Here is a 72089-nt window from a genome sequence, read left to right as displayed (position 1 = left end):
AATATGAGAAAAAAAAAAGCCTAAAAGAAGAATGAAATTAGTCTTATGTAACTTTTATATTGATGGTAAACATTTTAGTTGCACTCTGTATTTTTATTCAAAAATTTGGGTTACATGTGATCTGTAAGAAATAATTGATTATATTAGAATGAGTCAGATTTATACTATAACAATTCGTCTAACTCATATAATATGCAATATGTAAATGTATATCAAATTATATGCAGTACATATAACACACTTGGAGTGTACAATTGATATTCTTTTAAAATATATATAATAGAAGTATATTTTAAATAAACAAATAAACAACATTCAAAATAGTTTCGAACTGTAGTATTTCCAAAAAAGAGTGTTTATGGATCCCACAGTGTTTATCAACTGCAATGGTAACATTTTTATTGATGAGCTAGAAGGTACAAAAAACTTTGCTTTTAAAAAAATTAGAAAATATTAACTCTTTTTTTTTGTATAAAATTTACACAATTTTTCCTAAATCAATAGTATGTGCTGTCAAGGCATCAATTTCAGAATTCATTAATGTTTTTAATTCTTCTTGACATGCTTTAAAAGAATAATTACAGTGGAGCTACAAACATTTTTGAAGTTATCCAAAATTTCATCAAACATTTGTAGCCATCTTATATTTATGAAAAAACATCATAATAAAATAAAATAAGGCGAATTTCTCATAACAGTATTATTATAATAGTTGAATCATTACTAATCAGTTTATTTTATGTCAACAATGAAAAGAAATTTGAAGTTTTCAGTAATTAAATGTCACAACATTTAATAACAAAAATTACAGTTGCATTTATATAACTAAATAACAGTTACATTTATTTTAGGGTGGAATTTTCTTTTTTTAAAAAACCTTTTATTACATTTAATCTGAACGTATTATCATTTTGTACTGATTGTGTGAAATTGTGATAGTTAAGTTACTTGTGTGAATGTAGGTTTTTAAGGGTACAGTTGTTTTCAAGATCTACTAACAACAGACAGATTTTTACAAGGTTGTACAAAACATTCCTCTACTACTTTATTTTATTAGTGATGTGAACTATTGTTTTTAAGACAATGTTTTTTCATTGTATATTGTTGTCTTCTATTTTTATTAGTGTATACAACCATTTTAAAGTTGTCCAATGCTAAAAGATAAACATTAGGAAGACACCCTCGTTGCCATGCACTCCTACACATACATCTTTGCAAAAAAAAAAAAAAAAAAAAACGAAAAAAAAAACGAAAAAAAACTAGGTTTGATTTTAAATAGTAAAATTTCTTATATTTTTATTATTTAAATATCAAATTTGATTTATTCTTATCCAAATGTATTCTATGGCTTCATATTATCTCAACTTTCTATTCATTTATCCTTGCAAACCTTCATAAAATAACACTTTCAAATAATAATAAGAAAATTCTCAAAAATAGGCTTGAAAAATGGTGATTTATCAAAAATAGGCCTCTCAATTTTTAAATTTTTAAAATAGGCTTTGTGATGAAATTGTAAAGTCTGGTATAGAAGTGCAACTACAAAGGGGAGTTAGAACGCAGGACCCTGTGGCACAGGTCTTGCTTTGCAGAGAGTTGGTGTTGGATCTTAAAGAGGTAGTACATCTTAAAAGAAAATTTTGTAAACTGAAGTATCTTGATATACAAAAGAAAACGGCTTTTTTGGGGGGATAAATATAGAATATAGACTGACATAGATTCAATGCTTGCAAACTCAAGAAGCAAAGGCTCTGCATGATTACACTTTGCAACAACAAGGCCCTGTATTGTTGTTTTGGGCACTTGAGGTTGTGCTTCTTATGCTTTCAATATTAGCTGATGGTGAAGTTTTCAAAGTTGTGTCATTGATCTTTTCAAACAGATATCATAGTATTTGCATGTGCTAAATTATTGATAATTTTTTTTAAAAAAATTTTAGAATTTAGAGATGGTGAATTTACTTTTAGACACATGTGAGCTCATATTTGATTTGTACCAAGATGAGCTTCCAGAGATTAGAGCAATTTTAGAAGAAGTTGCTATATGAATAAGGAAGTTGGAGCAAAACACTTCAAGAACAACATTCATTGAAAACATCAATATGGTTATTTAATTTCCAACATAATATAATTGCTAAACTTATGCTTAACAAAAGAAATAAATCTACTTCTTTACAAGATGATAGAAAGAATTTGCAGCCAAGTTGTAATCTATTTCTTTCATTGCTAAGATGTGGATACTTTGTAAACAACAATGTTGATGTTAAATGCAAGAGATCAACTTCAAGAAAACATCACTTTTTCTTGGTGATATAATATTATATCACCAAACAAGAGTAATGCTCTTTTGAAGTTTGATTATCATAAGAAAATTTATCAAGAGTCCATTTAATTAAAATGTCCATCATTCAAGATATTTATCTAACTTACAAGATAAGTTTCTAATATATGCACTACATAGCCAATTTGTACAATAAGTAGTCAACATGTACAATATATAGCTAACTTTTTGGCCAAGTTATTAATCACTAATCACCTACTAGTACTTTGGAAGTCAAATTCATATCTATCAAGCTTCTAAGAAGCTTTTCCACTAGATACCACAAAAAATGGTGATTACATATTGATAAAGTCAAAAATACAGTAAAATATATTAGGTACATATTCTAATCTTTATTTGTGTCAAAGATAGTTGATATATATTTTTAACTATCAATAGTGCCTCATACAACAGATGAAAGACAATCCTATTATTTAATTATGGTTGAGGCCTTTATAATTTTCTTCAAAAAAATATTTGAAATACTATTAGGAATAGTTTTTATCTTTAATAATATTATCAAATATAGAGACTCACTTTAAGGGTTTTTGATATCAAACACATTGTATTTTTCTATCTATTTGAAAAATGACATGTTATTCTTGAGAGTCTTCATTTTTGTTATGCTGTCTTTAAGGCTAAGGCAATTTTTGTGCCTCATTTAGTAATTTGATAAATGATAGCTCTTAAGTTAAATCTATTAGTTATTGATCTTTTATTTTTTTTAAATAATAAAAATATAAAAAAGCATAAAAAAAGATAGAAGATAGAATGTAACCTTCATTAAATATATATATAATTTTTTTCATAATAAAGAATTATTTAATTCTTTATCTTGGTTTTAATAGACGTTTTCAATGAAAAATATCAACTTTCTTTAGTGCATTTGTAAGATTCTAAAATGACTCCCATGTGCATTCACTTATATCATATCCACACTAATATATTAGATATTCCAACTTATTTGATGTCTTTTAGAGTTATTTATTTATTTATTTATTTCAAATTCTTGATTATTGTTCACTTTTATAGAAGAAAGTGACATTTGTCTTCTTTCTATTATAACTACTCACTTGTATGGTTTAAGAAGATACACATAAAATATAAGGTAGATCTTTATAGACTTTGGTAAGTATAATTAATATGAAATTAGATTGATCTATTCAAAAATAAGAAATGGTTGAAATTTGTGGTAATTCAATTTTTCAAAAAAAAAAAAAAAAAAAAGACTAAATATGATAATAAAGTAACCATATCTTGTTGGCAATGTAAAATTGATGGTATTATTTATAATAAATATTTGTATTGATCTTTGTTATTCTTAAGCTTCTATTAATTGTTGCATGTTATTCTTATAAATAAATTTTTAGATCTTTTGCTACTAGATTATCAACTTTTGCGAAGTCAAAAGCATCAAATTATGGATGATAACCTTAGTTAGTATTAAAAAATGTTTATTCAATAGAAGAATATATCATATTATTATAGGCAAAATTTACCAATGGCAAAAGAATTTTTCAATCATCTTAATAGTAATTGATGGTACATCTTAAATTCTACTTTAAAACTTAATTCATCTATTTTATATTTTTATCATTCTTAAGATGGAAGACTAAAGATAATTTAATATCTACTTTTAATATCTTAAGAATAGTTTTTCAAATCTTAAATATAGATTCAATCCGTTCTCGTATTGTAACATGACTATATGATGAAAGATGATAATATGGATCTTATTATAGAAGAGCCAAGTTTAAAAGATAAAGTAGAAAAATATAGATAAAAGATAGGGAGGTAGTAAAACTTTTAGTAGTAATGCTGCCTTTTTAGAAAAGTGACTTCTACTTACTTTGTAGGACCACAAATAAGACAAAACAAAGTAGATTAGAAAAATAAATGATATAAGCATCTTTAGAAGGAAGTTAAGAGTAAATTCTAGTAAAATTTATTTAGAAAAACTAGATATTGATACCTGGAGAGGGCTAGTTATGAACCAGGGTCAAAATCAGACCTTGAGGCACAAAACCAAGTCTCGACGATGACTCTAGGATTCTTTGACAGATCAAAGAATAGGGTTTGATAGAAGAATAGATAAGATTTCTATGAGCTTTAGATTTGGGTGATTTGAATCTGTATTGACTTTCTAAGAGCTTTGCAAAGTCAAGGTATGTTTTGGATGACTTGGGTTTTGTAAAATAAAATAGGGTTTACGTTTTTTGTGATTTCAAGAGTTTTTTAATAGATCTACAAGTGAAATTTTGTGGATTAATGTTTATATTTTAGCTTGATCTAATGGTTGAATTGATGGTTATTGAGGTTTAAGTGGGTCAAAGTCTTAAAAAGTAGAATTTTAGGTGTAATGAGGGTTTTCAAGATTTCTTGCAATCTATTAGTTGGATTGGAGTGAAATTTATATAGGAGGATATTAAACTTGTTTTTTTTATGTATATAAGAATTTTGAGATCAATCGAATGGTAAAAAGGAGAGATATTTGCTCTAGGAGATTGGCATCAAGGTTGGAGAAGGAGGCCGACCAATACCCGAGCGCGTTTTTGAGGTTATCGTCTATTTGATAATTCTGATCCTTATCAAAAATTTTGTGCTTGTTTTCAACTTAGTTTTCAAGAATTATGCAAAATTTGAGTTAAGATCAACGGTTCATTCATTAGTTATTGAAGTTTAAATGTGTTGTGGGAATTACAAGGGTTTGTTTAAGGTTTGGTTTAGGATTTAGAATTTGGTTAGGATTTGATTTAGGGTTAGGATTTGGTTAGGGTTTGATCTAGGATTCAGGATTTGGTTTAGGATTTAGAGTTTGATTAAGGTTTTATTTAGAATTTAATTAGGATTTGGTTTAGAATTTGGTTAGTATTTGGTTAGGATTTGGTTTAGGATTTAGGATTTGGTTTAATATTTAGGATTTGGTTTAAGATTTAAGGTTTATTTAAGACTTTATTTAGAGTTTAGAATTTGGTTTAAGGTTTAGGATTTGATTTAAGATTTAAGATTTTATTAGGATTTGTTTAGGATTTAGGATTTTATTAGGATTTATTTAGGATTTAAGATTTAATAAGTTTGACCTAAAATTTGAATGAAGTCCAATAGGATTTTAACTAGAATTAAATTAAGATTGAATTGCGATGTATTTGAGATATATTTGTGATCATTCTAATATTTCTTTAAGATTTCTTATTGTTTCTTTGAAATTTCTTTGAGGTTTCTTTGAATTTAATTAAAGATTGCTTAGCATTATTATGGTCTAATTAAAATTTAGTTGGTATTCTATTAGAGTTAGGATTTTGTTGTTGCAATTTTCATTCTACCTTCCTCAGCCAGGTGCCCGGAGCATTCTCAAGCAAGACTTTACATATTACGACACCATCTATCTAATATAATATTCTTTAATAATCTATGATAAAAATATATTTAAAAAAAATAGTTATTTTTTTATATATGATATTTTTTTATATAATAAAAAATATTCTATTTTAATAAAAAAAACCTACTTTAATAAGTATAAATTTATAAGAGTTTAAGATCAAAAAAATAATGATAAAATCTATAAAAATAAAGAATTATCGTTGTTTTGATATAAATAATGGATGAAGAAGGTTATAAGGGCAATGATAAAGAATTTTTGATCATAAAAAAATATTGCAAGATTGTATAAAGTCTTAATTACCTTCTATATTTAAAGCCACCAAAAATATCTTAAGATTAATTCTAAGTTTTTGTTGTATCTAAAATATCTTCCATCTTAGAAATTATGATAAGCTTAAAGAATACAAAAAAAATACTTTACCTTTTGGAAGATATGAGTATCCTTTAAAAAATGTAGAATCAACTTTCAATGATGATTTTTTTTGCTAAAAGATAAAAAAATTTAGCTTCAAAATGATTATTTGATGTTGATTAAAAGATATATATTTTTTCTTTTGGTATAAGATAAGAACATTTTGAAAAAAATATGTAATGAATCTTATTTTTTTCTAGCCAATAAATGATATTAAATACAAATCTTAAAAAAATATGCTCTACAAGATTTGGTGATAATTTAAAATATATTTTAATATAAAATAATTAATATTATTTTTATTTTTATAAATAATTATTTTATTAAAAGAAACTATCAAATAATAGCCCCATTCTTGAATGAGTCTGTAATTGCAAAAAGCTTGTTTTTATAGATCTTATAATTAATCTTCATTGCTAATATATTTTGTGATAAAAAAGATAGAAGGTGATTTTTTTTTTTTTTTTTTTTTTTTTTGCCATTTGAGATAATAATACTCATTTAACAAAACTTCATGTATTTTTTATCATAAAAAAATAAATGAAAAGCAAAATTGAGATTGTTATAAAAATTATTTCTTCAACTTCAAATACTGCTTCAATTTCTTTGTTCTACTCAAGTCTGTCTTTACAAGTTAAATATGTTTGTGAAGTTGAAAGTTTAGAAAAATCCTTGATAAAAATTTGATAGTAATTAATAAATCTTTAAAAAATTGAAAATCTTCTATTATTTTTAAAAACTTTCAAATCATAATAGTTTAGACTTTTTAAAGATCTATCATAAGGCGATGATTTAAATGTCATATTCTAAGAAGTCAACTAAATTATATAAAATCCATACTTCTTTATCTTAGCATATAATCTTGTATCATTAAGTTTTTTTCACATGTTAAATGTAAAGTTCATACTTTTTTTTATTCTTTGAATAGATAAAAGTATTATCTAGATAATAAATCACAAAATCATCTAAAAAAAATCTTAAACACATTATTGATTAGATATTAAAAAGTAACTTGTATATTTGTGAATTTAGAAGATATGACATTATATTCAAAATGTCCATATTTGATTCAAAATATAGTCTTCTATTCATCTTTTTTTTTTGATGTATACAAGATTATAATTATTTTTGAAGATCTATTTTAGTATTGATCTTTACTTGATTTAATTGCTAATAAAGTCCTAATATCAATAGTAATAAATATTTATTCTTAATAGTAATCTTGTTGAATTCTTGATAATTTACACCTATTTATAATAATATATATTTTTCTTTACAAATAAGATAGATACTTATGTTGAAGCTTTTGAATGGTATATGAAGTTCTTGGCCAAATTCTCATCAATATATTTTTTGAATGAAGCTAAATTATTTAATAATTAATTATAAATTAGACTAAATGGAGGTTAAATTCTTCAAAAATCAATTCAACAATCATGAAAATAATGCTTTGAAAGAATATCTATATTCTTTTTCAAAAATATTTTAATAATCTTTACAATGGCTTAAAATATTTCTTGAAGTATTTTCATCTTAAAAAATAGATATAGCATAAATAAAAAAAAGGCAATCTTTGTTTTGTATTCTATATAAAAGCTCTTACAAATATAAGTAAGGATTTGATTGTGCTAAACTAATATTTTTTTTTCTTTTGGTTAGAAAAATTCTTGATTGTACTATAGAAAAAATAAAGATTATAAGAAATTTAATATATTTAAATATATTACCTTTTTTAAAATATATTATATTTAAAATTACTACATTAAAAAAATTATATTAAATATAATAAAGCTATTATGATTAATTTTAGCTATATCTATAAGAATAATTTTATGGATAATTTTTTTAAAAAATAAAAGACAACCATCTAAGACTTTTACATGCAAATGCTTAGTTTTTATTAATAAGAATATTTTATATTTTTAAATAAAGTCTTCATTTGAAAAACAATCTAAGGCTCTTGAATCTAATAAGGCAAAGACTTTAATTTTTAGATCCTAAAAATATATCTATTATAAAACAAGGTGAAGGCTTTGAGAAGATAATAAGACTTCCACTAAATGTTACTTAAGATTCTAATGGCACAATCCTCATTGCACGTGGACAAACTTATGTTTTGACATATTGTCTTTTTTGACAACCTATATGCATAAGAATAATACTTCAATAGTTGATTTTTTTATACATATTAAAGTATTATTCTTATACATATGGGTTGAAGTCTTTTTATACAACACTATGTGCATAAGAATAATATTTTAATAGTTGGTATTTTTTCTACATATTGAAGTATTATTTTTATACAACTATTGAAGTATTATTCTTATACATATAGGTTGAAGTCTTTTTATACAACCTTATATACATAAGAATAATACTTCAATAGTTGATATTTTTTATATATGAAATTTTTATCCAAAGAATGTTGTTAAGGTCCTAAAGATTTATAATATGTTCAAATCTATTCTCTCTTCTATAAAATACATCATCCATAATTATTTTCTTATAGGTATGGCATTTGGCCAATTTCTACCACAAGTGGCTAACATGTACAACATGTGGCCAAACTGATGGCCAAGTTTTCAATCTACAAATCACCTATAAACATGTATAAATTCAAATTCACATCTATAGAGTTTTCTATGAGATATTATATTATTTACATACTTTTATTTACTTCTACTTAAGTCTTCTTATTTCGGTAATTATTAGTGTTGGTTATGTTTGTGATATAAATATAAGAAGACTATAGGTTCTTGAAGTAAGGCTGAAAATAAGAAAGGTATTGACAAGAAAGAGGAAGGCCTTATTCTTGCCTCTATATATATTATCTAACTAAGAAACTATGTAGCAATCTTCTATATGTCATCTAATACATGTCCAACTTCCAAAACATGTGTCTAACTTGCAAGACAAGTTTCCAATATATGCACCACATAGCCAACTTGTACAATAAGTAACCAACATGTATAATATGTGGCCAATTTGTTGGCCAAATTTTCAACTTATTAATCACTTACCAATACTTAGAAAGTCAAATATGCATCTATGAAGCTTCTAAAAAGTTTTTCCATAAGTTATTATTGAATTTAATTACTTTAATTTATTTCTACCTAAATCCTCTAATCTAGATAATGTCTAATGTAAATGTGCATATTTGTGACAACTCCACATTTCCATTATAAGGACTATATTTTAAATCATAACTTTTTTAGGCATGTATTTTATAAATCAATATTTTTTTCTATTTTTTCTATTTTTTATAATAATAATAAAATATCATAATTTATTAATATTATTATTTATAAATTTCAAATAATAATAAAAATAATTTAAAATCAAAACCAATTATTTTTTGTAAAATATGTATGTAGGATGTATAGTATAAAGATGTTTAGCTAATAACAAAAGGTGTCCTCCAAGTGATTTCTTAAAAAAATATAAACTTCAAATTCAAATTGTTTATAATATTTATATAAAAGAAAATTTAATATTGTATTGAAATAAAAAAACAAATGAATAATTAATTAAATTTTTTAAGATTTAAGAATAAAATTATATAATTAAAAATCTAATCTACTTACAACAATATGATTATAAATATATCATGGTATAAGAAATCATGATAACAATTAGAATGGTGTCAATGATGTCATTACCTATATTTTTCATTATTTTAATTTAAAACAATTGTATATAACAAAAATATTTGTTCTGAAAAAAAATAAAAAATAAAAAGAAGTGTGGATTTTCAAATATCAGGATTAATCATCAATATGTTAACTTAATTATAGCATGTGTCAAACTGCTTGCTGTTGTTGGTGTGGCAATAATATTTTTTCTACAATTATTAAAAATAAATAGTATATGAGATCTTGAATTATTGCTTGTATTTTGAATAGTGTTTCTATAATAGAAGCTATTGATTTATTTTAGAAACAAGTTATATTTACATATTTGAAAATTTAAGTATTTGATAGCAATTCTTTTTGCATATCAATGTGATGACCTATTTTTAATTTAAATTCATTTTTTTTCAATTGGATATTTTACTGGGATCCACTGAAAAAAAATAAAAATTGTTATTGGAGATTAGATACATGACTAAGGTTGAATGAAAATTCATGTATATTAGATTTGTTGCTGGAATAGGTGACTTTTTATCATGTTGTTGTTGACTGGGATAATGAGTCATTTACTAATTATATGTTTTGATAAAAGAATCTCCTTCCTTTAAGTATTAAAATTTATTTTTATAATTTCTTATAAAATCAAATTTGAAATTTAAATTATAATTTTATTAAGATTTTTATGTTTTATATTCTTTACTAATAAATCCATAAAAATATCAAATATGCATACACACACACACACACATACATATATATATATATATATATATATATAATGTAGTGTTATATATTAGCTAGTTTTTAAGTAAAATTATTATTAGTAACCATAATTAAGATAAATTTTTATAAAATTTATACCTTAAAGTTAATATCTTCAATACAAAAATTTAAATAGTATTATATCCATATTCATTAAATAATTAGAATAAATTATTACTAAATAAAAATAAATAAAAATATGCTAGATTGGTAAAAAATCATATTAATTTCTTCAAAAGAAATTGCAATGTGAAAGTTGAATCTACAATTATATTTAGGTTTATCATATTTTAAAACACTTAAATTTTTAGTGTTTGGCAATAATTATTTCAATCCCTTCTTATTTTAAAAATACCTTTTTATTTTGACCTTTGTTCATCCTTTGTAGTATCTATGCTTTGTAATATATTTAGATATGTGGCTTTGATATTAGAAGTCTTTTCACTTATAATTTTTATTTTGAACATCTTGATTGAAACACTTATTATCAAAAGTTGTATATTAATTAACTCCTACTTTTGATTCACTTGATATTATATTGTACATAAATTATTTACTTACCTCTATAAAAATAGATATATAAATATATATATATATATATATGTAGAGAGAGAGAGAGAGAGAGAGAGACACTAGCCAAAAAAGAAATAAATGGTTTTAATAACTCATATTTAGTCTATTCAAATAATTATTTCTTATATTTTTCTTCTAAAAATCACATTTTTAAAGTTCAATATCTAATTTTAGAAATATTTTACAATTGTGAAAAATCAATAACTGTCTGAGAATCCAAAACAAGATTAAAGCTTAACTTTTTATATTGTTTCACAACAAGAAATACAAATAAACTTCATTGAACATTGATGTCAATAACAGAATTAAAAAAAAAAAAAAAATATCAAAATCACTATTAAAAACCTTATAAAACACAAAAGAAGGTTATGTAAGCTACATTAATGAAGAAGAATCATTCACAAATAACACTAAGTTGTTGTAAGAAACAGATTACCCTTACATTTGGAAGTATCGAACTTATTTGTACACATGCACTTGACTCCGCAGTATCTGGCCGATAATACTCAATCCAACAAATCACGGATTGAGCAGTCCACAAGATTGCATCATCATTGTAGAAGTAGAGATTCGAACTGCGGCCGATACCGTGTGATCTGGCACTGATGAATGCGTCAGGCTCAGGTCATCACTTCCTATAAGTCTCAACGCGCAGGTGGGCACAATATAATATGTACTACCATCCAAATCAGGAGCCCGAGAACTCGCAAACTTTCTCCCACGGAGACCCTAAATTTAATGCAAAAGACCCACCACGAACTCACGTAACGAGGAATAAAAAAAACACAAATCCCTATGTGATACTTCGCTAGCAGTTTCCCTACCCCACTACCCAGTCTGCTACGCACTGATAACCCTATTCAATGAATTATTGATAAAGTACTGGGGATATTGGATTTTCCCCCTTTGTACATATAGTGTTCCAATTCTTCCTGATCTTGCATCCTAGCTTTGCTTTCTGCAGCTCGATTGTCTCCCATTGACGCGGAGCGCATTCATTTTCTGTTTGCTACATTCCTCAAGCCAGCCACCAACCATGGCCACCAAGGTGTACATTGTGTAAGTTGCTGTCACCTGACTGTGTTCTGAGTGAGTGAGTGAGTGTGTGTATGTGTGCGCGAGAGAGAGAGAGAGCGAGAGAGAGAGAGAGAGAGAGAGAGAGCGAGCGAGAGAGAGAGTGAGTGAGGGTTTTGTATATAGTTGTGATTTATTTATTTTCCGTAGTAAATTTTGGTGTTCCAGACATGGATGGATATGGGTTGTGTGCGGTGCGAGATGTGATGTGGAGGTGTATAAACGGTGGGGGAAGTGACAGTTATTTGGTCGTGGAGGCCTTGGTTTCTTTTTGTTTTGAGACGGATGCTGTGGATTTGGGAACTGGACGTGGCGGAATTTGGCAGTCAATGTGTGTCTGTGAGATGGTTTGGTTGTTCAGAGTTAAGCTTGTTGGCTAGAGGTTAGATTTCAACCAGAGGTTTGTCAATGAATGGTGTTGAAGATAAGAGTGTGATTGGAAGCGTCTGCTACAGGGCAGAGATAGGGTGGATAGCCTTTTTTTCTTCTAATGTTTCGGCTTGTGCCAGCTGAGACAGAAAGCGCAGTGTATCTATTACACTGCATTGTTGGAACATGTTTGGGTGATGATTAAGGCGTCCGTGAGTTCTGTTGCGGTGTGTGATGTAATCGTATCCCAATGGTGCCGCAGGTACTATTCCATGTATGGTCACATCGAAACACTTGCGAAAGAAATCAAACGGGGGGCCGAGAGTGTTGAGGGTGTCGAAGTGACTTTGTATCAAGTAAGTTTTTGATGGTGATGCTCTCGTTCTTTAAAACTCGTGCTGATATCGGTACCTTTAGATTATAGACGACCTTGAGAGAGAGTGGCACCGTCAGGATATGTGAATTGTGATGTGCCTTTCAGGGCTGTGCAGACCTTGGAGACAATTGGTGCTTTATATCTTTTCTTTTCTTTTATTGGGGCGAGGGTATCTGACTGAAAGATGTTTTTGGATTTACTGAGAAGTTGGATACATTGAGAATTGCAGGTGCCGGAGACTTTGCCAGCAGAGGTTTTGGGAAAGATGGGTGCGCCAGCCAAGTCCGACGTGCCTCCCATCAGCCCAGCTCAACTCCCTGATGCCGATGGGTTCCTGTTCGGCTTTCCCACTCGATTTGGTATGATGGCCGCCCAATTCAAGGCGTTTCTAGATGCTACCGGTGGATTGTGGAGGACACAATCACTGGCTGGAAAGCCTGCGGGGATCTTCTTCAGCACTGGTTCTCAGGGAGGCGGCCAGGAGACCACTGCGTAAGTATCCTCATTCTGATCAGCTCTCTCTCTCTCGCTTGCAAGTCCCCGTTGCTGTCATTCCAACCTAGATCATGCTTCACAGAATAGTTGACTACCGACTGACTACACCATTTGGTGCACATTCCAGGTTGACAGCCATCACACAGCTCACGCATCACGGCATGATCTACGTCCCTATCGGGTACACGTTCGGTGCAGGAATGTTCGAGATGAATGAGGTGAAGGGCGGCTCACCATACGGAGCAGGCACTCTTGCGGGAGACGGCACTAGACAGCCCACGAAGCTGGAACTGGAACAAGCATTCCACCAGGGGAAGCTCACCGCCGAGATCACCAGGAAGTTGAAGCAGTGAAGATCTAGAAATTGCAGCATGCTAGAGGAGACACATGTGATCATGCTTTTGATGTTGACGACGAAGAAGCAGCAGCAGAAGAAAAAGAAACTTTGTTGGTATCCCAGTTATTCAAACATTCACTTATCTATTTATTTATTACTTTTCTTCATAAATATTGTTCAGAGCAGTGAAGGTTTGTGTGAAGGTATATCATGGTGAGTATTTTTCCCTGTTAAGGATTGGAACCCATTTGTAGGACATGCCTGCAATCCACAGTTTGAGCATTGAATTTAATGAGCTGTCATCCAGGTTGTGGTATGATGTGGTTTTTGTCAACTGTTGCATAAGTACCACGTTGGATTGAGGAGGTAAATATCTTCTTTTGAGACGTTCGGTGTATTCTTTTGTGGGCTTGGAATAATGCTCACAATGCAGTCAATTCAACTCTTAACCCAATCCAGATACGAAGGAACTTCATTCTTTACACGTTGAACTTCTTTGCGGTAATTTTTAATGCAATTTGAAGAAATAACACTAAGAATAAGAACAGTAAAAATAGCCTTGTTGACTTTATATGTTCCGAAACGTTTTTCTTCAATTATATAACATAGGGGTTTCAAACATGGTCTTTATGGTGATATTTCATTTGGGATGTATGCATGGGCTTTATGGTGATATTTCATCATATCACCCACCTTGTGAGGTGAGTGATTTTGAAATTGAAATATCAAAAGAGAGGTGGGTCAAATATCAAAAATTACTTTGCTTGATTCAACTCTCTTTCTTCTTTGATTTTATATTAAGGGATGATAAAGTTTGAATCAAGAGATAATATTAGGGAGTAATAAAGTTTTAATTAGAAGGAATAAAATTTGAAGAATAATATTTTGTTACATATTTTTTTATAAAATATTCAATATTGGAATTGAATATTATGATTAAATATTGGAATTTAATATAAATATATTCTAAATATAGAAATTTGTTGTTTAGTCCATTTGAGATGTATGGAAGTTACATGGAATATAATAATATCAATTGAAGATGTAGCATTAATAATTTTTTATATTTAATATTTAAAACTTATTTTTAATGTATATAGAAGTTTAAATAGTTTTCTTCTTTGCTTTAATATTCTCAATTTTTTTAAACAATAGCTTGTTTCAAGCATATTTTTATCTATTTTTATTTAAATATTTTCTCTCCTTCTTTACATATAAGTATATATAATTTATTTTTTTAACAATGTTTTCGTCAATATCAAAATGTAGTGATCTATGTTAGAATATGTTGTAGGGCATAGAGCTACTACAAGCTTGAGACTTAAGTTTTAAGTCTTGGAAGGAGGTCTTGGAGTTTTTTGACTTTCCATTCAAGTTCCATAGTGTTTAAGTATTCTAAAATCTTACAAAGATTCATCTTTATTAAGTTGATTCTTTAGAAGAAGGATTTGCATGTTTTGCTTCTCTCATTATAGATTAATATACTTTCATAATATATATATATATATATATATATATATATCTATATATATGTAGCTTGACTTATTGTATTTGTTGTAGAATTTTTGTACTTTATTGAGATTTCTATCATCAATGTCTTATGAAAATAAGTGGATTATAAATATCCATTAAGAATAAAAATCTCAATAATTTTGGATTGACTCAATATATTTGGATTGACTTAATATATCTTTTTAGTAGGAAAGTCTATCCATGAATGAATGGACTTATTGGAATGTATAAACATCAATAAGATTTATTTTATTTTATTTTATTTTATTTTTTTGTGTGCATGATGATTGTAAGTTGAAATATTTACTATAAGTGAGTATATACATGGAAGTTCCAATGCTTTATTTGGATCAAGGTAAGAAGTGGTAAATAACTTTGCCTATAGTTACTATACTATCATGAAGGAGACCATGGATCTATACTTAGATTGGATTAGAAAGCTGATAGATAACTTTAAGAACCTGCAAGGCTTCTTTGTATTCAACACTGTCGGTGGAAGGGTGCACTAAATGAAGCATGCTCAAGCAATTGGCAATATTTAAATTTTCTAGCATCTATTCCTATGTGTTGTTGTCTTATATGAATAAAGCATGTCATGACAAAGTTTCAAAGATGGTTGATATGTAGAAATGTACTTTATTTTTTAAGTGGTGCTTTCTAAAATATAAGGTAAGTTTTAATTAGGCTCTCTATAGATTTGAAGTATTAAAATTACTAGATAGTTATAGACTTTTTTGCCTCAAATTCCAATCATGCAAATATTTTTATGAAGCATTTATCTAATATTAGTTGTGACTAACTTGTTGCACACAATTTGATTAGAAATCAATATTGATCATATTTTGTAGAAACTTTGACTATGGCAACATAAGCAAATGTGGAGACAAAGACTAATAACGTTATGATTTTGAGCTCTAAAAGCCTATACAATATAAGATGATATTGATCAATCACATTTATATACAATGATGAATATATAACAAAGTTAGACATGCATAGTAGTAAGAGAAATATTGTGATGAAATAAGAAGGATATCTTACACATATAGTAGTAAGAGCAATTAGAAGCAATACAAATAAAGAGATAAAAATATCTAATAATAAAAAGATTGTAGTTGGCAACAACATTGCCTCTATGTGATAATCTCGATAAATAAGATTCACCTTCAAGTTCTAATATCTAGATCCACATTCTCAAATCTACATCCAAGTTTCAAAATCTAGATCCCTATTTCAAGCATAAATTGAGGTCTCTAAACTAATGACTATAGATCATTTTAAAAAGAATAATTAGTGAAAAGTAATTAAAAGAAGTGGCTATTGGAGCAAGTCATTTGCTAGTTCTAATCAGTGATAAACTATCTCCGAGGTATAAGAACTGATCATGAATAATAGTTAATGTGACTAACATAGTAGGTTGTGAATAAGATATAATTAGTAATTAGAGATAGATCTAAAGTACATGACTTATGATTAGAGGTATAAAATTTGATCAATGACTATAGAATAAAAAAAGACAATGATCAGTGCATCTCAGTATCTTATTTTATACTTATAAAATGAGCAATCTTTTATGTGTGTATATTTTTTATTTTTATTTTTATTTTTACCATTATCATTTTATTTTATTAATTATAATAAGAAATAATAAAAAAAATTACTCTTTTCTTTAGTGATTATTCTTACTAAATTTTCTATCAATTTATGTTGTATGCAAAAATACTTATTTATATAAATTATAGTAGTTCATTTTGGTTTAAATTTTATAAGACAAGTAATGGCAATCATAGAAGTTATTATAATGTCAATTGTTATATATGGTAATCAATGGATTTATATCATTTATATACTATATTAGTATTTAACTCTTTAGTTAGAATGACATTAGGATCTAAACTTTGAACTATGTGGAATAGAATTGTGGAGTGTGGTGCAAAGTTGTAGAACATGTAGAATGGAGAGTGAAAACAAAACTACAAAGATACAAGATTTCAATAAATCTCTCAAAACTTCTATTTTTAGAAATATAATATATAGCAAGATTCTATCTAAGCCAAAGAAAGTCTATGTCAAGGACAAGGACATGATAAAAAAAAATAAACAAGTGAGACTTCTTTCGAAGAAAGATGACAAAATAGAAATAGCTTCATATGTATAATAAGAAAGAAATTGGAATATCTATTGCCAAAAGCCAAGAAAACTAGAGACCCTTGAAACTAGACTAGAAGCAAGAAAAGAGTTGACAAGAGTGAAGAAGGCTTCACTCTTGTCTCTATATATACTATCTTACTAGGAGCTATGTAGCGACGTTCTATAAGACCTCCAATATGTGTTGACTTTGTAAGACACATGCTTTGACTTACAAGGCAAGTTTTTCTACTTGTGGGCCACATAGTTAGCTTGGTCTTCAAGCTAACAACATGTGTGGCACATGGCCAACTTGTTGACCACGTTTCTAATCCCAAAAAGTCAATTAAAGACACCTATAAAGTCAAAGCAATATCTATAAAGCTTCTAAGAAGCTTCCATATTAAATATTATAGAATTAACTTACTTTTATTTACTTTTATTTATTTCTACCTATTTATACATGTAATTACTGGCTTACATGTGTATGTCTATGACATTACCTCGTCTTCTAGGGACGAGTTCCACAAAGAGTGGATATCATATGTTGAAGAAATCTATGATGCAATGAATTCTATTCGCCACATACTTTGATCTTTGTTCTCTTCGAAGATGATTGATAGGACCTCTCAACCATCAGTAGTGTCCCATACCAAGGCGGGAAGACTATCCAGTTATTTGATCATTGTTGAGGCCTTCATAACTTCTTTTGAATAAAATATTTGAAACACCATCAAGAGTTGTTCCTACCTCTAGTAAAATCACCAAACATCGGAAGTCCCTTCTAAGGTCGTGATACCAAACGCATTGTATCTCTCCATCTATTCGAGGAAGAACATGTCGTTCTTGAAGATCTTCATCTTGATTGCGTCATCTTGAAGGTTGTGACAGTCGTAATATCTCATCTAGTAAGTCAACAAATGAAGGCTCTTAAGTCGAATCCGTTGGTTGTTGGTTCTCCATCTCCTCAGCGTCACAACTACAAAGAAGCTACAAACAAGGATTGAAAGTAGAATGTTATCTTGCCTAGATCTTATTTCTTTTATAAAGAAGGTTTTCATCTTGATTTTGATGGATGTCGTCAATGAAAAGTCTCCACTACATTTGCTGTATTTATAAGATTCTATACTGGCTCCCATGTGCGTACACTAATATCATATGTGTGCCAATGGACAAGACATTTTAATTTATTTCGGCATCGCTGTGAATCTAAGACTTCTTCTACTTCAAACTCTTCATTATTATTCACTTCTATAGGAGGAGGTGGAACTTGTCTTCTTCTTGGTATGTATCATGGATATACTCATGTAAGCTAGTAATTACATATACAAATAGGTGGAAGTAAGTAAAAGTAGATAAAAGTAAATTAATTCTATAGTATTTAATATAGAAGCTTTCTAGAAGCTTCATAGACGTTGCTTTGACTTCATAGATTTAATTGACTTTTTGGATTAGAAACGTGGTCAATAAGTTGGCCATGTGCCACACATGTTGTTAGCTTGAAGATCAAGCTAATTATGTGGCCCACACATAGAAAAACTTGTCTTGTAAGTCAAGGCATGTGTCCTACAAAGTCAACACATATTGAAGGTCCTATAGAACGTCGCCACATAGCCCCTAGTTAGATAGTATATATAGAGACAAGAATGAAGCCTTCTTCACTCTTGTCAACTCTTTTTTTGCTTCCAGTCTAGTTTCAAGGGTCTCTAGTTTTCTTGTCTTTTGGCAATAGCCATTCTAGTTTTTCTTTCAATATACATACTTGTTTATTTATATTTTGTTATCTTTCTTTGAGTGAAGGCTCACTTGTCTAAATTGCTTTTTCATCGAGTTCTTGTTCTTGACAGATTGACAAGAGTACACCTAGAATATCAGAGCTTTGTCTAATCTTGATTAAGAGTAGATTACCTCTTTTTTTTGATAAGATATAAGCATATTAGAAGTTGCAGATTACCCTCTTCTAAACTGATATTGTCCTTAGTATTTTCTTTATTTTCAAGTTCTTTCTTCTATTTGTCTTGAGCGATATTAGACATCTTCTCTTTTTTAAGTGTTATCATGACAGAACTTGTTGAAATGAAGAGTGCAATAGCACAAATTCAAGAGCAATTGAGGGAGTTAATGCTTGCGATGCATCAATTCAATTTACCACGACAAAGAGCAACAAGATTAGCAGGAAGTGAAGATATATAAATGGTTAGAGCTGCTTCAACATCTGCACCAAACCATATCCTTTCTCCTATGGTAGAATGCCCTTCGAGTATTAGAGAACCAAGAATTGTCCTACCTGAGAAGTTTGATGGCACCAGATCCAAGTTTTGAGGATTTATCAATCAAGTGCAACTTAAGATTGAACTTCAATCCCAAAGCTATCCAACTCCAGGATCGCAAGTTAAATTCATTGGTACCCTTCTTTCAGGTTCAGCACTATCGTAGTTTTTATCTTTTTTTGAATGACGAGATCCAATATTGGATAATCTAGAGGCTTTTCTAGTAGAGTTTCGATCCATGTATGGAGAACATGATGCAATTCGTATTGCAACCAATAAGATCCATATTTTACGATAAGGCAATCGATCAGTAACATTGTATGCTTCACAATTTTGACAACTTGCAACTGATATGAAGTGAGATGATGCTGCACTTATTAGCCAATTTCTCTACGGATTACAATATGAGGTAGAAAAATTAATGCTCAACTTATCTGATCCTCAAACATTGAGTCAAACAATTGACTTTGCTGTAAAGTGCGACAATCACCTTTTTGAATTTCGACCTGAGAACTGTACAAGTGGACTTCAACGTTACTATAATTCAATGGCAACACCAATACCTCTTCAACACATACATTCGAAAGTAGAGGATATGCAAATTGATGCAGTACGTTTCAAACCTCTTATTGAGCAAAAAAAGACTTGTCGTCGTTAAGAAGGATTATGTTTATATTGTGGAGAACCAAAGCACACTGCTCAACATTGTCCAAAAAAAAAACGCAATTACAAAATGAGGAGTATGGCTGTGAAAGAAGACAATATGTCAGAAAACGAGTTTGTCTCGCTACAATAGGGACAGTGCGGCTGGAACCTTGCACAACATCTAGCAAAGGTCTTATTCTCTTCTCAGAGCCGTCTTCTTGTTTTATATTAAATGTTATTTTAGCACCTAAATATTACAAAGCCTCTGCCTTGTTAGATTCAGGAGCCTCGGTGTGTTTTTAAGATGAAGAATTTACTAAAAGACATAGCATATCTTTAGTAAAGAAAACTAAACCCGTTCATGTAGAAGTCATAGATGGTCGTCTATTGTCTTCTGGAGATATTACTTACAAAACCCTTCTTATAGAAGTAATAATCAATGGTCATAATAGCTTTGTAGTATTTAATATCATTAGATTTTCCTCTAATCCAGTCATTTTAGGTTTATCATGGTTAAAAAAATACAACTCTCAAATAGATTGGATTTTCCGAACTCTTACTTTCTCTAAAAGTATAACTAAGAGTGTAGTTAATCAAGTAGAGAGTCATAAGTCCAGTTCAATTAAACCCGTATTTATAGGTGCAAAAGCTTTTTTGCATGCTCTTATGAAAGAATCACCATATATTATTTATGCCACACCTAATTTTACTAGTAGAAAGACTTTAAGTGGCATTCCAAGCCAATATCAAGAATTTCAAGATGTATTCAAAAAAAAGAATGCGGATACACTCTTGGAACATTGTCCCTATGATTGCTCAATTGATCTTCAAGAAGGAGTACAACCGCCATTTGGACTAATCTATACTTTATCACAAAATAAGTTGACTGAACTCAAGGAGTATATTGAAGAAAATTTAGCCAAGAATTTCATATGCCATTCTAAATCTCCGGCAGGAGCTCCAATTCTATTTGTGAAGAAAAAAGATGGATCATTGTGGATGTGTGTTGATTATTAAGGACTCAACAAGATTACCATCAAGAACAGGTATCCACTACCTTTAATATCTAGACTTCTTGATCAGCTGAATCAAGCTAAGTTCTATACAAAAATAGATCTTCGGGGAGCATACAATCTAGTACGCATCAAAAAAAGAGATGAATGAAAGATTGCGTTATGAACTAGATATAGATATTTTGAATACAACGTCATGCCTTTTGGACTTACAAATGCACCAGCAACTTTTTAACATCTAATGAATGATGTTTTTTAAGAGTTTTTGGATGATTTTGTGGTCTGTTATCTAGACAACATCTTGATCTATTCTAAGAATCCAGAAGAACATGAACTTCATGTTCGTCATATATTACAAAAATTAAGAGATGCAGGACTCTATGCCAAGATAGAAAAGTGTGTATTCCACACTACTCAAGTCGATTTTTTAAGTTACATCATTTTAAATGATAGACTTATGATGGATCCTAAGAAAGTTCAAATTATTATAGATTGGAAGATCTAAAAAATGGTAAGAGATGTCAAATACTTTTTGGGATTTGTCAACTATTATCAGATCTTCATTAAGGACTTTTTTTCGAGTTGCAGCTCTACTTACACGTTTGACTTATAAAGACAAACTCCAATGGAATCAAGAAGTGGAAGTTGCTTTTGAATCTTTGAAGTCAACGTTTGTTTCTGTAGCAATCTTGTATCATGTTGATTTTTTCAAAGCATTCTTTTTGGAAATAAATGCATCAAACTTTGCTCTGGGTGCGGTTTTATCACAAATGGGAACAGATGACAAACTTCATCCAGTAGCCTTTCATTCAAGAAAATTCTCAGCAGTAGAAATCAATTATGAGATCCATGACAAAGAACTTCTTACAATTGTGGATTCTTTTTAAGAATGGCGACATTATCTAAAAGGCGCTTTCAGTCCACTCACCGTGTATATGGATCACAAGAACTTCGAGTATTTTATGTCAGCACGCATATTAAATCGTCATCAAGCTCGTTAGAGCATGTCTTTATGAAGATTCGAATTCATCATCACTTATTTGCTAGGAAAACAACAAGGTTTGTCCAATGCCTTGTCTAGATGTTCTTATCTTGTACCAAAAGAAGGAGATGCAACTTTTGAGCAACAAAGAATGGTTCTCTTGAAGCTAGAATAATTTCATCTTCAAGCAATAAAATCAACATTGATTGTTGATTTAACTTTTTTTAAGTAAGTCCAATTAAGTATAACTTCAGACCTTCTTGTTCATGATATTAAGAATAATTCTTCTAAATCTCATGATTCTTCTAAATTTGAATTCAAGAACAACCTATTCTATTTCAAAGGACGCCTATATGTTCGAGAAGGAGAAGCACGTTTACGTATTCTTCAAGCTCGTCATGACTTTCTAGCAGCAAGATATTTTGGATATAATAAGACTTTGAAGCTGATATCTAGGGATTTTTGGTGGCCTCAAATGTGGAAGGCAGTCAAAGATTTTGTATAATCATGTGATGTTTGCTCAAGATAAAAAATTCCTCGTCATCGACCTTTTGGACTTTTTCAGCCATTACCCATTTCAGAACAACCATGGTCTTCTGTTTCTATGGACTTTATCACAAATCTTTCAATCTCAAGTTTTTATGACTCTATATTCGTGATAGTAGATAGTTTTACCTAGATGGCACATTTTGTACCATGTACAAAATCTATCACAGGTGACGAAATAGCTAAGCTCTTTCTTGACAATATCTATCGCTATCATGGATTATCCAAAGATATTATATTAGATAGAAAAACTCAATTTGTATCAAGATTTTGCAGACTCTTTTCAAGATTCTAAAAGTAGATATAAAACTATCTTTGGCATTCCATCCTCAAATTGATGGACAAATGGAGCGTGTTAATCAAGTTTTAGAGCAATATTTAAGATGTACCATTAACTACCAACAAGATGATTGGACAACTCTTTTGCCATTGGCAGAGTTTGCTTACAATAACATGGTACATTCTTCTACAAAACAAACATCTTTCTTAGCTAATTATGGTTATCATCCACGATTGGATACTTTTGACTTTTCAAAAGTTGATAATCCTGCTGCAAAAGATTTGGCGATTCATTTATCAGAGCTACATGTAACGATGAAGGCATAGTTAAAAGAGGCTCAAGAACAACAAAAGGTCAATGTGGATGTCTGTCGAAAGAAACAACTACTATTCCTCTTGTGTGATAAAGTATGGCTACTTCATCGCAATATCAAGACCACTCGTCCTTATGATAAGTTGGACTATCCAAGGCTTGGACCATTTTCTATTTCTGCACAAATCAATCCAGTTGCATATTATTTTTATCGACAGGAGTCAATGAAAATCCATCCAGTATTCCACGTGTCTCTTCTTGAACCATCCAAGACAATAGACATACCAAAAAGACGACAAGCTCCACCTCCTCCTATAGAAGTGGAAAATAATGAAGAATTTGAAGTAGAAGAAGTCTTAGATTCAAGGCAGTGTCAAAATAAACTGGAATATTTTGTCCATTGGCACGAATATGATATTAGTAAACACACATGGGAGCCAGTAAAGAATCTTGCAAATGCAGCAAATGTAGTAGAGACTTTTTATTGATGACATCCATCAAAATCAAGATGAAAATCTTCTTTATAAAAGAAATAAGATCTAGGCAAGATAACATTCTACTTTCAATCCTTGTTTGTAGCTTCTTTGTAGTTGTGATGCTGAGGAGATGGAGAACCAACAACGAACGGATTTGACTTAAGAGCCTTCGTTTGTTGACTTACTGGATGAGACATTACGACTGTCACAACCTTCAAGACGATGCATCCGAGATGAAGATCTTCAAGAACGACATGTTCTTCTTTGAATAGATGGCGAGATACAACACGTTTGGTATCACAATTTGGGAAAGGACTCCCGATGTTAGGTGATTTTGCTGGAGGTAGGAACAATTCCTGATGGTGTTCCAAATATTGTATTCAAAGGAAGTTATGAAGGCCTCAACAATGATCAAATAATTGGATGGTCTTTCCACCCTGATATGAGATATTACCGATGGTTGAGAGGCCTTATAAATCATCTTCGAAGAGAACAAAGATCAGAGTATGTGGCAAATATAATTCGTCACATCATAGATTTCCTCAACATATGATGACCGCTCCTCGTGGAACTCATCCCTAGAAGAGGAGGTAATCTCATGGATATACTCATGTAAGCTAATATTTATATATACAAATAGGTGGAAGTAAGTAAAAGTAAGTAAAAGTAAGTTAATTCTATAGTATTTAATATGGAAGCTTCTTAAAAGCTACATAGACACTGCTTTGACTTTATAGGTGTCTTTAATTGACTTTTTGGGATTAGAAACGTGGTCAATAAGTTGGCCATGTGCCACACATGTTGTTAGCTTGAAGATCAAGCTAAGTATGTGGCCCACACGTAGAAAAACTTTCCTTGTAAGTCAAGGCATGTGTCCTTCAAAGTCAACACATATTGGAGGTCCTATAGAATGTTGCCAAGTAGCCCTTAATAAAATAGTATATATAGAGACAAGAGTGAAGCCTTCTTCACTCTTGTCAACTTCTTTCTTGCTTCTAGTCTAGTTTCAAGGGTCTCTAGTTTTCTTGTCTTTTGGCAATAGCCATTCTAGTTTCTCTTTCAATATACATACTTGTTTATTTATATTTTGTTACCTTTTTTTGAGTGAAGGCTTACTTCTCTCAATTGCTTTTTCATCGAGTTCTTGTCCTTGATAGTATGTCCATTATCTTATATGGTTCAAGAAGAGACACGTCGAACATTGGATGGATTTTCATTGACTCCAATAGGTGTAAAAGATATGCAATCAGATTGATTTTTGCAGAAATAAAAAATTATCCAAGCCTTCAATAGTCCAACTTATCACAAGGACGAGTGGTTTTGATATTATGACAAACTAACCATACCTTATCACCTATGTGGAATGGTGGTTGTTTCTTTCGATAGACATCCGTATTGAACTTTTGTTGTTCTTGAGCCTCTTTTAACTTCGCCTTCATCATTGCATATAGCTCTGAGAAATGAATTGCTAAATCTTTTGCAACAAGATTATTAATTTTTAAAAAGTCAAAAGTATCAAGTCGTGAATGATAACCATAATTGGCAAAGAAAGGTGTTTGTTTTGTAGAAGAATGTACTGTATTATTGTAAGTAAACTCTGCCAATGGCAAAAGAGTTGTCCAATCATCTTGTTGATAATTAATGGTACATCTTAAATATTGCTTCAAAACTTGATTAACACGCTCCATTTGTCCATCAGTTTAAAGATAGAATACCAAAAATAGTTTTATATCCACTTTTAGAATCTTGCAAAGAAATTGCCAAAATCTTAATACAAATTGAGTTTCCATATCTGATATAATATCTTTGGATAATCCATGATAGTGATAGATATTGTCAAGAAAGAGCTTAGCTATTTCTTCACATGTGATAGATTTTGTACATGGTACAAAATATGTCATCTTGGTAAAACGATCTACTATCACGAATATAGAGTCATAAAAATATGAGATTGGAATATCCGTGATGAAATCCATAGGAACAGAAGACCATAATTATTTTGGAATGGGTAATGGCTGAAGAAGTCCGTAAAGAAGATGACGAGGAGTTTTTGATCTCGAGAAAACATCACAAGATTGTACAAAAATTTTGACTTCTTTCCATATTTGTCGCCACTAAAAGTCCTTAGATATCAATTCCAAAGTTTTATTGTTTCCAAAATGTCCTGCTGCTGGAAAGTCATGACGAGCTTGAAGAACATGTAATCGAGCTTCACCTTCTGGAACATATAGGCATCCCTCAAAATATAATAGATTCTTCTTAAATTCAAATTTAAAAGTATCATGAGACTTTGAAGGATTTTCCTTAATATCACGAATAAGAGGATTAGAAGACATACTTGATTGAACTTGCTTGATGAAAGTTGAATCAACAGTTAGTGTTGATTTCATTGCTCAAAGATGAAGATGCTTTGGCTTCAAGAGAATTATTTGTTGTTTATCAAAAGCAGCATCTCTTTCCTTTGGTGAAAGATAAGATCATCTAGAGAGTGCATTTGACAAACCTTGTTATTTTCTTGATCCATAAGTGATCTTGAATTCGAGTCTTGATAAAGACATACTCCAACGAGCTTGGCAACGATTCAAAATATGTGTCGACATAAAATATTCAAAGTTCTTGTGATCCGTATATACTATGACTGGACTAGAAGTACCTTCTAGATAATGGCGCCATTCTTAAAATAATTCCATGATTGCAAGAAGTTCTTTGTCGTGGATCTCGTAGTTGATTTCGACTGCTGAAATTTTTTTGAAATGAAAAGCTATTGGGTGAAGTTTATCATTTGTTTCTATTTATGAAAATACGACACTCAAGGCAAAGTCTGATGTGTTTGTTTCCATAAAAAATAGCTTAGAAAATTTGATGCCATACAAGATTGGTGCAGAAACAAAGGCTGTCTTCAAAGCTTCAAATGCTACTTCTGCTTCTTGATTCCATTGAAATTTGTCTTTGCAAGTCAAACATGTAAGTAGAGCTGCAACTTGAGAGAAGTCTTTGATGAAGATCCAATAGTAGTTGGCGAATCCCAAAAAACATTGGACATCTCATACCATTTTTGGAATCTTCCAATCCATAATAGTTTGAACTTTCATAAGATCCATCATAAGTCCATCATTTGAAATGATGTATCCTAAGAAGTCGACTTGAGTAGTGTGAAATACACACTTTTCTATCTTTGCATAGAGTCCCGCATTTCTTAATTTTTGTAATACTTGGCAAACATGAAGTTCATGTTCTTCAGAGTTCTTAGAATAGATTAAGATGTCGTCTAGATAAAAGACAAGAAAATCATCTAAAAACTCCTAAAAGACATCATTCATTAAATGTTGGAATATTGTTGGTACATTTGTAAGTCCAAAAGGCATGACGTTGTATTCGAAATATCCATACCTTATTCGAAACGTAATCTTCCATTCATCTCTTTTTTTGATGTGTACCAAATTGTATGCTCTCCATAGATCTATTTTTGTATAGATCTTAGCTTGATTCAACTGATCAAGAAGTACACATATCAAAGGTAGCGGGTACCTATTTTTGATAGTAATTTTGTTGAGTCCTCGATAATCAACACACATCCACAATGATCCATCTTTTTTCTTCACAAATAAAAGTGGAGCTCCTGCTAGAGATTTGAAATGGCGTATGAAATTCTTGGCCAAATTCTCTTCAATATACTCCTTGAGTTCAGTCAACTCATTTTGAGATAAATTGTAGATTGGTCCAAATGGCGGTTGTGCTCATTTTTGAAGGTCAATTGAGCAGTCATAGGAACGATGTTTTGAAAGAGTATCCGCTATCATAATACGTGAAGTCTTGCTTGAGAATACTCCGGGCACTTGGCTATAGAAGGAAGAATGGAAATTGCAATAACAAAATCCTAATTCTAATAGAATATTAACAATGCTCTAATTAGACCATAATAATGCTCTAATTAGACCATAATAATGCTCTAATTAGACCATAATAATGCTAAACAAGCTTAATCAAATTCAAAAAAATTTCAAAGAAATTTCAAACAAACAATAAGAATTCTTAAATAAATATTAGAAAGATCACAAATATCACTCAAATATATCTCAATTCAATCTTAATTTAATTCTAGTTAAAATCCTATTGAACTTCATTAAAACTTTAGGCCAAAATTAATTGAATCTTAAATCTTAATAAAATCCTAAATCCTAAATCAAACTCTAATCAAATCTTAAACCCTAAATAAATCCTAACCAAATCCTAATCCAAATCCTAAATCCTAAATCAAATCCTAATCAAATTCTAAATCCTAAATCAAACCCTAATCCAAATCCTAATCAAACCTTAAACCAAATCTTAAACCAAATCCTAACCAAATCCTAAACCAAATGCTAATAATTCCTACAACAGATTTAAACTTCAATAACTAATGAATAAACTATCGATCTTAATTAAAATTTTGTACACTTCTTAAAAACTAAATTCAAAATAAGCACAAAGAAATTGAAAAGGATTGGAGTTACCAAATTGTTGATAATCTCAAAAATGTGCTCGGATATTGGCCGGCCTCCTTCTCCAATCTTGATGTTAATCTTCCAGAGCCAATATCTCTTCTTTATATTGTTTGATTGATCTAAAAATTCTAATACACATAGAAAAACAAGTCTAATATCCTCTCACATAAGTTTCACTCCAATCCAACTAGTAGATTGTACGAAATCTTAAAAATCCCTATTAGACCTAAAATTCTACTTTGTGAGACCTTGATCCATTTAAACCTCAATATCCCTTAATTTAACTGTTAGATCGAGCTCAAATTTACAACATATATTAAACACAACTAAAACCATAAACCCACAAAATTTCACCTGTGGACATATTACAAAACTCTTGAAATCACCCAAAACATAAACCCTATTTTATTTCATAAAACCCAAGTCATCCAAAACAAACCTTGACTTTACAAAGCTATTACAAAGTCAATACAGATTCAAATCATCCAAAATTAATACCCATAGAAACCCTATTCAATTTTCTATCGTATCCTACTCTCCAATCTCCAAAAGATTTCCAGAGTCGTCGTAGAGGCTCGGTTTTGTGTCCTAGGGTCTGATTTCGATCCTAGTTCATAACCGGCCTTCTCCGGGTATCAATATCTAGTTTTTTTAAGTAAATTTTTTCTAGAATTTATTCTTAACTTTCTTCTAAAGATGCCTATATTATTTATTTTTTCAATCTACTTTGATTTGCCTTACTTATGGTACTACAAAGTAAGTAGAAGCCACCTTTCTAAAAGGGAGCATTGGTATCCTTTAATTTTTCTACTCCTTTGAGTATTAACTATATTTCTAAGATAATTTGTTCTAATACTTTGAACTAAGATCTCCTAAATTATAATCTTCTCTACATTCTTTCACCTATTAATCGTGTTACATCATGACACCACATTCTTTGTCTCAAATACATCTTGAAAATCTTGATATTGGCTTGGAATGTCACTTGAAGTCATTCAACCAGTAGAAATAAGTGTGGCATAAATGACATAAGGTGATCCTTCTTTTGCAGCATGCAAGAAAGCACTTACACCTACAAATATAGGTTTAATTATACTAGACTTATGACTTTCTACTTGTTTAACTATACTCTTAGTTATACTTTCAAAAAAGTCAAGACTACGAGAAGTCTAATCTATTTTAGGATTATATTTATCTAGCCATGATAAACCTAAAATGACTAGATTAGAAAGAGATCTAATGATATTAAATATTACAAAGCTACTATGACCATTAGTTGCTATTTCTATAGGAAGGATTTCATGAGTAACATCTCTTGAAGACAATGGACGACCATCTATGACTTCTACATGAATAGGTTTAGTTTTCTTAGTAAAAATATGTTATGTCTTTTAGTAAATTTTTCATCTAAAAGACATGGTGAGGCTTTTGAATCTAGTAAGGCAGAGACTTTGAGATGTTTAGGTCCTAGAATAACATTTATCGTAAAATATGGACAGGATTTTGAGAAGAAGATAGGACCTTCACTAGGTGTTGTACAAGGTTCCAGGCGCACGGTCCCTATTGTAGCTAGACAAATTTGTTTTCCAACATGCTATCTTCTTTGATCGCCATACTCGTCATTTTATGGTTGCGTCACTTCTTTGGATAATGTTGAGCAGTGTGTTCAGATTCTCCACAATATAAGCATAATCCTTCCTAGTGACGATTAGTCTTTTCTTGCTCAGTAAGAGGTTTGAAACGTACTGCATCAATTTGCATATCCTCTACTTTCAAATGTATGTGTTGAAGAGATGTTGGTGTTGCTATTAAATTATAGTAACATTGAGGTCTACTTGTATGGTTCTCAAATTGAAATTCAAATAGGTGATTATCACACTTCACAGCAAAGTCAATTGCTTGACTCAATATTTGAGGATCAGGTAAGTTGAGCATTAATTTTTCTACCTCATATTATAATCCGTAGAAAAATTGGCTAATAAGTGCAGCATCATCTCACTTGATATCACTTGCAAGTTGTCAAAATTGTGAACTATACAATGTTACTGATCAATTGTTTGGTCATAAAATATGGATCTTGTTGGTTGTATCAAGAATTACATCATATTTTTCATATATGGATCGAAACTCTGTCAAAAAAGCCTGTAGATTATCCAATATTGGATCTCATCATTCAAAAAAAGATGAAAATCATGATAATGGTGAACCTAAAAGAAGCGTACCAATGAATCTAACTTGCGATCTTGGAGTTGGATAGTTTTGGGATTGAAGTTCAATCACAAGTTGTACTTGATTGATAAATCTTCTAAACTTTGATTTGGTGCCATTAAACTTCTCAAGTAGGGCAATTCTTGGTTCTCTAATAGTGGAAGGGCGTTTCACCATAGGAGAAGGGACATGATTTGGTGCAGATGGTGAAGCTGCTCCAATCATTTCTATATCTTCACTTTTTGCCAATCTTGTTGTTCTTTGTAGTGGTAAATTGAGTTGATGCATCGCAAGCATTAATTTCCTCAATTGTTCTTGCATTTGTACCATTGTACTCTTCATTTCAATAAGTTTTGCCATGATAACACTTAGAAAAGAGAAGATGTCTAATATTGCTCAAAACAAATAGAAGAGAGGACTTGAGAACAAAGAAAATACTAAGGACAATATCAGTTTAGAAGAGGGTAATCCGTAACTTCTAATATGCTTATGTCTTATCAAAAAAAAGAGGTAATCCACTCTTAATCAAGATTAGACAAAGTTGTGATATTGTAAGTGTACTCTTATCAATCTGTTAAGGACAAGAACATGATAAAAATAAATAAACAAGTAAGACTTCTCTCAAAGAAAGATGAAAAAATAGAAATAACTTCATATGTATATTAAGAAAGAAATTGGAATGGCTATTGCCAAAAGCCAAGAAGATTAGAGATCCTTGAAACTAGACTAAAAGCAAGAAAGAAGTTGACAAGAGTGAAGAAGGCTTCATTCTTGTCTCTATATATACTATTTTATTAAGGGCTACTTGGCGACATTCTATAGGACCTCCAATATGTGTTGACTTTGTAGGACACATGCCTTGACTTACAAGGTAAGTTTTTCTACGTGTGGGCCACATAGTTAGCTTGCTCTTCAAGCTAACAACATGTGTGGCACATGGCCAACTTGTTGATCACGTTTCTAATCCCAAAAAGTCAATTAAAGACACCTATAAAGTCAAAACAACGTCTATGAAGCTTTTAGGAAGCTTGCATACCAAATACTATAGAATTAACTTATTTTTATCTACTTTTACTTACTTCTATTTATTTATACATGTAATTACTAGCTTACATGTGTATGTCTGTGACTGTCTATGAAGGTAGAAGAAACTTTAGGTGAGCCATTGATTGGTGGAAGAAATCATAGGGATTTAGCAATAAGTTATAAATCACAAGGATTTTGACACAAGTTGGTGAACTATGGTAGTTTACTAAAGAAGTTTTAACAACTTCAACACGCTAATTGTATAATAGATTAGAATAAATTCTAAGATGGAACTACTTTGGAATTTTATTAGAAGTAGTAGGCCTTATTTAATTTAAAATTTTTTAGAGATTGAGGAATTAAGACGAAAAGTAGAGAAATTTATGATTAATAACCAACTTATAATAGTAGAAGATTAAGAAAAACTTTTAGATAATATAAAATCATCTAAAATAAAGAAAGTTAATTTTTTTTATTAGAAGAAGAAAAAATTTATAGTTATATATTGTGCTCTGATAATAAAGAAGAAATTACACAAGTTTATAGAGCTATCTAAAGAATTCGAAGGTTTTTTGGTATTGTAGGCACTATTGAACTTGATAACTATATTATTGAATTTAGAGCTTGGTACATTTGCCAAGTTGAGAAGAAATCAAATCTTCATTGTTATAACATTTGACAATTTTTTTGTTTTTTTTTTTTTTTTTTAATAATGTACAACTATTCAAAATTAAAAATTTGGCATTTAGAGATTATTGGATGCCAAATTTTAAGAACTTTTTAGAAGATCAATAAAAATTAGAAATCAAAGAGTTGGTGGTGACACTTTGTCAATTAAAAAAAATATGGACTTTGAAGTGAAGACTAAAAGTAGAAAGAATTTAAATAAAAATAAAGATAATATGAAGATAAATGAGAATAAAAACTTTTATTTAATTCTATTTTGAATTTCATGATGTGCTTCAATTCAACTACTTGTGTTAGAGGCTGAACAAGATATTGAAGCACTAGCAATTTTAATTGAAGGAAAAGGAGACTTAACATAATGCTTATCAATAGCTCATATGGTTGATATATCATATATATATATCATGGCCTATATGATGACATCATTTTTGATTGAAGATCATAATTAATATCAAAGTTTTAAAATTTTCTTTTTGAAATATTGAAGGTGGATATCAAACTTTCCTTTGTCTTCTATCCTCAAATTGATAGTCAAATACAATGAGTTTTAGAATAGTTAATAGTATATCATAAATACTATTCTAAAATTTTGATTCTTTATATTCTTACTAAAAGTATTTTTTTTAATAGCCTTATTATTTTATTTCAAATCATCTTTGGTTTTTTTTATTTTTTATTTTTTTATATTAACTAACCTTAAATTTGGTAGAAGAATAGATAGATAGATAGATAGATACATATAAAATCAAGAAAGAATTTTGGTATTTCTTTTTCATAAATTACTTTTTTACACAATATAAAATGTGCCATGTTTGTAAATTAATCTACAACAATATAGATAGTATCAAATATAAGAGATAGTAGCAAATTAGTAATAAAATCTATTAATATTGAAGACCATGGTCACTTTGGAATTGATAGTGGCTGTAGAAGTTTTTAAAGGTGATGACAAGAATTTTTTGATCTTAAACAAATGTCACATAAGAAGACAAAGTCCTTCATGATCTTCCATGTTTGAAGCTAGTAAATATTCTAAGAGATAAGCTTTAATGTTTTTTTCAACTAAAAATGTTTTGCAACTAGAAAATCATGATGAGATTAAAAAACACAAAGTTGCATCGATTCTTCTGGAATACATAAAAGATCTTCACAACATAAAAGATCTTCCATGAATTTGAACTTATTGTTGTTATGACATTGCTGAATATTATAAATTAATAAGTCTTTATTTGACACTACATAAATTTATTTAAATAAACTTGAATCAATATATATAACTATACAAGTAATATAAAGATAAAATTATTTTGGCTTTAAGAAAGCAATATATTGCTAATGAAATGTTGCTTCTTTGGCATTTAGAGCAAGTTATGATCTCTTTAATAAAGTGTCTAATAATCTTTGCTGCTTCCTTGGTTGCTATGTTATTACAAAATCAAAATAAGATAAAGACTTATTCTGATAAGCTTGGCAATAATTCAAAACCCAATCTAACATAAAATACTTCAAGTTTTTGTGATCTATATATATATAATCATGTAATATGTAGTACTTTCTAATAAGTGATGCTATTTTTATAAAGAATCTATAATCTCAAGAAGCTCTTTATCATAAATCTCATAATTGATTTTTGTAGCTAAAAATTTTTTAGGATAGAAAAAAATTGGATAGAACTTTCTATCTTTTTTATTTATAATTGTACAACTTCTAATGCAAAGTTAGAGGCATCAATCTTCAAATAGAAGACCTTCATAAAATTTGGATGTATTAAGATTGGAGCTCTTATAAAAGCTATCTTTCAATCTTGAAAAGCTCTTTATACTTGAGATTTCTATTCTAATTTGTCCTTAGGTATCAATAGAGTGAAAAAATAGTAACTTGAGAATAATTCTTGATAAAAATCTCTTATAGAAATTAATAAATTTAATGAAATATTATATATATTTTACATTACCTTTGGAGTTGTCTACTCCATTATAGCTTGAATTTTCTTTGGATCTATCAATAGATCTTTATTGAATATATATATATATATATATATATATATATATATATATATATATATATATATAATTCTACTTTTGGCTAATAAAATATATATTTATCCAATTTGGCATATAATCCTATATCTCATAATTTTTGCAAGACTAATCTCATATGTTCTTCATGTTCTTTAAGAGTCTTAGAATAAATTAAGATACCATAAAGATAGAAAATTATAAACTTATCTAATTTTTTTTTAAAAATATCATTTATCAAATACTAGAATATAGTTGGAATATTTATCAATTCAAAAGACATGACATTATATTCAAAATGTCTGTATCTTATTCAAAATGATGTCTTTCATTCATCTCCTTCTTTAATCCATATCAAATTATATACTCTACAAAGATCTATTTTGATATAGATCTTGGATTAATCAAATTGCTCCAAAAGCCATGATATCAATAATAATGGATATCGATTCTTCATTTTTATTTTATTGACAGTATAATCATCAATACACATTTACAAAGATCTATTTTTTTTCTTCACAAAAAATATTGATGCACTCGCTAAAGATTTAGAATGTCAAATAAAATTCTTTGGAATATTTTTGTTAATATAACCCTTTAATGCTAAAAGCTTGTTTTATGATAGATTATAGATTGGAGCAAATGGGAGTTGAGCCTCTTCTTGAATATCAATGGCACAATCATATGATCAATGCTCCAATAATATATTAGTATTCTTCTTTTCAAAGATATCTTCAAATTCCTTATATTGCTCTAAAATAGATACTAGTAAGCTTGTTTTTTCATGACCTGAAGATGAATAAATAACAAATGGCATTTCATTCTTAGCTATCTTCATAAAAGTCCTTGATCCAAGAAATAAAGACTTTGTTGTTGATGATTTGTTAATAGATTTTGCTCAAAGAAATTCTATAAAAAATTCAATCTATAGATGGATTATATCTTTCTAACCATGAAAGTCCTAAAATGATAGGATTGCATAAGATTCTAATAATATTAAATATTACTTTTCTAATATAGACTTTAAATAATATTTTTAGTAATATGATCTTATAAATAATATTGCTTGAAGATAAAAGTTGATCATTTATTACTTCTAAATATACAGATTTTGACTTTTATATTAGAAGAATTTTATAAAGTTAAAAGAAAATTCTCATTTAAAAAGTAAGTAGATGACCTTAAATCTAATAAGATATTTTTTGAATTTTTTTAAATTAAGAAATAAATATATAGTAAAACAACAAATACATCAGACAAAGAAATAGGGACCTTAATGAATTTGAGGTTTTGGAATGTCTACCCACATGGTTCCTATTATGACTAGGCTTCTTCATTTTATTGAATGATTTTACTTCTAGTCCTAGTTGTATATTATTTTTTAGATAGTTTCCAAATTTAAGGCCTTCTTTATTGTAATTTAAGCATAAGTTTTATTCAAATTAATGCTTGTTTTCCTTTGGTATAAGAGGTTTGAATCATACCAAATCAATTTACATATCTTTAGCTCTAAAATGTAGAAGCAATGTATTTTTTGAAGTAATATAATATGAATTTTCAATGAGTTGCTTTGTCAAAGTTGACAAGCATTGATCATGATGGCATTGAAATAATTGATTATCATACTTTATTGCTTAGCTAATAGCTTCATTAATTAGTTAAGGATCATATAATGATAATAATAAGTCTTTCATATCATTTCTTAGTCCCTAATAGAATTGGCTGAGAAGAGCTTATTTATTTCAATTGATATCATAAGCTAATTACTTAAAATCAAATGCATAAATTAATGCGAAGCATGATCTTTGACGTTGTTGTGTTGTAGTTTGGCTACCATGTGAAAATATTATATTTACATGTTTGATATATGATTTACTAAATAACATAATAAGAGCCATATTAATGAATTTTAGTTGGTTGTAGAATGGAAATAGATTACTACCCTAAAAGAAGGTTATTTAAAAGGACTACTATTAAAATTTATATAACTTTATTTTTTTTTGAAAGTAACTTTTGAAGTTGATCTTATTAGTAGTAACTTTTAAACATTTAGAGTCACCCTTGTTAGACATTAGTGACCTTTGAAGTTTTATTTTGATTCTTTTATTTGATTTTTAAGGCATATATTATATAAAACTTATTAAAAAAAAGATTGGAGAGGGATCTTGCAAGCAAAAAGAGAAGTTAGGGCATCCATATAAATGAATGGAGATGGATGATGAAAATCTCTATTCCTATTAGCCAAAAATCATGCCCAAAGGGCTTCAAGGAGGCTGCCCGAGGCCTTATTTGAAATTAAGGTTATTCTATCAAAGCCATTTGAGCTTTGGAGGCTAGGATCAGTAAGTTTAGATTTTTGGCTATGATTTTGGTACAAATTTTGTGTAATTTGGAGTTTATATGAAAGAGATATGGGTGCTCAAAGTTAAGGTGTTGATTTTGTATCTACTGTCACTAATATGGACATAACATGCGCATACAAAAAGTAATAAAAGATTGGCAATTAGGATTGGAAAAATCTTGTTTTTGACAACACTTTTGGTATACTATTTGATGGATTTTAAGTTGGAATAAAGAGGTTATTGGAGGTTGAAATCAGCACTTATAAATCTAAAAGTAGTAAGTGATCCAATTCACTAGTGGTTGTTTTTTGAGCTATAACTTAAGAAATTTGATAAGATTTTGGCTCAAAATTTCTAAAAATGTCTATAGCTATGTAAATAAACTATTTGCAAAAAAATTGTCACATTTGAGTTTTGGATTTTTGAGATATGAAGAAAATAGTACTTAGATGCTTGTAAGTTAGGATTTAGAGTTCTTGCTAGGATTTCAAAGATGCCAAAAGATTAGTAGTAATTTTATACTTTAATTTTTATTTAGTAAAATTTAAAGATAATAGCTATATTATATAAAAATTTGAAAGAAATTAAATAGATGGATCAAGAGATATGAATTTCTAAAGTTAAAGAAGAAAAAAACTTTTGTGAGAAAAATATGTTTTGAAGGATTTTACTACAATTTGGATATTTTATATAAAGTGAAGAGGTTTTGAGAGCCAAGACTTTGTATGTAAGTTAAAAGTGGGATAAATCACTTATTAGAGCTTAGCCAATAAATTAGAACTAAACTCTCTATAGCTAGATATCTCATGTATTAATAGATTACAAATCACACCATATAATAGTGGATGATCCTTGAAAGAAACAACTAAAATTTGATGTAGGTGATAAGATATAGTTACTTCATTGTAATATCAAGACTACTCATCCTTGTGATAAGTTGGACTATTGCAGATTTGAACCTTTTCCTATTTGTGGACAAATTAATCGAGTTGCTTATTGATTATATTTATTGAAGTCAATGAAGATTGATCCTGTCTTCTACATATCTCTTCTTAAACCATACAAGACTATGAATATATCAAGAAGAAGACAAGTTTCATCTCTTTTTATAGAAGTGGAAAATAATAAAGAGTTCGAAATGGAAGAAGTTCTAGACTCAAGGCAGGACCGAAATAAATTCAAATATCTAATCTATTGATACAGATATGACATTAGTAAAGAATCTTGTAAATGCAGCAAAGAAAGTGGATACTTTTCATCAACAACATCTATCAAAACTAAGATGAAGACCTTCTCTATAAAAAAAATAAGGTCTACTTATGAAGGCCTTAATAATGATTAAAAAAATAAATCATCTTCTTGCTCTAGTATGGGACACTATTGATAGTTCAAAGGTCTTATCAACTATCTTCAAAGAGAACAAAGATCAAAATATGTGGCAAATATAATTTGTTGCATCTTGAATTTCTTCAACATACAATGACTACTCCTTGTGGAACTTGTCTTTAGAAGAAGAAGTAATGTCATGGACATAGACATGTAAATTAATAATTACATATATGATTAGATAGAAGTAGGTAAAAATAGATAAAAGTAGGTTAATTTCATAATATCTTAGAAACTTTATAGACATTGCTTTGACTTTACAGGTGTCTATAATTGACTTTTAGGTTAAAAATGGGATCAACAATTTAGTCATGTACCATGCATGTTGGTAGATTGAAGAACAAGCTAACTATGTGGAACATACATAGAAAACTTGCCTTATAAGCTAAAGCATGTGTCCTACAAAATCAACACACATTAAAGATCTTATAGAACATTGTCACATAACTTCTAATTACATAGTATATATAGAGGCAAGAATAAAGCCATCTTAGCTTTTATAAACTTCTTTCTTATTTTTAGTCTAAATTCAAGAATCTCTAATTTTTTTGTCTTTTGTGAATAGCCATTCTAATTTTTTTAAATATACATACTACTTTCTTTGTATTTTTTTATTTTTCTTTTGACACAAATTTTTAAGCTTATGCATCTTCTTCCAGTTTATATCATTGATACTTGGACTTAAGAGATTTAACCATATTAACATCTCTACTTTTAGTCATCTTGAAAGTTGAAAAGAAAGTTTTTAAACAATACCAATTTAGAAGAGGGTACTCTACAATCTTTAAAGTGCTTAAATGCCTTCAAGAAGAGAAATTATTGACTCTCCATCAAGAAAGATCAAACTTTAGTATTGATAAGAGAGAAATTTTAACAAACTATTATGGATATACCATACAAAAAATCAAATAAGAAGTTGAATAAAAGAGTTTCAACAAAAAAGTTGGCAAGAACTTGATTAAATTAGATAAATATAAGATCAATAAAAGAAAGTGAACTAAAATCCTAAAAGATATATTGTTAAGACTAAAGATCTCCTCAGCTTTGACTCCAATATATACTGGGTATTAAGAAGCTTCTTAAGAAGTTTTCATGCTGCTTAAAGATAAATCAATTTTAAGAAGCTTCTCGGACAACTTTTATCTTTTTAAAATTTTCTAAAATCTAATAGAATATTCTAAGAATATTTTATTAAAATTTATTAAAATATTTTATAAGAATATTTAAAGAATATTTTAAAACCTTCTAAAAACTTATAAAATATTCTAAATATATTATCAAAATCTTCTTTTTGGATGTCTATAGCATCTAAAGTCTAATCATTGATGTTAGAGAAGGTTGCTATTAAAACTTTAGATTTATATAAAGGTATATTTGAGACTTATTATTTCATTATTAATACATATATAATTAGATCAAAAAATACCAATAGAAATACAACTTAGTAATTATTAATTAAACTATAATTCAATGATATTATAGATGCAACAACCATTGAAATTAAAACTATTGTCATCCAAATTAAGTCATATAATGTGCTTGCAAATGCTACAATATTGTATCTTATAGATCTTATTTTAAAACTTTGAAATGAAATAACATCATATGAATCTAGATAGTAAGTTGATGATGGATGCTAAGCCACTTTATCTACACAATTTATACATGAAGAAGATGATCACTATCCAAAATATGCTATGATAAGAATATAAAAAAATAAAATTTTAAATGAATAGTTTATTCATAAAAAACTTTTGTCATCTCCTACACTCTCTATAAAATCTAGTAGTAAGAAGGTATATTTGGCCAAAGTGAACAAGACAATATTAATGTAAAATTTTAAAGAAGATATTTTAAAATAAATCAAAAGAATATTAATTAAAATATAGGCTAATGAAACTTTGCCATTCAAAGAAGTTGAAGGCGCTTATGATATTGCTAAAATCTTCTTATTAGTGACAATGCCAATTATTTGGTAACATTCTAAAGAAGGCATTTATTTATTAGAATTTTTTGGTGACATTAATTTTGAATTAATACATATTTTATAAGCACGTATCAAAGTTAAGAAGTACTTTTATGTGGATAAAAATCTAGTAGCTATATAGTAGCTGTTGAATATATTAAAAAACTCAAAAAGTACTATCCTAGTATAATCCAACAAGAGGCAAGTAAAATTTCTTTTATTGCATGAATACAAGTTATTACTTTGATTGATAAGTCTCATATTAGAGCACATGGTCTAGTGGATTTAGTTATTATAGATTTGCTTTATTAGAGCTTGTCCATGATAGGAAATCAAAATAGATTATAAGACAAGTAAAGTGATTCATTTCAAGAATTTATTAGAATTCTCTACATTCTTTAGCTCATATAAGTACACAAGTCAAGTTATATCATTAGAAATATACTTACGATTTCAGATTTTAGAAAGAAGAATTTGAAGAATATTAAGCACATTCATGATGTTTTAGGCTAATCTCTTATTATTGATGTAACCAAGATACAATCACAAGCTCAAAAGGCTCACCAATAGTAATGTAATTTAGTTTTTATAATTTTCTTAGAAATTATTTATGATTATAATAAGTAGCCATCTCAGCTATTTATGTAAGATATTTTAAATCTTCAACAAAGACTTCATGATATTATATAGCATGATAAACTATCTTATGCATTAATTAATATATCTTGAGAGCCATAGAGAATATTTTTTATATTTATTATTTTTTCTAATTTATATGAATTTTGTAGAGATAAACCAAGTACTATTTGAAATATAAGTAATATGAAATATGTCATTGACGAATTCAATGTAAATAAAAAGAATTATTCTATGAAATTCTTTACTAGTGCTATCTTATTGCCTAATCATTTTATCTCTTAGTATCAACAAAAGATGATATTTGGATTGGCAATAGATTTAAATTGTTTGTCATAGTTATTAGCTATTTTTTTAAAGAATAATAGCATTTACAAACTACAAAGCCATTTTGGTTATCATATTCAAAGATATAGACTACAATATAAAATCTACTACATCTTCAGAAGGATGATGTTGAAATTGGATACAAAGAGAGGCAACTATTAAATCCTTAGAAATGGTGGGATATATAAAAACCACTTGAAGGACATTTTGCTACATCTTCAAATGATTATGAGACCTTTGAAGAATATATTAAAAAATTATTTTTTAATAAAAATATCAAAATAATAAATTAGATAGAATTATTATTAGAGAGAAGAGTGTTTTTGGGCATGTTTAATACAAAGAATAAAAACTTTTTTTCCACTAGAATTGCATAGCAACTACAAAAATGCCACCAATTCTAAAAGAAAGTATACTACTATTAACAACAAAGAATTGAAAACCACATGTAGGGCTTAAAGAGAGAATAAGAAGATAAGAAGAATAAAAATTTCTAAAAGAATTTAAGGATTATTTTGCTTTTAGATTGAAAGATTTAGAAGTTTTTAAAGAACAAGAAATAAAGATTTATTTAGTAGATAATGCTTGTATTTTTTGCAAATCTTATAAGTATAGTAAAGCAAAAAATAAGTTGATAAAAGCTCAAATTAAGGAAATTTTGGATGCCAAATTGATAGATTTTTTTAATGAAAAATATGAATCAGTTATGTAATGCTTTTAAAAAAGACATCTTCGGCAATTAGATAGAGAAAAAAATTTGTGGTGACCATAAGCCTATCAGCAAAAAAACAAAGTCAAATAAATAAGCCTCGCCTACTTTGAAGAAATATTTGATATTATTAAGCATACACAGGTCTTTAGTATATTACATAAAGTCGTAATTGTCCATTCTTTAGATAATCTAAACAATTTGAATGAAAGGAGGCTCATTTATATATGAAGATATATAATAGAAAGAAACATGTAGTATCAAGGTAATAAAAATGTGAAAAGTTGGTGCTTCCTATTCATGAAGAGCTAAAATATTTTGGAATAAAAAAAAAATTATAGTCTTTTATAGAGTCAATATGAATAAATTGGTATGTAGGAAAAAATAAAATGGTTTGTTTTTAGCTACCAAGTATGTAATAAGGTCCATGCTTGATTTAATATATCAATATATATATTTTATAATATTTATCTATTATGGGCTTAAGATACCGTTGGAGTTTGGATTTTGCAAGGGCCTTATTTATCACTAAGAAGCATAATAAATATATATATTGGTGATGATTGGAAACTTCTCTAAATAGATAGAGTTTGAGTCATTATAATTAGAGCAAAGAGCTTTTTAAGTAAGTTTTAGACTTTAATGAAGCAAACATATATTGGTCATAGGACTAAATTGCATGATTATCTTAAAGTAGATGATTGAAGAAAACACATGGTAAAGACTATGAAGAGGACTTTTATGAAATATAATCTACAAAAAAGATATTATAGAAACTAGAATTTGTACTTATCTCAGTTGGCTATAAGATATATGTTTAGTAAGTAGGCTTTATTAATTATTTTTTTTTCTTAGTTTTATTTTTATAGACAAGAATCAATCTTATTAACTTTTGTTACATGTGATGTATATGTAGTGGTTAAAATAGCTGATTCCAATATGTGAAAAGAAATATGTAACATACTAGCAAAGTTGTTATAATTTATTATGTCAATGACAATTGATATCTTTGATTCCTAGCATCATAATACCTTAAGATATGCCACAATTACGAGAAGAAACTATAGACTATAGCTACAATGATTTGTATCAAATAATTATGTTTACTTGTAACAAACCGCACCAACAACATTATATGTGAGAATGGATTGAATCATTTTAAAGATTACAAAAGTCTTTTCAACTAGTATATTGGAATTGGAAGGTTGTAATGGACAAATTTAGAAGGATTACTCTTGGAATTCTATGCATTGTCATTTGACAAATTTAGATAGCATGGTAGATTCTAATTTGAATATAATTTTAGTTAACATAAAGTACATGGTATGTGAGAGAATTTAAGAAGTTGCTAGAATGATTTTATATAATGTTTGTTCAATGAGTTGGCATATGAAGTATATTATATCACATCTAGATGAAATTTTTATTAGTAGATGGATTTTTCCATGATATATGGGAAGATCGATAGGAAATTATTAAGTTGATAGATGTTACTTTGACTATTATTACATGACTTTCAAATTAAGTTGACGTTGATTGGAGTGAACTATTATGAAAGGAGCTTCATTAATGGTATAAGAGGTAAGTAAAGAAGACCTAATTGATCTTAGCTTTGTTAAAAATATATGTATACTTAGAGCTACTTCTATTTTTCATTTTGATGAAGTTTGTATGTGATTGTTCTACCTATTTTTTGATTGTGGTAGATATTAAGCTACAATTCAAACTAAGTGTAGATTGGTATTTTATGGTGTATTTATTAACATTGCCACTTACATATTAGAGATATATACTTATTACTTTAAGTATGTTAGTACAGACATAGTTTATATAGATTTTAGATCTCACAATGTGGTATGCACATGATGTGTTGGTGCACAACACCAATTATAGATATAATTAATATATCCATATTCTAATGAGTTTTGTATGTAATAACATAATATATATTATATATTATATATTTACAAAAAAAAATAAAAATTTTACCTATATATTTTAAAATAAAGATTATTAATATTTTTTATTATACTATTATTAATCTATTGTTTTTGATATTTTTTCATAGACATTCTTTGATGTGGCTATTATTTCGTAATTAAATTATTAAATGTACATGAGGGCATACTTTGTTTTTGGTCTCATGCTTGATATTTTAGTGATGTTGTGTGTATTTATTTAATTAATTAATTAACTAATTTCTTTTTTTTTCTTGTTTATTGTATTAATTTTTTATTGAATATAGAATCATATCTTGTGCCATTATATATCTTAGTCATAGAAATCTTTATCTTTTCTTACATTAAAATTTCATCTATCCTATCATCACAGTATGTTTAATAAAAATTTTAGAAATTGTTAAAATTATAATCTTCTTTGATTGATATATATATATATATATATATATATATATACTTATATTCCATAAAAAATAGAGCATGTATCAATAAATTACATTTATATTATTACATTATGTATAATTTGTTGCATAAAGTATGCAAATAAGTTTGACTTCTATATTCAACATTTTATCCTTAATTTCTCTTCATTTATATTGAACACAAAGTTATTGATGAATTTAACAAATTATAATAAAAATATTACAATTCAATATTAACTTCAATATTTTAATAGAAAATATTACAATTGATTTTTCAAAATATATTATCATGCAATATGTTCACAATGAAAAAACAAAAAAGAAGTTTGGGCATGTAATTTACATGTTTTTATAAGAAACTATATGTTTTGGTATGATGTTATTATTCAAGATGTTTTAGTGTCATAACAAATATTTTTTAAATTTGAAATTGTATTTCAATAAAACCAATGTCCAATGACATATGATTCAAGTAAAATAACTCAGAATCTTTGCTATTTTTCTCAGAATAAATCTGACAACCATAATAAGAAAAAGTAATGTTGATTACAATCATAATTTAAACTTACTCAAAGATCCAAAGGTGGCGGTTATACATTACTAAGCTGAAAATATTATTTTTATGATTTATTATTTTATTAAAAAACCATAATTTTTTTATACTCAATATCCCCAAATAATACTTATGAAAATTCAATGTCATAAAAGTGGGGGAAGAATACAACCAATAAAACAGGATTCAAAAAGAAAAAGAAATAGAAGAAATATTCACTGTATTTCCATTCTTGAATAAAATGCAAAGATATTTTTAATTTTTAATTTAATTTAAATTTTTAATATCCCTGATATTAAAGAAATTCATGTTGAATTTTTTGAAATGTCTCTCAAATACATTTGTAAAATGCACACCTACGTATCACACATACAATTTGAATACTATTTTCTTACAACTTATATGAAACAAAAGGCACTCGAATTTCCACAACACATGTCCAAAATGGGCACTAGTGGGCGTTAAATTGGTTTATTATTTCCTCTACACCCAGCTTAACAAACCAAGTTCCCATGTTCCCCTGGTATTTAGGAACAGTCATTCGGCTCATGTTCCCGCGATCCCTATCTGGGAACAGTGGTGTCACACTCATGTTACTATTAGTTACTATTAGTGAGTCGACTCGGGCGCTTCGGCAACGAGGGTGCTCGTCTCGACTACCGCAGCAGCATTCGATTGCTTGTTTGCTTGTTTTTGCGATCTAATTGTAAGAATTTCGTGCCTGTATGAGCTCAGAATTCATTCTCACACGTACTAGATCATCGAATTATGTCTCCAGCCTCACCTGACTTCGGTATTATATTTGAGTTTTAATCAGGGTTTGGGCAATGGCGGATGATGATACCCATTCCTCTTCCGTCGAAGACCGCGTGCGAGCGGCGCAGGTCGAGGCTCGTGCTCGCCACATCTCTCACAATGTACGTTGCCTCGAGTGCGGCCATCAGTCTATTGAGGAATCAGCCGCCGATATTGCCGTCCGCCTTCGCAAGGTGCACGTTCATTACCCATTTCCCAATTGTTTCCACCTTCTCGCTCCTCAATTACGATTCGTTTCTTATTTTTCGCTCTCTTATTCTGCGTACAGGTAATTCGAGATGATATTCGAGCAGGCAAAACAGACAATGAAATTTATGAACGGCTCACCACGGAGTACGGCGAAACCATCCTCTACTCTCCGGCCTTCGATGCTCAAACTGCTGTCCTCTGGTTGGGTCCTGTAAGATCACGCCATCTTACTCTATCTCGACATATAACCGTTTGATGTGGTATTCTGCATCGTGAAAATTGCGTGTTCTTTAGGTTAGATCTGTTTTGGCCAATTTTTACGTTGCCCCCCTTTTTCCTCCCCTATTTGAATCGTAAATTCCACTTGGTACTACCTTGTTGATGAATTTGTGACTGTTGGCACTTTCGTGGAGAAGCTTAAGAAAGGCTTTGACACTACTACTTGTATTATTATGGACTAGGTTGCCATTATTGGAGCTATTGCAGGAGCCACATTTTATCGTGGAAGGGCGAAGCAGCGGGATGTGGGTAGAATGGCGGATGCTCTCTTTGAAGGCATCCCGCTTACCCCAAGTGAGCACCGAATGCTTAAGTCATTAGTACTACCCCCTTCTCAACGAAGAGCATGGACATGGCCTAGTCTCTGGAAGCTGTAGCTGTCGGCTGCCAAATTCCAACCCAAGAGTTTGAAATCCAAGAGCATGTATGCTTTCAGATAAAGCCATCTTTTTATCCCATGATTTGTGCACGTTCTTGCGTTCTTGTTCTGTTGATTGATTGGTGCTTACTCCATGCGGGATTTTTCATACGACTAAGGCAATAACGAAGTGCTACATTTTTTGTTCTTTTAACCAAATGTTCCTGTAACTTCTGTAGCTGGCGAGGTTGTTGATTTGATCTAAATGCTTTCTGTAGCAACAAGAGCATACGGTGTATTTTCAAACAAGTTTCTTCCCTCACCCTCAACATCCTCGTAGGTTCCAGCTATCCAAATATCCCTGCCTTTGTTTACAAGATTACTAAAGTATAGCGAGGAGACGGTTGATCTGAATCTTTTCAATGTTCTCAACCAGTGAGTGCTTGCTTAGTAATCTTCTGAGGTCCTCTCCGTGGACCTTATAAATCTGTTAAGCTAGGAGGACATGCTCCAAAAATAACAACACAACGATTCCAACAGGATAAAAGTGTTGACAACATTTTAATTGAAATTGACCTTGTGTACCTCGCTACCTCCATTTTCAATCGATGCCTTGCTTGTAAAAGCATGTGGAGAGGAATCTTGTTCCACAAACTTGTTGCCCTTTCCTCTTTTCGTAATGGTCTTGTGAATCTATAAACCTGTATTCATGACAGTTTTGCAGTTTTTGATGACAGTCATCAAAAAAAAATCGCTGGAAGGTTTTCAGTAGCCTCAGCATGTTTGTGAGGCTGCATGGATGGAAATGGAAGGAAGCATCACCCTCTATTACTGCACTGTATTTCCTGATTACTGGCATAATTTGGTGGTCCTTTACGAGAAGTGGAGCTTTGGGTCCTAAGAACGCGTCAGCAATGCAGTCAGTGGCCTAGTTAACTGACCATTGTAGCTGATTATAGTAATGGCTGTTTGGTGCTTGTTACAAAAGCTGCAGTATTTCTAATGTCCATTTGAATTATCACTTGTTCGTTTTATGACTTTGGTCCCAAGCAGGTAGAGTAGCATGGAGTAGTTGCGTTGCCCGATTCGGGATTACAGCCCAATTTCCTATTTTCTATTAAATGCTTAGATTAGGATTAGGATGAAATTGGAACAATCCTATTGAGAAGATTGAAAAGAAGAGCTTCATTATGTTTTTGGTTACTGTTTACGATGTTAATTAAAGTGATCTAATTATACGAGTTCTTTAAATTTTCGATCAGCCATGTCATAATATAAATAGGTACGGAATTAAGTCAATAATAAATCATCCGAGTCAAGGTTGTGTTTATGATAATTTGTCAGTATTAACATGGCAGACTTGACGTTTAATAATGTGCAAACGATTAAATTTTCATATTGTTCGTATAATCGCTTATAAAAATTAGAATTTGTTGTTATTTGAAATAACATATTGTATAATTACATATTATTCTTGCAATATAAACTTAGAATATTAGAAGGGTCTTAGACTTCTGATTTAAATAACATGAAACTAATAATTGTTCTTTTAGTTGATTTGCAACACTTCTGATCAAACTTAAAAATTCAAAACTTTTGATCTAACTCATACTTAAATTTTGAAGTAACAAATGGCTAGAATTGTTATTTACAAAGATACTTATGTCTCCAACAACATAAATTTGATATAAAATTCAACACCTACAGCTTTACTTTGTGTATCAATATTAAATTGTGATTTCCAACCTTTCTTTCTAAACGACTCCTTGTAATACACCACCCCGTTCAAGAAGCAACAGCTCGATAATAAAGAAAACATTAAGCGAGTAAAAGCAGTTAACCCATACCGTTGTGTGAGGAAAGAATTGCCGGAATGCAAAAAAATCAGGTGGAATAAAATTGTGAACCTCACTGTCCTGAGTAGAAGTGCACAGTGAGTGGTCAATATTTTTCTCAAACATCATAAGCGCCCGGGCCTGGCAAATCCTCAACCTCTCTATGCCATCGAGTACCTTTCGTGAATTTGATGAACGGAGGATTTGTACGTTTGGAGTTAACTTGATTACCCTGTCAAATACAATCGTACAACTTCTCACAGCACATCATTTACATACTTCAGGAAATATCCATTCAAAATCGTGCTAGGGAATGGGTGAAAGGTACTAGAGTTTGGTGTCGAACACGCTTCTAATTGAATTTAACGAGGTGTGTATTGGATGGGCGAGATACTAGAAGTACAAGAAATCTGTGAAGGAATTCGTGATATGCATGATAGAAAGTGCATGATGTGATCACGTACCACAGAAGACGTTTGCCCAAATTGTCCAGGTCCATTTGATATCTGTCCCACACTTGATTTCTCATGCTCTCTTGATATAAATGTCTGTCATGAGAAAAAAAACATCACAATAGAATGTAGGCCAAACTGCCAAACTAGTTATAAGCATGTGCAACACAGGAACTCGTTGAATCGCGTTAGAAACGTGAACGGTATTTGTTCAATACATTGGTCGAATCTAGAAACAGATATGCATTATCGTCTTTTTAAAACCGGGATCTGTTTTCATGCTGAAATCTGAAAGGGCAGTCTGACCCATTTCCAACTGGCACTCAAAATCTGCGTGATGGAGGTCCGTTACCTTATCCCTTGATTCTCGTGTGCCCAGCGGGAAGCTGAAAGATGGTAAGGTAATCCTATGAGATTCAGATTGCTTTCCAACTGACCCCTTTATTGGGTATTCTCCTGGTCCAGCAGATTCTCCTCCTCTGTCCCTCTAGTTCAGTTTCCAAGGGAAATTTGCCGTTATGGACGTGGTTAACATCAACGTAGTGACAAAAGTTTCTATGATTCGAAAATGACAGTTTTCAATGAAAGTCTTGAGAAGGAAGAATCTGAGCAATGGGATTGATGTCTCACGGGACATATTAGAATATCGGACCAAAATGGTAAATACCACATTTCTCAGTCCTTTAGTGAAGTTGACGATTGGAGCAGTTCGATTTCCAGATCGATTTTGAAGTCCAAAGGCAGATTTTTGAGGACAATCTGGACCCGGTGAAACTAGTCCCCACTTTTCCTGTACATGATATCAAATTCTTGTTAGTAGCATGCAAAAGCTGCTGACTTCCTATTTATCGATCCTTCAACAATCGAGATACCATTGATTCATTCTTTATAATAAATCTTAAACCCTTTTTCTGCTAAAACACGAATTAGTTTGTGTGCGATGATTTTCACATTGGGTTACCTTGTCAAAATCCCTGTGCACGAACATCTTCGTTAGTGCTGCCCTTGATCCCGTTGTAAAGGCTGTTTTTTCAGGAGATCTTTTATTTGATTTTACCTATCATTTTTCCAGTTTCAAGGGTAGGCATACTGCTAACGTTACTCGAAGAAGTGGTAGCACTGAAGCAGATAAGCACAGGCACATGACATTCTCTACTCTGATTTCACAGTGTTGACCAATACAAAATCATCGAGGTCTTCACAGGAGATATTATAATCAAGTAGGTTTCCATACCTGTTCACCAAAAGCAGATCCTCTTGGATTGTATGCTCCAGGTCCAGGCGCATTATCCAACACTCTCTGCAGGATCAAAACCGCCATGAGAACAAAGAGAGCAAAACCTTAAAACTGGCAGGAGAACCTTGAAATAATAAAATTTTGAATTTTTCAAGGTTCTACTCAGAGATCTGTGCTTATACTTACTCTGAAAAAGCGTTTTGCAGTCCCAATTTTAACTTCAGCCTGAGACTCATAGTGCGATTCAGTTTGTTTTCCAAATGATGAACTCAGCTTGTAGACAGGACCTGTTCAAAATGCAACACATAGCGGATAGAAGGTTCCTTAATGATCTTTATTTGCCCTCGGTGATCTTTCAACAGCAGCAAATAATATGACAAAAATTAAAAATTAATAAAAAAATAAAGAAAAGAAAAAGAAGAATGAAAGAAAGTTTCATATAAAAATTAAAATTTGGAAACTAAGCATCTCCAGTACTTGTTTGAATTGACCAAGATTGCGTTGAGATGCTTTAATCTAAGCTGAATTGGACTAAATGGGACCCTAATTCAGCATGACAAGAATCTGAGCTCTTGTTGGCTTCCGACGTCTTTCCCTCAACTTTCATGTACAAGATTCTATTACTTCCCTGACTTTTTAAACCTAAATACATTATCTATAACAAGTATGATGTATGAAGCTGCTCATACCTGGTGACACAACTACAATGCAATGTTATGCAAGACAATACAGGAGCGAGGCAGGGTTTTCTATATGCCTAGCAACATGTCAGCCAAGAATATGGTTCTTGAAAATTCATACCAGGACTGTTGTTCCCTGGTGCTTTGGCTGCCATTTCGTTATTGACGAACATCTGCACACTCGAACTTCGAGCAACTGAAACGTCTACTTAAATATCCTCATAAATAACTCCACCAGTCACCACAAACTGGAACCTGAGAATCAACCTGAGAATTTTGAAGATCCTCCTAACCTTCCGTCAGGGTAAAGAGCTTGTTCTTACTATTATCAACTCTGATGCAATCATACCTTTTGAAAAGCGTAGCGACTGCCCGTGCCAAATCCAATGCAAGGCGACGTAATCCTCTTTGACAATATCTGCATCGTAAAATAAATCATCCGAACTTTGTAGGACTATATGGAGGCAAATAGTTGTCCAAATCAGTCCCAGAGAAGGAAATTTGTTGTAGAGCTACAAGGGTAAGATCTGAACCTGTGGGCCAAAACATGCCGACTTGGTCTTGGTTATGAGCTTTGGACCAGGTTGCCAAGTCCTGTCTAGGCGGAAGGCTTCCCAATAAGGTACCCTCTCAGGCTTCTTTTCTGTCATTGTGTTAGATTTTCAAATACACCTGCTTCTGTCAGGTCCTAGAAATCTCATTCTCTCGAAACCTCTCCTCGATCATGTGGCCCCTTCCTCCTCTTGGTTTCAGACAACGCTGACCATCCTGTGCATCGGATACTACGATTTATCATATTATTCATCGACTAGGTGTTGCCTCCTGCATCCCATGAACAAGTTCGATACACCCGATTCTGCTTCCTTATCTGAAAGTTCCATCGTCATGGATGAAAGGTGTCCATTTCTACAGTCTCTTCATGCTAACATTGGAGAATCAGCTACTTTTGCTCTCAAAGTATCAGAACTGTCCCAAATCTTTCCCAATAAACGTGCCTCAAGCAAGGCAAACAGAATTGTAAATGTCGCGTAACCCTCTGCGACATGTCATCCGGCTCCCCTGAGGTCGCATACGTCATCATCGTGTTTCCTACACAAGCCCTGTTCAAAGCGAAAATTCGTCTCCACAAATTTATACCGTGCAAGGGCTGATTAGGGACAACCATAGGGACAGAACCCCTGAACCAATAGTCGGTTCATGTACTTCAGGGAAGTTATCTGCGTATGAAAACATCAAGTAATTAGGCTCATTTAAAAGGAAGGATATTCCCTATGGCTATTAGTCCTAATTTAATTTGAAGTGTCTCTCATTAGATTGCTGCTGTAGTTAAGAATGAATGGTAAATGTCCTCTATTCTGCAGACATGTTTAAGAAGATTGCACTTCAATATTTACGGATCTTCAAACAGGACGCAGCATTTCGAAGTTTTCAATCCAACAAGAAAAGGACTCCGGAAGTTTGGTGAATACAAATTGTTCTTTAAGGCCAATGACTACGCGTGAAGTAGCACAATCAACAAACCTCTTCGTCTGACAATTGTGCAGGTAACTTATCGGCATGGAAATCATCGGTCCACTATACTTAGTAGATACGGACCTCCCATGAATACATACCCAAAATTGGCATTCTCCTTCGTCTAAGAGAAAAAATGGCACAATCAAATTTGGAACGACACTCAAAATCACGGAGACAGGTAAGAAATGCGAGGGTGACGAGATCGTTATTTGGTAGGACGCTGCACTCCGGTGAAGGGCCCAGTGCGGTGCCTCAGCAACGCCGGCAGGCATAAGAGCGATAGGGCGGGGTAGCAAAGGGTGACGAGCAGGGATGCCGGTTCAAGTGCATGAGGGAGATTCTTTCGATCTCGCGGCTTCGCCAGCTTCGTTACAGAGGGAAGCAAAGAGAGTACGCCAGAACGCGAAAGACTCCTCGTCAGATTTGGCTAAATATGGCAACGAAGGGTTTTACCTATTGAATTCCCAAACGCAGGCATCCAGTGTTCTTCCTTCTGTAGCCAATTCTCGCCAACTTCTATGATAAGGGAATTCGCCGCTGTCCCCACAGCCCCCTGAAGCTCCAACAACAACAACCATTCTAATACCCAGTAACAAATCCTTAGTTACGGGACTACGACACCCCAACATCCGTCCAACGTCCTCTGCAACTGCGGAGATATTCTCCGAAGCAGCAGTTCCCGTGTCGCTCCTTGTCAGTTCCCACAAGCGGGAACCATCTTTTTTCTTCTCTGCCTTATGCATCCATCCCTCTGCCTCGGGCGCGTTTACTTGACGTTTATGTTCTCTGGCACTGTGTCATCACAATTTCAGGTGCAATTATACAAATCCTATGCTTCTTTCTCACTGTTCCTGATTCTATGTGCTCTGTTTACCAACTGAAGGTTGATATCGTAGTTGTTAAGCTTTCGTTTTGTTTTACGGCGATTTTGGGTTCAGTACCTTTTCAAGCGGTTCTTGTACATTGAGCCCTAGGTATCTCTACAGGTTTAATGTTAGCGCACTGTGAGAAGTAATCTCGAAAGTTTGTTTTGAAGTTAATTGTGGCTGAGCTTCCTCTGATGTTTATTAGGGTTTCAGATTTTGGTGAAATAAAACCTGTAGTTATTTGGAGTTTGTTTAATTCTTTGAGGACGAGTTTTGAGGAGAACAAGTCTTTGAGTTGTTAACCGCTGGGTTCCTACTGAGTTTTAATTTGAAGCTGCATTTCAGGCTGCGACTATTCTGTGGATGTAATGTAGTGGTGGTTCAGATTTACCTTCCAAAATGGCGCAGTGTGGCACTGCTCTAGTCCAATTCTCATTGGCAAAGTTACATGGGGATGGCTATGGAACTTCTCGAGGTTTCTCCTCTGTCATGGTTTCCTACTCTTTCGCCAGCCTTCTATCGCTCCCTCTTCCATTAAATGTTGGACTAAGGTCGTGCTCCATGAGGAAGATAAGATGCCACAGAAGCACGGGAGAATTCTTACTTCCAATTATCAGTAGATTGCCTGTGGGGAGATGTCCCCAACGAAGTCCTCGAGGACAGGTGCGTGCTGCAAGTGTGAGGAACGAATCAGAGACATCGGCACCAAATTCAGTAGCAATCGATGCTAGGGATTTGGGACTGACTGTCACTGGAGACAAAGGCGAGGACGTCGTTGTTCTGAAAGGATGTTCAATGCAGATACCAGAAGGGCAACTGTGGATGTTGCTGGGACCCAATGGCTGTGGGAAGTCCACCCTCTTGAAGGCGTTGACAGGACTCTTGCGGCCAAATCGTGGGAAGCTGTACATTGTAGGACCTCGCAGCTTTGTGTTCCAGAATCCTGATCATCAGGTTGTGATGCCAACAGCGGAGGCAGACGTTGCCTTTGGGTTAGGGCACCTGGACCTATCAGAGGAGGAAGTAAAAGCGCGAGTGCACAGCTCATTAGAAGCTGTGGGCATGAATGAATATGGGCAGAGACCTGTACAAACCTTAAGTGGTGGCCAGAAACAAAGAGTGGCAATTGCTGGTGCATTGGCTGAGTCGAGCCGCGTGTTGTTGCTGGACGAACTCACTACCTTCCTTGATGAATCAGACCAGATGGGAGTTTTGGAAGCAGTGCGAAATGTGGTCGGAGGATCAGTCACCGCATTGTGGGTGACTCATCGTTTGGAAGAACTGGATTACGCCGACGGTGCTGTTTACATGGAAAACGGCAGGGTTGTGCTTTCGGGGGCTGTGGAAGAGGTGAAACGTTACATTCTTAAACAGCAAGAGGACATGAGCAGGAATGGTGCGTTGAGATAGTATTTCGGGTGAACCAGGCTTTGTCTCAGCTGCCGACGATCTGATCAGGCCTTTTGAACCCTCCCCGACCTTGTTTCCAGGTTTTGTAGTTGCAAAGGTTTTATTCACATTCAAAGTATTCAGTCGTCTGCACTCAAGAAATTGTACAGACGCTTGTAGAGCAATAGGACGCTGAGCTGATAACTTCCCCTTGCAATCTGTTGTCATTTAGTAGGTCTTTTTGGCAGCATTTCCAGCTCCCAAAGCCGCTGCTGAATGATTGTAAATTTCGGAATCACAACAACCATTGATATAGTGCTTCCTACGAGACTCGCTTTCACAGCTTATTTGTACCTTGAATGAGATTTTAGTGTCTCTTCTCACATCTTCAGTCAAGATTGAGCTTCCTCACTTGCATGAACTGAAGATACACTGTTGCTAATAAGCTCAACATTGTTCTTGGAGACTTAGAACTGTGGCCATAACTACTCCCCTTTCTTTCAAGGATTTGTAACAACTTTGTGCAATCTCTTGCATTGTACATACTGGGTTCACTCTTTTCTTCCATGGCAGCAGCTATTGACGATGCACCCACATGGCAACAACACGAACTTGCAAGCGCAGAAATGAAACAAACAAACAAACCTCGGAGTGCAATGCAGCCTGCAGCATCATCAGAGCTCTTGCTCAGTCCTACTTGGAAGGACATAACGGGATCTTGTTTGTGGAATAAGACATTTCTCACATTCGCAGAGCAATGACCTGCTCACCCTTGCAATGTTTCACTACCAAATAATATACTGAAATATACTGATGTTGGAGATTGATTCATGTTGCCTATTGAAATAAACACTGTTACTAATGGAAGCTTCAATTGTATCAACATACTCTTGGGGTCAAATTTCATAATAAATATTAACTAAAGGTATACTTTCAACTTATATAGGTGATAGGAGAATATTATTGTAGTATTCTAGTAAGTTCCATCATAAGGATTTATAACTTCAAATATATGTATATATATATATATATATGAACATGATTTTTTTATTCAAGTAATGTTTATTTTCTATACATATAAAAATATGAAATGCTCACTAAAAGATACATTAGAAAATCTAATTTCTAATATACCTTTTTTTATATATTTAAAAAAAATCAAAAAATATATATTTTAAAATAATTTGATAAATTAAAAAAATTAGGAAAAAAAAATATTTTTAAATTGATGATCTATTAAAATAATATTTATAAAAGTATATACTAGAGCTTTTGCATGCTTATGCAAAAAAATCATGCATTTTAGAATAAATGTTAGAAAGTCATAATTTTAGATATACAAAATATAAAATATTATATGTATACAAATAATTATTTTTTTAATATTTTAAAATTTTATTAAATAAATCGCTATAAATTATTTATAAATAAAATTAAAATAATAAATATTTATAAATATATATATATACATATATATATATATATATATATTTATTGATAAAAAAATACAATGTTAACTTTGGCACTATAATTTTTTTCATATATCAAAATGTACAATATATCTTCTTTAATATAGTTCCATTTAAGATGAATGTGTCATTATATGAGCCTATTAAGTCTATCCATTAAATAAAGGATGAAATCCTAATTGTTGTAACTCTAATAAATAAATAACATAAATTTTCTAACTAATATTCATATCAATATTTTCCTTCAAATTGGATCTAGTCTAAATATATAATTTTTTATCCTTTTATTTTTTATTTTATTTTGTGTCATGATTATGTTCTAATAAATGATTTGATTTTGGAATGTTACACTAAAAGTGCTAGATGTGTTAAAGATCAAAACCATGATGTCGGGATAGAGAGAGTTTGCCTATCAAGGACAAGAACATGATAAAAATAAATAAACAAGTGAGACTTCTCTCAAAGAAAGATGACAAAATAGAAATAATTCGATATGTATATTAAGAAAGAAATTGGAATGGCTATTGCCAAAAGCCAAGAAAACTAGAGACCCTTAAAACTAGACTGGAAGCAAGAAAGGAGTTGACAAGAGTGAAGAAGACTTCACTCTTGTCTCTATATACTATTTAACTAGGGGCTAGGTTGTTGTACTGTAAAAGCTTATAGTATGTAAAAATTAATTAGAACATATAATATGTTCATAAGTCTTGGTGTATGTTAGAATGGTTAATAGATTAATTTAAAGAGAGTGGATTTAAGAAACTTTATTTTGAATTTTATCTTTTTTGATTATAGCATTAAAAAAAAATTGTAAGACCTAAATGTTTAGTATAAAGCCTTGAGAGGAGATTAGAGCCTAAAGAAGAAAATCTTAACTACTAGGAGGCTTATTGGGAGGAATGAAAGCAAGGCATGGTTGGATGAAGGCAAGGAATGGAAAACTTCATTCCTATTGGTCAAAGGCCATGCCCAATAGGCTTCAAGGAGGTTGCCTGAGGCCTTATTAGGGATTAGGGTTTTTCTTTCAAAGTCATTCGAGCTTTGGAGGCTAAGGTGAGCAAGTTCAAGGTTTTGGATATAATTTGGATGAAGAGTTTTTGTGATTTCGAGTTTTTTTTGAAGGAGATACAAGTGTTCAAAGTTAAGGTGTCAAATTTGTACCTACTGTCACTCTTTGAAGCATAACATGTGCGTACAAAGAGCAATGAAAGATCGGTGACTAGAATTAAAGAGGGAACTTTCTTAGCTACACTTTACATATAATTTTTGATGAATTTCAAGTCTAGATAAAGGAGTTATAGATATTTGAAGACAACACATATAATTCAAAGGTAGAAAGTGAGTCATTTTGTTGATAGTAATGATTGGAGCCATATCTTAAATTTTTGGGCGAATTTTTGGCTCAAAATTTTTATAAGTGTGAGGTATTAGGTTAAGAAGCTATAGATAAAAGTTTCATGGTATTTGAATACTTATTTTGTGAGATATGAAGAAATTAGCACATGGGTGTATGTAAGCTAGGGTTTAAAGCTACTGTTAGGGTTTTGGCGATATCTCAAGATCCGTAACGAATTTTTAATTGAATTTTTTTGTGAAAGTTTTTGAAAGTAGATTAGTACTTTATGAAAAATTTAGAGTTGTTTGGATGGTCCAATCGTGAGATATGAGCTGTTAAAGTTCAAAAAACATCTCTCATAAGGATATATAAGGTTTTAAGATCTTTATCTTATATTTGGGTGTTTTCTTAGTACTTGGGCTTGTGTTTTGATGTAATTGCCAAAAAAAAGGAAAAATATTATATATATAAACTTGGTATTTTTATATCTTAGACTTGATTGAGTATTTAGTGGCAGCCAAAAGCCTAGCACTTTCTTGAGGCAAACTCTCTCTACCTCGACAACGTGGTGATGTTCTATAGGACCCCCAATATATGTTGACTTTGTAGGACACATGCCTTGACTTACAAGGCAAGTTTTTCTACATGTGGGCCATATAGTTAGCTTGGTCTTCAAGCTAACAGCATGTGTGGCACATGGCTAACTTGTTGACTACATTTTTAATCTAAAATGTCAATTAAAGACACCTGTAAAGTCAATGCACTATCTATTAAGCTTCTAAGAAGCTTTCATAATAAATATTATAGAATTAAATTACTTTTATCTACTTTTACCTACTTTTACTTACTTCTATCTATTTATACATGTAATTACAAGCTTACATGCATATGTTCGTGACATTGCTTCAAGAAAGCGTTAGGCTTTTGGCTGCCATTAAATACTCAATCAAGTCTAAGATATAAAAATATCAAGTTTATATATATAATATTTTCCCTTTCAGAGCAATTACATCAATACATAAGTCTAAGTGCAAAAAAAATATCCAAATATATGATAAAGTATCTTAAAACCTTATATATCCTTATGAGAAATATTTTCACAATCAAACTGTCTTAACAATCTTAAATTTTACATGAAGTACTGATCTACTTTCAAAAACTACTACAAAAAATTCAACTACAAATTCATTACGGATCTTGAGATATCACCAAAATCCTAATAGTAGCTTTAAATCCTAGCTTATAGATACCTTTGTGCTATTTTCTTCATATCTTATAAAATAAGTATTCGAATACCATAAAATTGATCTATAGCTTTTTAATCTAATAATTCACACTTCTAAAAATTTTGAGCCAAAAATTCATCCAAAAACTCAAGATATGGCTCCAACCATTACTATCAAGAAAATGACTCACTTACTGCCTTTGAATTACATGTGGTTTCTTCAATGCCCTATAACTCCTTCATCTAGACTTAAAATTCATTAAATAGGATATATAAAGTATAGTAAAGAAAGTGTTCTCTTGTCACGGACATACATATAATTACCTATATGAATAGATAAAAGTATGTAAAAGTAGGTTAATTGTGTAATATCTTCTAGAGAAGCTTCTTAGAAGCTTCATAGACGCTGCTTTGACTTTATAGGAGTCTATAGTTGACTTTTAGGTTAGAAACTTGGTCAACAAGTTAGCCATGTGCCACACATGTTGGAAGCTTAAAGAACAAGCTAACTACGTGGTCCATCCATAGAAAACTTGCCTTGCAAGCAAAGGCATGTGGAAGCTTAAAGAACAAGCTAACTACGTGGTCCATCCATAGAAAACTTGCCTTGCAAGCAAAGGCATGTGGCCTAGAAAGTCAACATATATTGGAGGTCTTATAGAACATCGCCATGTGGCTTCTAGTTAGATAGTATATATAGAGGCAAGAGTGAAGCCCTCTTCACTCTTGTCAACTCCTTTCTTGCTTCTAGTCTACTTTCAAGGGTCTCTAGTTTTCTTGTATTTTGGCAATAGCCATTCCAGTTTCTTTCTTAATATACATATTTCTATTTTGTCCTATTTCTTTTTGAGAAAAGTCTCACTTACTCTTTAGCTTTCATCGAGTTCTTGTCCTTGACAGATTGACAAGAGTACACTTACAATATCAGAGCTTTGTCTTTTCTTGATTAAGAGTGGATTACCCCTTTTTCTTGATAAGACATAAGCGCATTAGAAGTTGCGGATTACCCTCTTTTAAACTGATATTGTTCTTAGTATTTTCTTTGTTATCAATTCCTCTCTTCTATTTGTTTTGAGCGTTGTTAGACATCTTCTCTTTTCTAAGTGCTACTATGGCAGAGCTTGTTGAAATGAAGAGTGCAATGGCACAGATGCAAGAACAATTGAGGGAGTTAATGCTTGCGATGCATCAACTCAATTTACCACCACAAGGAGCAACAAGAATGGTAGGAAGTGAAGATATAGAGATGATTGGGGCTGCTTCAACATCTGCACCAAACCATGTCCCTTCTCCCAGAATGGAACACCCTTCGAGTGTTAGAGAACCGAGAGTTGCCTTGCCCGAGAAGTTTGATGGTACCAGATCCAAGTTTCGAGGATTCATCAATCAGGTCCAACTAGTGATTGAACTTCAACCCCAGAGCTATCCAACTCCAGGGTCACAAGTTAGATTCATTGGTACACTTCTTTCAGGTTCAGCATTGTCATGGTTTTCATCTTTTCTTGAACGACGAGATCCAATATTGGATAATCTGGAGGCTTTTTTGGCGGAGTTTCGATCCATGTTTGGAGAACATGATGCAATTCGTGTTGCAACCAACAAGATCCGTATTTTGCGACAAGGCAATCGATCAGTAACATTATATGCTTCGCAATTTTGACAACTTGCAACTGATATCAAGTGGGATGATGCCGCACTTGTGAGTCAATTTCTCTACGGATTACAATATGAGGTAAAGAAATTGATGCTTAATTTACCTGATCCTCAAACATTGAGTCAAGCAATTGACTTTGCTGTGAAGTGCGACAATCAACTTTTTGAATTTCGATCCGAGAGTCGCACAAGTGGGCCTCAACGTTACTACAATTCAATGGCAACACCGACGTCTCCTCAACACATACCTTCAGAAGTAGAGGATATGCAAATTGATGCGGTACGTTTCAAACCTCTTACTGAGCAAGAAAAGTCTCGTCGTCGACAAGAAGGATTGTGCTTATATTGTGGAGAACCTAAGCACACTGCTCAACATTGTCCAAAGAAGCGACGTAACTACAAAATGAGGAGTACGGCTGTCAAAGAAGACAGTATGTCGGAAAACGAGTACGTCCAGCTACAATAGGGACCGTGCGGCTGGAATCTTGTACAACTTCTAATAAAGGTCCTATCCTCTCCTCAGAACCATCTCCTTGTTTTATAATAGATGTGCGTTTAGGACCTAATAATTACAAAGCCTCTGCCTTGGTAGATTCAGGAGCCTCATCTTGTTTTTTAGATGAAGAATTTGCTAGATGTCATAGAATATCATTAATACAAAAAACTAAACCTATACACGTAGAAGTCATAGATGGTCGTCCGTTGTCTTCTGGAGATGTAACTCACGAAACACTTCCTGTAGATGTAGTAATAAATGGTCATAGTAGTTGCGTAATTTTTAATATAATTAGATCTCCCTCTAATCTAATAATTTTAGGCTTATCATGGTTAGAAAAGTATAATCCTCGAATAGATTGGATTTCTCGTAAACTTGATTTTCCTCAGAGCATTAGTAACAGTTCTATTAACCAAGTAAAAAACCATGAGTCTAGTATAGTAAAACTCGCACCTATAGGTGCAAAAGCATTTATACACGCAGCAAAAGAAGGATCAACTTTTGCTATTTATGCTGCACCTATTTCTGAAAGCGTAAAGACTTCAAGTGGCATTCCAAGTCAATATCAGGATTATCAAGACGTTTTTGAGAAAAAGAATGCAGATATTCTTCCTGAGCATCGCCCATACGATTGTTCAATCGATCTCAAGGAAGGAACTCTGCCACCATTTAGACCAATTTACAGTTTATCGCAAGATGAGTTGGCTGAACTCAAGACATATATTGACGAGAATTTAGCAAAGAATTTCATACGCCATTCAAAATCTCCAGCAGGAGCTCCAATTTTATTCGTAAAGAAAAAAGATGGATCTTTACGAATGTGTGTTGACTATCGAGGACTCAACAAGATCACAATCAAGAACAGGTATCCATTACCTTTGATATCAGGACTCCTTGACCAGTTAAATCAAGCTAAGATCTATACAAAAATAGATCTAAGAGGAGCATATAATCTAGTACGGATCAAAGAAGGAGATGAATGGAAGACTGCGTTTCGAACCAGGTACGGGCATTTTGAATATAATGTCATGCCTTTTGGACTCACGAATGCACCAGCTGCTTTTCAACATCTCATGAATGATGTATTTCGTGAATTCTTAGACAATTTTGTCGTCTGCTACCTAGACGATATCCTGATTTATTCTAAGAATGTTGAAGAACATGAAATACATGTTCGTCAAGTATTACAAAAACTTAGAGATGCAGGATTGTACGCCAAGATGGAAAAGTGTGTATTTCACACTACTCAAGTTGACTTTTTAGGATACATCATTTCAAATGATGGTCTTATGATGGATTCTAAGAAAGTCCAAACAATCATGGATTGGAAGATTCCAAAGACTGTAAGAGATGTCCAATGTTTCTTGGGATTTGCCAATTACTATCGGATCTTCATCAAAGACTTCTCACGAGTTGCAGCTCCACTTACACGCTTGACTAGTAAAGATAAATTCCAATGGAATCAAGAAGCGGAAGCAACATTTGAAGCCTTGAAGACATCGTTTGTCTCTGCACCAGTCTTATATCGTGTTGACTTTTCCAAGGCATTTTTTATGGAAGCAGATGCATCGGATTTTGCCTTGGGTGCAGTTTTATCACAAATGGGAACAGATGACAAACTTCATTTGATAGCTTTTCATTCAAGAAAATTCTGAGCAGTCGAGATCAATTATGAGATCCACGATAAAGAACTTCTTGCAATCGTGGATTCCTTTCAAGAATGGCGTCATTATCTAGAAGGTGCTTCTAGTCCAGTCACTGTGTATACAGATCACAAGAACCTCGAGTATTTCATGTCAACACGCGTGTTGAATCGTCGTCAAGCTCGTTGGAGTATGTCTTTGTCAAGATTCGACTTCATTATCACTTATCGGCCAGGAAAACAACAAGGTTTGTCCGATGCCCTGTCTAGACGTTCTTATTTTGCACCAAAAGAAGGAGATGCAGCTTTTGAGCAACAAAGAACGGTCCTCTTGAAACCGGAGCAATTTCATCTCCGAGCAGTGAAATCAACATTGACTGTTGATTCAACTTTTCTCAAGCAAATCCAGTCCAGTATGTCCTCAGACCCTCTTGTTCATGATATCGAGAATAATTCTTCCAAGTCTCATGATTCTTCTAAGTTCGAGTTCAAGAATAATCTATTATATTTTGAAGGACGCCTATATGTTCCAGAAGGAAAAGTACGTTTGCGTGTTCTTCAAGCACGTCATGACTTTCCAGCAGCAGGGCACTTTGGATATAATAAGACTTTGGAACTCATATCAAGAGATTTTTGGTGGCCACAAATGTGGAAGTCAGTCAAAGACTTTGTACAATCATGTGATATTTGTTCAAGATCAAAAATTCCTCGACATCGACCTTACGGACTTCTTCAGCCATTACCTATACCAGAACAACCATGGTCTTCTGTTTCTATGGATTTCATCACAGATCTTCCAAGCTCAAGATCTTATGATTCTATATTTGTGATAGTAGATCGTTTCACCAAGATGGCACATTTTATGCCATGTACAAAATCTATCACAGGTGAAGAAACAGCTAAGCTTTTCATTGATAATATCTATCGCTATCATGGATTACTTAAAGATATCATATCGGATAGGGGAACTCAATTTGTGTCGAGATTCTGGAGGACTCTTTTCAAGATTTTAAAAGTGGACATAAAGCTATCTTCAGCTTTCCATCCTCAAACTGATGGACAAACAGAGCGCGTAAACCAAGTCTTGGAACAGTATTTAAGGTGTACCATCAACTATCAACAAGATGATTGGACAAACCTTCTGCCATTGGCAGAGTTTGCTTATAATAATACGGTACATTCCTCCACGCAACAAACACCTTTCTTTGCCAATTATGGCTATCATCCACGACTTGATACTTTTGATTTTTCAAAAGTTGATAATCCTGCAGCAGAAGATATGACAAATCGGTTGTCAGAGTTACATGCAATAATGAAGGCGCAGTTGAAGAAAGCTCAAGAATGGCAAAAGATAAATGCAGATGTATATCGTAAAGAGCAACCACAATTCAACGTGGGTGATAAGGTATGGCTATTTCGTCGCAATATCAAGACCACTCGACCTTGTGACAAATTGGACTATCGTAGGCTTGGCCCCTTTTCTGTTTCTGAACAGATCAACCCAGTTGCATATCGATTACATCTACCGGAGTCAATGAAGATCCATCCTGTATTCCACGTGTCTCTTCTTGAACCATATAAGACAGTGGATATACAAGGAAGAAGATAAATGCCACCGCCTCCTATAGAAGTAGATAATAATGAAGAATTTGAGGTAGAAGAGATATTAGACTCAAGGCGACGCCGAAATAAGCTGGAATATCTTGTTCATTGGTGCGGATATGATATTAGTGAGCGCACATGGGAGCCATCCAGGAATCTAGCAAATGCATCAGCTAAAGTCAAAGTTTTTCATCAACGACATCCATCAAAACCAAGATGAAAACCTCTCTTATAAAAGAGACAAGATTGAGGCAAGATAACATTCAATTTCCTATCCTTGTTTGTAACTTCTTTGCATTTTGTGACGCTAATTAGATGGAGAGCCAACAACCAGCGGATTCAACTCAAGAACCTTCGTTTGCTGACTTACCGGATGAGACATTGCGATTGTCACAACCTTCAAGACGACGCAACCGAGATGAAGACCCTCAAGAACGACATGTTCTTCCTCGAATAGATGGTGAGATACAACGCGTTTGGTATCACGACCTTGGAAGAGATTCTCGATGTTTGGTGATATTATTGGAGATAGGAACGACTCCTGATGGTCTTTCAAATGTATTATTTGAAGGAAGTTATGAAGGCCTCAACAGTGATCAAATAACAGGGTGGTCTTCTCGCCCTGGAATGGGACACTATCGATGGCTAAGAGGACCCATCAACTATCTTCGAAGAGAACAAAGATCAGAGTATGTAGCAAATACAATTCGCTGCATATTAGATTTTCTCAATATATAATCACCGATCCTCGTGGAACTCGTCCCTAGAAGGGGGGGTAATGTCACGGACATACATATAATTACCTATATGAATAGATAAAAGTATGTAAAAGTAGGTTAATTGTGTAATATCTTCTAGAGAAGCTTCTTAGAAGCTTCATAGACGCTGCTTTGACTTTATAGGAGTCTATAGTTGACTTTTAGGTTAGAAACTTGGTCGACAAGTTAGCCATGTGCCACACATGTTGGAATCTTAAAGAACAAGCTAACTACGTGGTCCATCCATAGAAAACTTGCCTTGCAAGCAAAGGCATGTGGAAGCTTAAAGAACAAGCTAACTACGTGGTCCATCCATAGAAAACTTGCCTTGCAAGCAAAGGCATGTGGCCTAGAAAGTCAACATATATTGGAGGTCTTATAGAACATCGCCATGTGGCTTCTAGTTAGATAGTATATATAGAGGCAAGAGTGAAGCCCTCTTCACTCTTGTCAACTCCTTTCTTGCTTCTAGTCTACTTTCAAGGGTCTCTAGTTTTCTTGTATTTTGGCAATAGCCATTCCAGTTTCTTTCTTAATATACATATTTCTATTTTGTCCTATTTCTTTTTGAAAAAAGTCTCACTTACTCTTTAGCTTTCATCGAGTTCTTGTCCTTGACATCTCTTCAATTCTAGTCACCAATCTTTCATTGCTCTCCGTATGCATATGTTATGTTTCAAAGAGTGACAGTAGATACAAATTTGTAACCTCAACTTTGAATACATATATCTCCTTCACAAAAACTCGAAATCACACAAAATCTTCATCCAAATTATATCCAAAATCTTGAACTTACTGATCCTAGCTTCTAAAGTTCAAATGCTCCCAAAAATGAAATCCTAATCCCTAATAAGGCCTCGGGCAGCTTCCTTGAAGCCCATTAGGCATGATATTCGACTAATAGGGATGAAGGTCTGTACCCCTTATCTTCATCCAACCATACCTTCCTTTCATCCTTTCCAATAAGCCTCCTAATAGTTTAGAATTTCATCTTTAAACTCCAAACTTTTCTTAAACTTTATACTATATATCTAAATCCTACATAATATAAATACTATAATCAAAATAGATAAATCTCCAAATAAATTTTCTTATATCAATTATCTTTAAATTTATTTACTAATCACTCTAATTTACATCAAGATTTACAAATATATTATATGTCTTAATTAATTTTTACATACTATAAGTAATTACAGTACAACATCTACCTGCTCCAAACTTGTACATCATCCAATATGTGCCACGTGTTACTCCTCTCCATCTTCTTGAGATTTCTTTGAATCACTCATAGGCTCTTCTTCATCTTCTTGATTAAAATATTAAGATAAGAATTCTTGAAGGTCTTCTATTTGAAACCACCCATCTCTTGTCTTGAAAGTCTTCACCCTCTTTCCTACTATTGGAATCCTAATGATAGTTCCATCTAACTTATGTAAGGTATATGTGGCATTATGATAGATTGTAACCACCACATATGGTTTAAACCATTTTTTTGCAAATTTTTTTATAATACTATGTTAATGCTCAAGACTCCTTTCATAAACTAGAATCTAGTCTCCAATCTCTACAGGCTTAGGCTTCAACCTATGAGTCTTACCAAATCTTTCTTTATTTTTCAATCTTGCTTCCTTTAACCTCTCAGCTGCAATTTATAGGTCTTCAGATAATCTACCCAATTGTTGAATTCAAAGCTCCAATAATCTTTCTCTATTAATGTCATCTTTCTAAAATAAAAACATCCATATAAGATAGGTTTCTTCAGCTAGTATCATAGGTTTTTGTCCTAATATTAACTCCATGGGCATATAACTAGTGATAGTACTGTGAGTAGTTCTATCAATTCATAAAGCAAATGGAAGTAGTTTAGGCTATTGAATTGACTTAACCTTATATGCCTTAACTAATGCATAAATGATAGGAAGATGACCCTTATTACTCTTTCTATTGGCTTCAGGATTATAAGAAGTAGTCAGCTTCAATTAAACTCCATACTTGTTGAAAAATTCTCTTACTTCAATGGCATCCAATTCTCTTCTATGAGCTCTCATCTTCCCAATGCCACCATATTTATTAAAGATGGCTTCCAATATAAATCTCCATACTACCTTTGTAATCTTAGTTTTTAAAGCCCTCCTTTCAATATAATTTGACAGCTCTTCTCTTGCCAAAACCAAATATTTCATACCTCAAAGTCTTAATGGCATAGCTATCAAATCAATTATCTATTGAAAATATATTGAAGGTAGATAAGTAAGATGTAATCCATCTCTGTACCTAATTTTAGATTGTAGTTGACACTCTGTGCATGAGCTCACAAAGTCTTCTATATCCTTGTACAAAGCCTTCCACCAATATCTTTCCTTGATTTTGGTATATGTGGCCCAAACTCCTCTGTGCCTTGCCTAAAGTGTATCATGATATTCTCTTAAAACCTTAAACCTAGTTTTAAGATCTCCTACTATCCTCAATGGGATTTTATCACCTCTTTTTGGCCTCTTTTATAGGAATCCATCCATAGGAATCCATCCCTAAGTAAATAATCATAAGATTGATATCTAATATCTTTGAAGGTTTCATCCATCCACCTTTCATGTTTCTTCATTGTACTTAAATAAATTCTAATATCCTTCAATCTGCCTTCATATAAATCTTCATAGAATTTTTGAACCTTATCACCAAAATCCATTCCACTAGTAGCAAATGAATTCCCATAACTCTTTTCTTCTTAATCTTCACCTCTTTCATGTACCATCATTTCTTCTTCAAAGGTATATCTAGCTCTAGACAACATATCCACCACGAAGTTTTCTTTGCCAATAACATGTACTAAAACAAGATTCAATGTTCTTATGTAGGCTATCTATTTTAAGATAGTAATGTCTGGAGTAGTACAGTTAATTATTATTCCAAGTAATGGCAAACAATCTGTTTCAAAAACCATACTTGTTCTAATGAAATAATTCCTCTCAACCTTAAAAAGGGTGAGTACTCTCCAAAGCTCTCTTTTAACTTATGGATAAGCCCTTTGCCTCTTTATAAGAACCCTGACTCCAAATCTTATAGCTAATCTTTTCTCTTCTACATCATCTTGTCTAATAGTCCATCCAATTGCTATGGAGCTTGTATCCACTGTTACAACCACTGATCTTCCACATTGATAATCCACTTGTCTAAGTTTAGGTAGTGAACTCAACATCTTTTTTAGGATTTCTATAGCTATTTTTTGTTCTCCTTTCAAAAAAAATCTCTTATCCTTCCTTAATAACTTATATAGTGGCTCTGAGATATGAGCAAAGTGAAGCACCCAAATGTGATAGAATACACATGCTCTTAAAAACCTTCTAACTTTTGTAACATTTTTACAAGCCTTTATTCTAGATATAGCATCAATTTTATCTGGATTTGATTTTCTACCATACCTACTATATATGAATTCCACCACTAGAATCTCATCAATTCCAAAGCTTGATTTTTCCAAAGATAACATGAGATTAACTGATTCCAATCTCTCCAATATTTGAGCCACATCTTCAATATGCCTCTTAACAAAATTTCTACAACCTTCAACCTCCATAGTTTCATCTTTGTCTTCTTCTTTATCTCTCTTTATAGATATATCATCCAAAAATGGTATATTTTTTTAGGTATAAATTCTTTTATATTTGATTCATAGCATTTTGTATATGAGTCATTGAATTGGTTGCACGTTGAAGTAAGGTACACATCTTCATTAAATCCAAAGGAGTCTTCATGGTAGTTAAGTCCCTACTCTCTTTAGCCAATTGAAATTGGTCATATCCAGAATATAAGTCTCCAATAGAATAGATGGCATGACTTACAAATTATTCAGCCACTTCATCTACTATAGGACCTGATCCCATGTTTTGAATAGTTATTCTATTTGTAAGTTGCATATCCTCAATAAACCTTAATGTCCCTGATTTCTTTGGTATTGTGAACCATCTATTAGAATAGGGAGCAATTGAAGGTTCTAAAATATCCATCTTCACCTTCTCTTTTAATAGTTCTATCAATTTTGGAAGTAAAGCTCTGGGCACATGTATAGGCTTTAAAACCCATGGAACATACAACACAATAAAGATTATCATAGATACTACAATATTAGGATCCACACATCTAATTTCATCAAAAATTAAGGCAAATGCCTTACCATGCCTAATAAGCATTTCTTGAAACATAATTTTCTCTGTTGATGTTAAGAAATCATCCCTTTCAATCTTTAATTTAGCTAATGATTTTTCACTAAATTGATGTCCAATTTTGTGTCCTTCTCTTAGACTTGGCTCTTTAATTAATTACTTAATATATTCTATACTATCAACTAGTAATTGGATATCTATAAGCTTTATCTTTCTTCCATAGCTTTATATTTAGTTTCTATTTTAGTCTCATATTTTAATCCATAGCTTGTAGCAAGTCTACCAATTGCTACTATTTTTTCTAATTCTTCATAAATCTCACTTGAATATATTTCTACTATAGCATTTCCATCTATACTTATAGCTAAATTCTCCAAAACCTTTATCAAATCATCTTCCAAACCTATTTCTTCTATTATTCCAACTATAACTTCATCACTTGAAACTAAATCCATTCTTTTTAAGTTTTTCTATTGTTTCTTCATCCTTCTTCTATATAAAAAAATCTAAATCTTTAATCTTTTGAATACTCATAAATACATTACTAGACAAGTTTAAAAATCCAAAACTCATATTATCTACAATAGGGTTTGGAGATGACTTATTTACACCCATGTATCCCTATTCTACAGGAGTGCTTCTAAAAATCCACAAAGTTGTTTTCTGGCTCCAAAGGCATTCTTCTTAATTATTTTCTATGCCTCTCATAGATAGGTTTTATAGTAATAAATTTCACAGCTTTTCTTCCATCCCAATTATGGATAGACATAATGTAAACCATCATCCAAGACTCTAGTTTCCATTCTAACAACTCTATTATAGGGTTGATCAAGTATTATCGGATATATAATAGAGTTTTACTTGAAGAAATTTTGTTCCACTTCCACATCTCCAATCTTAATCCTTACAGTTGGGTAAGCTCCATATAAATCATCTTTTGATTGTTTGCAGCTCTAATTATCCAACCATGATTGATATCAATTAGCCACTTATTTTTCTCATATATCCACCTTCACATAATATTGATTTTATATCCATAATCAACTAAGGCCAAAATTGGATCTTTAAAATCTTCCAACCTCACATATGTCTCTGTAGTAGCTTTAGCCCAATAAAAAATTGAATAGCTACTACTTCCCATTCTATCATTATCACATTTAGAACAAGTGTTTATACATGCTTCTTCTACATTCTTCTTTATCTCAATAAATTCCATAGATGCACATTTTATGTGATGCTCTTCTATAACTTCTTTATATTTATTTAAAGCCTCATCTTCTATATCAACCTTAATTTAAACTTTTGGCATTCCAAATTGTACAAATATCTTTTTTTTTTTTTTTCTACATCTATAGTTATCTGAGTATCCAATGCCTCTATCATAATAGCTTCAGCTATCATTTGTCTCTTCCTCTTTATCACATTGATGATCAACCCATAGAAATCTTTTTTAGTTATATCAAGAGCCTCTCATAGAATGAATTCAATTTTTACATCTAAGGTCTCTTCTAAAATGCTCTTTATATCTATAGATGTTTCAATGTTAGATTGAAGCTTATAAGTAGGATTTTTACCTTTATATTTACTTGCATCATCTTTTTCCTTCTCTTTGTACTTCTCCCACCACTCTTTTGGTAATGGTGCACTACCAGGATAAGTGGAAGAAGGTATTTTCTCTAATTTTTGCTCCTTAAAAGCTTCTTTGTTTCTTGGAGATATCTTTTTGTTTTAAGATTCAACAACATCCTCTTCATGAATAGCTCTACCTCTTTTTTCTTCAACTATAGCATCGTATAAATTATCATCATATTTATTCCTACACATATATGCTTTAATACTAATAGTATCAAATGGATCATTCTACTTAGTCATTTTTCTAATAGCTTAAGCTCCCTTGATCATGACTTCTATAGTTGGTAGGGAACTAGCCTTAATTACTTTTTGTTCAACTATAATAGAGTAAGACTTAGCTTCTTTTCTTTATATGGCATTATTCTTTGATATTTACTCTTCTACCAATTTTTTCATGCCACCCTTCCCAAAATTAGTCTTTAAAGGCTCATCTGAACTTGCGAGTCTTATCTTACCTTCTTTAAAATATGTAATACCATCTTTGATTATACTTTTGTAGTTGTGTCATTCACCATGCTTGTGATTGGCATTGTCACACCACATACATCTATCTACAAATCTCTTTGAGCCTTCAATTGTCTTTGATGAATTTGCTATTTGAGATTTCTTCAACTCAATCATTTCCACCTTGAAATCTTATATGCACAATTTGCAATGTCAGAAAGGAAAAAGGATAGGAGCAATATGCCCTTGATCAATTTTTTAAGAGTACCACCTTTGACAGTCTTGATCAGCTTTTGAGGTAGCACTTGATTCTGAGATGTAGGCACTGGTTTCAATCTCGATATTAAATTACAAGTCTTAATCTTCTGTTGTTTAGCCAAAAGTTCTAATTTCTCTTTTATTAGCTTCCAATTATTTGTTAGACCACTCTCAAATGTCTTATCTACTAGATAAAAGAAAAGCTTATCTTCCAAATATTCATCAGCTGCTTACAATAATAACTTAGTTTTTCTTATTTCTAATAGTTGTCTTTTTTTTCATGGTAATTGCTCAAACTTCATTTCAAATTCCCTGATTAATTCATTTGGAGCCATTTGATTCCCTACCTTATACTTAATCCACTCCAAAAAAGTCACCTTGGTCATTCTTTCTGAGTCTTCCTCAAAAAATTCATCTTTGAAGAGTTCTTCAAATTTCTTCTATGATATAGTCTCAGTATGCAACTCTTGTATCTTTTTTCTGATTTCTGGTACCATTGCCAAATCAAAGGTGGTAATCATCTTCATTTTTGAAACTTGATGCACCTCCATTTCACATGTATAAATCCTAAAGAACTTAGTGATGTTCCTTTCATCAAACCTTTCAATTTTATCCACTACTAATTGTAGAGCTTTGGTGGTATTTCTATCTTTTCTATGCACATGTTGCCTTTCTTCTATAAATTGGACAAATTCTCTAAATAAATCATGGGCACCTACGCCACCTGATAATGTAAACTCAGGGATTTGATCTCCCATCTTAACTTGTTGAGATAATTAATGCCTTAAGGCTCTTTTAGTAGAAGCACCATTATGTCGAGGTAGAGAGAGTTTGCCTCAAGAAAGTACAAGGCTTCTCGTTGCCACTAAATGCTCAATTAAGTCTAAGATATAAAAATACCAAGTTTATATATATTATATATATATTTTTTTTAGAGAAATTACATCAATACATAAGTCCAAGTACCAAGAAAACATCCAAATGTATGATAAGGTATCTTAAAACCTTACATATCTTTATGAGAAATATTTTCTAAACTTCAACAGCTCATATTTCATGATCAGAGTGTCCAAACAATCATAAATTTTATATGAAGTGCTGATATACTTTAAAAAACTACCACAAAAAATTCAACTACAAATTCATTACGGATCTTGAGATATCACCAAAATCCCAATAGTAG

The 72089-nt window shown here is 31.6% G+C and overlaps 4 protein-coding genes across 21 annotated transcripts; 3 read left to right on the top strand and 1 right to left on the bottom strand.

The window, feature by feature from the left end:
• The first annotated feature begins 12028 nt into the window (after positions 1 to 12028).
• LOC112280527 (putative NAD(P)H dehydrogenase (quinone) FQR1-like 1) lies at positions 12029 to 13898 on the top strand. The gene is made up of 4 exons (XM_024516116.3): positions 12029 to 12135; positions 12782 to 12875; positions 13125 to 13387; positions 13518 to 13898. Exons 1-4 carry the CDS (start codon positions 12113 to 12115, stop codon positions 13741 to 13743), a joined length of 606 nt encoding a protein of 201 aa, XP_024371884.1. The 5' UTR covers positions 12029 to 12112; the 3' UTR covers positions 13744 to 13898.
• A 31391-nt stretch (positions 13899 to 45289) lies between these two features.
• LOC112280118 (cytochrome c-type biogenesis CcmH-like mitochondrial protein) lies at positions 45290 to 47505 on the top strand. Of its 12 annotated transcripts, none has more exons than XR_016502264.1 (5): positions 45290 to 45318; positions 45430 to 45601; positions 45697 to 45828; positions 46104 to 46320; positions 46992 to 47505. XR_016502264.1 is itself a non-coding variant. In XM_024515202.3 (5 exons), exons 2-4 carry the CDS (start codon positions 45440 to 45442, stop codon positions 46271 to 46273), a joined length of 489 nt encoding a protein of 162 aa, XP_024370970.1. In that variant the 5' UTR covers positions 45290 to 45318; positions 45430 to 45439; the 3' UTR covers positions 46274 to 46320; positions 46992 to 47505. The 12 variants fall into 12 exon arrangements, 7 of the variants coding, with proteins under 7 accessions (XP_024370970.1, XP_024370969.1, XP_073389019.1 ...); XR_016502263.1 differs by having other exon boundaries at positions 46979 to 47505; XR_016502266.1 differs by having other exon boundaries at positions 46971 to 47505.
• LOC112280117 (uncharacterized) lies at positions 45430 to 52567 on the bottom strand. Of its 5 annotated transcripts, none has more exons than XM_090249159.1 (11): positions 52427 to 52567; positions 50992 to 51675; positions 50808 to 50876; positions 50580 to 50631; positions 49965 to 50065; positions 49776 to 49841; positions 49503 to 49598; positions 49209 to 49331; positions 48894 to 49028; positions 48554 to 48637; positions 45430 to 48321 (listed from the first exon to the last, which is right to left on the bottom strand). In XM_090249159.1, exons 2-11 carry the CDS (start codon positions 51106 to 51108, stop codon positions 48208 to 48210), a joined length of 957 nt encoding a protein of 318 aa, XP_090105285.1. In that variant the 5' UTR covers positions 51109 to 51675; positions 52427 to 52567; the 3' UTR covers positions 45430 to 48207. The 5 variants fall into 5 exon arrangements, with proteins under 5 accessions (XP_090105285.1, XP_090105284.1, XP_024370962.1 ...); XM_090249158.1 differs by lacking the exon at positions 52427 to 52567 and adding an exon at positions 52072 to 52226; XM_024515194.3 differs by lacking the exon at positions 52427 to 52567 and adding an exon at positions 51980 to 52221.
• On the top strand, positions 51714 to 54556 carry LOC112280116 (ABC transporter I family member 10). Of its 3 annotated transcripts, none has more exons than XM_073532917.2 (2): positions 51714 to 52002; positions 53185 to 54556. In XM_073532917.2, the coding sequence occupies exon 2, from the start codon at positions 53239 to 53241 to the stop codon at positions 54247 to 54249; it is 1011 nt and encodes a 336-aa protein (XP_073389018.1). In that variant the 5' UTR covers positions 51714 to 52002; positions 53185 to 53238; the 3' UTR covers positions 54250 to 54556. The 3 variants fall into 3 exon arrangements, with proteins under 3 accessions (XP_073389018.1, XP_024370958.1, XP_024370959.1); XM_024515190.3 differs by lacking the exon at positions 51714 to 52002 and adding an exon at positions 52645 to 52785; XM_024515191.2 differs by lacking the exon at positions 51714 to 52002 and adding an exon at positions 52807 to 52947.
• Positions 54557 to 72089: the final 17533 nt, after the last annotated feature.

This window comes from Physcomitrium patens, chromosome 3 (assembly GCF_059467195.1).
Source record: "Physcomitrium patens ecotype Gransden chromosome 3, ASM5946719v1, whole genome shotgun sequence".
Lineage (NCBI taxonomy): Eukaryota > Viridiplantae > Streptophyta > Bryopsida > Funariales > Funariaceae > Physcomitrium > Physcomitrium patens.
The sequence above is the reverse complement of the archived record's forward strand: the minus strand, read 5'-3'. Positions and strand labels throughout refer to the sequence as shown.

What these genes read in the sequence shown, in the direction of transcription:
- LOC112280527 (XM_024516116.3), top strand. Translation starts at nt 12,113, where the DNA reads ATGGCCACCAAGGTGTACATTGT. An exon ending in GCCACCAAGGTGTACATTGT is followed by an intron (nt 12,136 to 12,781) that starts GTAAGTTGCTGT and finishes ATGGTGCCGCAG; the next exon opens with GTACTATTCCATGTATGGTC. An exon ending in TCGAAGTGACTTTGTATCAA is followed by an intron (nt 12,876 to 13,124) that starts GTAAGTTTTTGA and finishes TGAGAATTGCAG; the next exon opens with GTGCCGGAGACTTTGCCAGC.
- LOC112280118 (XM_024515202.3), top strand. Translation starts at nt 45,440, where the DNA reads ATGGCGGATGATGATACCCATTCCTCTTCCGTCGAAGACCGCGTGCGA. An exon ending in TTGCCGTCCGCCTTCGCAAG is followed by an intron (nt 45,602 to 45,696) that starts GTGCACGTTCAT and finishes TTCTGCGTACAG; the next exon opens with GTAATTCGAGATGATATTCG. An exon ending in CTGTCCTCTGGTTGGGTCCT is followed by an intron (nt 45,829 to 46,078) that starts GTAAGATCACGC and finishes ATTATGGACTAG; the next exon opens with GTTGCCATTATTGGAGCTAT.
- LOC112280117 (XM_090249159.1), bottom strand. Translation starts at nt 51,108, where the DNA reads ATGACAGAAAAGAAGCCTGAGAGGGTACCTTATTGGGAAGCCTTCCGC. An exon ending in GTCGCTACGCTTTTCAAAAG is followed by an intron (nt 50,632 to 50,807) that starts GTATGATTGCAT and finishes TCGAGTGTGCAG; the next exon opens with ATGTTCGTCAATAACGAAAT. An exon ending in CTAAAGGACTGAGAAATGTG is followed by an intron (nt 49,029 to 49,208) that starts GTATTTACCATT and finishes AAACTGAACTAG; the next exon opens with AGGGACAGAGGAGGAGAATC.
- LOC112280116 (XM_073532917.2), top strand. Translation starts at nt 53,239, where the DNA reads ATGGCGCAGTGTGGCACTGCTCTAGTCCAATTCTCATTGGCAAAGTTA.